At 38.7% G+C, this 72,089-nt stretch overlaps 1 long non-coding RNA gene across 4 annotated transcripts; it reads right to left on the bottom strand.

Annotated features, from left to right (window-relative positions):
• Positions 1 to 21,059: 21,059 nt before the first annotated feature.
• Positions 21,060 to 52,713, bottom strand: LOC136291513 (uncharacterized). Of its 4 annotated transcripts, none has more exons than XR_010721592.1 (12): positions 52,620 to 52,713; positions 51,913 to 52,146; positions 51,115 to 51,159; positions 36,247 to 36,310; positions 35,501 to 35,623; positions 33,618 to 33,754; positions 29,868 to 30,023; positions 28,059 to 28,517; positions 27,644 to 27,949; positions 26,019 to 26,149; positions 22,779 to 22,895; positions 21,060 to 21,271 (listed from the first exon to the last, which is right to left on the bottom strand). It is a non-coding gene; the product is annotated as an uncharacterized lncRNA (long non-coding RNA). The 4 variants fall into 4 exon arrangements; XR_010721590.1 differs by having other exon boundaries at positions 28,059 to 28,514; XR_010721591.1 differs by lacking the exons at positions 51,115 to 51,159; positions 51,913 to 52,146; positions 52,620 to 52,713 and adding an exon at positions 41,962 to 42,004 and having other exon boundaries at positions 28,059 to 28,514.
• Positions 52,714 to 72,089: the final 19,376 nt, after the last annotated feature.

Here is a 72,089-nt window from a genome sequence, read left to right as displayed (position 1 = left end):
TTCTATTGCCAGTTTTAAAGTAATATTAAGGAATATTAAATGAATTAAAGTGAATGAAAGGCATATAACATTATATAGTACTTCAAACAGAAGATTACTTATGTCTGCCATGGAAATGCCAATGGAAGGTAAATGCAAGGAGAAGATGTCAGCTGGGGTAGCTGATGAAGAACAGATAGAGTCACTTCAGCAGCTTGTGTCATTGCAGTCAAAAGGGAATTCTAGAAAATCCTGCTGCTCCAGACAATTTCTCCATAGGTTAGCAGGCTAAGTCCCCAGCAAGTAGTCATCTCAACGCAATGTGGGAATCTCTGAAACAAATCATGTCTGTGGTATTAATTCTTTGGGAAAAAAAAAACCAAAAAACAAATCTATTTTGTCTGCAAAATAAAGGATCATGTCTGTGGTATTAATTCTTTAGGGGAAAAAAGGTTACTTTGTCTGCAAAGTGACGTATTGAGCCATGCTGAAATGTTGCATCAAAGACAAGTGATTTCTGTCAAGTTAAACACTGAAGGAGACATCTCTAAAGCCTCATAAGGACCACAGATAACCCCGTCCCATTACTGGGCTTTAAGGCATCCAGTCCCCAAGTTAGCTTTGAAAATTTCAGAGTTGATGAGGGATATTTGTTCAAATTCCTGTTTCATTTTTGGAGGGTCTCTTCTGCTACAGTTGAGTAAAAACAGATTTTGTGTACTCTTCAGCAGGATTAGTTTCCTTCATGGGGGGGGACTAACCAGGATTCATGTCTTCCTATTGTTCTCTGTTCAAACTTTATCAAAAAGTGTATCCTCAGAGTACTGACACCTGATGTATCCAAAACAGGGAGACAGATTCTGCTGCTCTGACCTCACCACATCCTGCTGAGAACCACCAGGTTAATCCAGGCTAAGTGAGACTCTGATGTTTAGAGCAGGTCTGGTTCACAGCAGAATATTCATCCCCAAAAGGGATGGGAAGAAGTGTCCAGAAGCATTATTTATAAATGAAGATAAGTGCTGGCTGACTTTCCTGCCTTATGCTTATATCATCTAATTACTTTGGCACAGCGTTGCACTCTTTCATGTTCCAAGTCTGGTTTGTGCTCGAGCAATTCACATCATTCTCCTTCCTATCTCTTAAATTTTCTTTCCCCTCCCTTTAGATACACCATTAATAGCCTAAGTAAACTGATCTTCAGCGGGTTATATGCTCAGTGTTACATAATTTCAGCTCCCAGTTTCCAAAAAATTTCTTTTCAGCTGCAAGGCTTTATGCTACAACTGGCACTCTTTTAATAGGATCTCCCAGACCCCCAAATTAATCTCAAAGCACCCCAAAACCACTGAGAGCTATGAATCTTAAGGCCTCAGTTCCACAATTTGGAGAGAGGGCCATCTAGAACCCTTCAAGTCTTTAAACAACAATGAAAACCAAGTGAATCAAGACCTAAGATACCGGACTTATCTGGCATGTCTAAGTGTTCTCTTTTACAGCACATTAAGTTAAATGTTCAAACATCAACGTGGTGCTGTTAAAAAGGGTTTGTATGTGACACAGCCCTCTCAGCCTCTGCATCTGCAAATCTGAAGCCAAACAGGACTTCTAAATGCCTCTTTTCTTTGATCTTCCTAACATGAGCAAACAATTCTTTCAACCTCACTACCTACATATCTTGCTTTTTTCAGTTAGCTTTGAGTTCTAGTGAGCTGGTAAAGTTTCATTGGTGTACCTTATGTAAAGGGCATTTCTCAATCCCAAGTTGAGGTAATGGAATATAATTCCTCGTGCGTATTGTCTAATTACAGAGTATTAAAAAATGACAAATCACTCTCTTCAAGAATTAAAACATCAGCAGGTAGCTGACAGAATAAATTATGTTTAATTACAAATATTTGCACTCCACTGTCAATAACATGATTTAGGAAATAGATTAAAAATGTAAAGTAAATCTTTTTCGCATCTATTTTAAAACAAATCTTTACTTCTTCTATACACAAATACATATCTCATCCTAGCACTAGTTTGTAGAAACTAGATCAGTACCAGGGGAATCTTTGATCTGCACAATTATCAATTACATAATTAAAATCAGAAGAGTGGAGATGCTTTGAAGATTTATTAGTAACTTAATTTATTCTCAGTTATTAATTTTCATTTCCTAAGATTGAAAAAAATGAAACAACAAAGTGTGCATGTTGGCTCTGTAGTGGTCTTTGAACTAACAAGCCTCCTATGAGTTCCAAGAAGTATATTTTGGGTTATTTAATAATGTAGTACATAGGTTCCTAGGAACACGTAGGCAGAGTCTATGAAGAGTGGATTTGTGATTTGTCATAAACATTTATGTCTATATTTTATGAAAAAAAGGGAAGTTCTTGAAGATTTTAATTATATTATCTCTTCACATTTACTCTAAAGATGCATTTTTTCTGAAGTAAGAGCAGGGTGGATAGCATCATTCCAGTGCAGTCTTTTTTCACTACAATCCTTTGCATTGAGAGGAATTAAATATTAAATATCAAGCAACTCAGATCATCTTATGATAACACGCAGTAGCCTACTGTTTAAAATGAAATCACAGCACCTCAATCTTTCTTACATGGAATAAAGATTTTTAAACTTACGTAGTTTTTTTTGTATTTGCCAAAGATGCTACACAGTGATGTTGTGCTCTCACAGGCAAAGGTAAATCTTGTGCCACGCAATTTTCCTCTAGCTAGGCAAAATGATTACTCTAGAATTACTCCTTCTGCAGCTGAGTAATATTAGTTAACCAAGTGGTTACTTGGAAATTCAAAGATCTGTGGAAATCTCTGGACTGGAATCACCAGAAAAAGGAATATACAGGTGGTAAAAATATATCTTGTTTATTGAAATAGCTACAAGCCAAAACAAAAACTCAGACACATAAAAAAGCTCTTTCGGTATGAATGTTCTCAAGACACACCAGTTTTGAGGGTAACATGTTTTTTTAAGAGGAGATGGTGTGCAAATCAAAACAGTGGAGATGAATATTGCATCTGCACACTATAAACTCTAGAAGGAGGCAAAAAAATTCAGTTCGGAAATCGTGTTCTGGATTTTAGAAGAAACCAACTTATTTGAGGGAGTTTGAGAAGAAAAAGAAGGAAGTGTGCCAGAGCATTTCATCAGCAAGGCTCCAGCCTGATACCAACAGACTGCTTTTTATCATTTAAATATCACAGAAAACTGCCAGAAACAGAGCTATGCATCATGCCAGCCACATAAATCTACCTCCTTAAGGAAGGATTTAAAGAGTTTTGTCATTCAAGGTCTGTTTATGAGCCTGAAGGCTCATGTAAAGTATTCTGCTCCTTTATCTCATGTACTCAAACAGGGAGATAGCTTTTGTAACTATTACATACAAAGAAAACAAGAAAAAAAGCAACAGAAATTCAGAGGATGAGCACTCTGCCTCCCAGCCCATGGAGATTCACTATATGCATGTAATTTTGATTTATGTGTAAAGGGTGAGTAATTGAAGATGAAATCCCAGAAGCTACTCTATACAGCCGCATACATCTGCAGTGATTTCTTCTAGGAATCAGGCTTTCCAACACCACCTCATACACGTGATATTTTTAGTATTTCCTGGATTCAGTTAGGAGAGAAATCACAGAAACATAGCTTTTAAAATGTATTTTCCCATGTATTTCTCTTGCCATGGTACCTTAGAAGTAAACCATAGCAGAGGAGCAGAGCACAGCAGTATAATAAACATCTGGACCATAAACAAGGGTGAGTTACTTCTTCCATTTCAGTGAGTATTTATGTAAATGTAACTTTAATCAGATGTGATCAACATGCTTTTCTTTAAAAAGCTAAATGCAAAACCCAGCCCAGTGAACTGTTTTTGCAACTGGGAAATAGCATCAGCTCTGTCAGAAGCTCTTTCTAATGCCATGGAGCTGAGTGAAGACAGAGTTACAACTTCTACTTAAAGCTGACAGAAATAACAAAATGGCACAATTCCTGGCATTGATCTCCATTTTGCTAAGTTAATTAAATGGCTTTTTAACCAAAATATGGATCACTTATTGTTCAGAGGAGTCAGACACTGTGGCAAGAAAGCAACATCATGAGCTACCCCTCCATGCCCTAATTTGTTTCAACAAAGCCTAGAGTATCCTCCTTTTTATTTTGTAATTAACAGTCTGAAAGGAAGTGCACAATGCTGTGTCCTGCCTTGAGAGGAAGTTGGGGAAGACCCTGGCAGCAGCAGCCACTTCCTCATTCCATGGCTCAGCCTTTTTTCTGTGGCTGACCACTGGTTTGGCCACCTCTGCAGCCTGGGCAAAGAGCTTTTTCTCACATTTACCTCCTACACCATGTATTTCCTACACTGCTTCTGTTTCATTACAAATGAAATTTCACTGCTTTGAAGGCAAATAAAATAGTTTTAATATGGTCAATGGTTTACTTGAAAACTCAATTTTCACACCAGCCTTTCCATTGCAGAACATGGCCTGATCATTTAAAAAATGCGGGAAATATACCTCAGATTTGAACACAGTTACTTTGAATTACTTTCCAAAGACTCAGAATGCAAGGCAGCCTTTCCAGTGACTTGTGCCATTCTGATAACTTATAATAGTCAGGAACTGAGTTCATGGCTGCTTTACATTCCCAAAGGGGCAGAAAATGAATGGGTTGTACCAGGGAATTCATCCTTTCTCTAAAGTGCTCTTCTCATGTCTATATAGTAAATAACTTACCCACAAAAAAAAAAAAAAACAAACCCAACAACCAACAACCAAAAAAAAAAAAAACCACTTAAACTTTTACTGAAGAATTAAGGTATCCTTACATAAAAGTTGCAATGCTGCTTCACTACCCATCCACTTACACAGAAGCTCAGCAGAGAGGGAAGAGCTCTGAGACCTAGGAGAGAAAATGAGAATGGGAGTAACAGTTTTCCGAGGACCTCTAAGCCAGCACACCATTAAATGTACCGTCTAACATTGTTCTATTCTTCCACTCTTGCAGCTACCACATGTGATGGACAAAATCCAAGTTAAACACTCTCAGCAGAGCATGCTCCAAGACAGACGACCGCGCCTCGCCAAAACAATGCAGTTCTATTCTCTATTTATTTTTGTAGTTCAAAGACCTGGCAGTAGCCCATTTGATGCCTGCCATAAGGACCAGAGTGCTCCTGATTACTGCCATGAGATTTCCAAGCCCACAGAGGCATGTATTCCAGCCTATGCCAGTCACCAAGATGGACTATGTACAAACAGCAGCAGGATCCTCTGAAAGAAAGAAAAAAGCCAGCTCCCATTTCCACTTTGAACCCACCCATGATAGGCTGCCAACTTGAGGACCTTGCTTTAATCACAGCAACCACATGAAAGGGTTTATTCTGTTTATCTTGGTTCATTGAGGAAACCAGTGATAAGTCTGCCATGAAAAAAATTCCTTCTTCTCCTGGAAGCTGGCATATTTGTCCCAAGATACAGTCTTTGATTTCATTGTAAGTGTGGTTATTTAGAGTCATATCACTGAGTGTATGAGTTTTCTCATTCTACCAGATGAGTTCTTTTCCCTAAAAACCAAGCTGTGGTCGGTTCAAAAACCTTCTCAAGTAGAGTGGCATCTCCGGGGGGAGGCAATGGGGACAGGGCAGCAGATCCTCCTAGAGCCGTGTCCACAAGTGTGCAGGATGCATCCTTGATGCACACAGCCAGCCAGGAGGCAAGAGGTGATGGAAGAGCTGTGCCTCTTCACACACAGGAGGGGATGAGATGTGCATTGAGACCAACTTTCCCTCCTTGCACTAAATTCTGTGCGAAGAAAATAGGACAAATGCAGTCTTAAATGAAGATACAAGACTGGGCCCAATTACTGAATATGAAGATGGAGTGAAAAACAACAGGCATTCAGGCTCATGGAAGATAAAGCAATACAGCTCTCCTCTGCATGGGCTAGATGTGAGTTTCCTGGCTGTGGAGAATTAAGGATAAGCAGATAGGTTCTCTTGTCCCTGTAAACCAGATTAGTGTATGTACAACATGGTTTAACCTCGCTACAGGCTGCTGGCTGACTCCAGTGGTGTGGGTGCTGTAGCCAGACATCATTCCATTGGTTTTCCAGGCCCATGAGGTACCTCATAGGGCTGAAGAGTCAATGAACATGGTTCTCTCAACGGACACTGATGGTAGCAGCTTTCTGTAACCAACTGAAAGACATTTATGGGCATATTGGAGTCCTGGAATCTACATGAAGCCTCAGCATCTGGCAAAGACATAAATGAGAATGAACAGGAAAACTCCTCTCATATTTGCTGAAAGGTTCATAGTTTTCAGATTCTGAGGCATCATTATCTTCAGCGAGACCATTTTTCCTCTTATGAAGTAGGTTATATTACTGCATTTACTTCTGGCTTCTCAGCCCTTGGCACCTATAATTCAACTTCCCCATTTAAAAAATTGCTGAGGTCTCTACGCTGATATCTCAGCAAACACAATATTTCATTCCTAAGTGTACTCTGTTAAGTCTGGATTTGCTCGTGTTCACAAGCAGTAGATTTGAAATACAGCCTTGCAGAATAATCAGTAATAAACATACAAACATGACAGGCAATAATCTCATAGTTTTCATGTGAGATAACATGTGATATTTTGCAAAACTTTGCTCTATCGTGTGATTGTGCCAATTTACCTCTCACAGTAAGATAGAGTTATTCATGTTGCAAGATATTAGGAGATGCTACTATAAATCTTGTAGTATCTTGCAAATGGTGCAATTACTCTTTGCAAGTGCCCAGATGGGGATTATATCTCATTGTATCAAGTGCTATGCAAAAAACATGTCTGGCTGTAATTAATGGGGTAGGAAACTTCAAGAAGAACAGATCTGCTGATGAAAAAAACACAAGTGTTCAGAGGTTTGGTTTGAATAACAGCTCCAGTGAGTGGATGTTTATGTTAACCTTGTCCAAAGTACGTAATCACCCTGAGAATGAGGAACTGGACTGAATCTCAGGAGTGACCTTCCTTGTAGAGCTTTCCACTGCATCCTTTATCTGTGTGTCTATGCCTTAGAAGCATGTCCAAAATTTTTCCCCTCTGATGCTACAGTAGCATTTGGATTTCTGATCTGTTTTTTTAGAGACAGAAATAACAGACCTCTGAAGAAAAAAAACAAAAAAACTCAAAAAAACACCATTAAAACAAAACCAAAAACGGTTTTATATACCATTAAGATTAGAAAAAGGCCCTTTTTGTTGGAAGCTACAATGAGTTCCTATTTCATGTGGGAAGTGATTCACTCCAGCACCTAGATTGTGGTTTGCTCACATAGGTGTAACATGATGTTGCCAAATTCCCAATTACAAGACCTAACCAAATATTCCAGCACAAAACATTCCCATTCCTCCTGCCTGGAACCTTAAAACGTGTCTCTGAATTCTCACCTCCCTTCATGTTAAATCTGTAAATAGACAGTATCCCTGGACTGTCCTACTCAAGAAATGCTTGTGGCAAATCCACACACTTTGTAGGATTTCTGTTTCATTTGCCCCAAAAACAGATTTCCCCAAAGAAACATCTTTGGATGATCTCACATGCAGGTCAGAGACAGTCAGCTTGGGGTTTTCCCTAAAGTTCTCTGTAACATTATTAGCTGAACAGGCTCCACTGAGTCTGTATTCAGATACTCTTCTGTTAAAATTTACTTTTAATATTAGACATGAACAGATCTTCATACTTTTACATTTATTTTCCCTGAGAGCCAGGATGGTTAAAGAAAACTGCATCTGAATAAAGTTATTCTGAATAAAGCTATTCTCATTGTATAATAAATATTCTGATTAAGCACACCAAGTGATCCATCTCTAAAATATTTTTAAATACTTTGAGACGTGAGCTTTCAGTTTTCCCTGAAAATTAAATATTACTTCTATTCCAAAGGAAGAATGGGACAAGTCAGATCAGATTTTTAAGGTGAACAGTGAAAACAGTGTGAAATTTTTCATTCAAGAAAAATGACTTTCTGAAATTTATGGTTCTACGAAGGAAAACTGAAAATAATTCTTTTTCCTTGCAATTGCAAAAGGAGTCAAAAAGCAGGGATGGGTGAATTTCACTTACCTACCTCTAATTTCTCCTTAGCAATGTCATTTGTCAGACAGAACCAATGTCAGGGTTGTGCAGTTATTAACTGAGCTCCTTTTACTGAATCCTTGCTTCTCTTACTACTGCTCAGGCCATGAAACATGAAAGTTCACATTCATTTTTAGGACAGTCTGTAGAACAAATAGCGGGGAAAACCAGCTCTCCTGCTTGCCTCTCCCTCCAGCTCCCAAAACCTATCTTGAAAATTTTCAGTGACCCCAACCCTGCCAAACCACAGTGTAAATGGATGCTGCTTTTTAAACAGACCGTCATAAACACATGATGAACAAGAGGAGCTGTAATGGCTATTTTTGGATGGATGGCACCAGTTTCAGAGCAAACTGATTTTTTTTTATGAAGGCTTTCAGATCACCCTATCTTGTATGCAGCTACATCAATTTAACTCGGTTTCCTCTACAACAAAAGCAAACAAACAAACAAAACAAAAACCAGTAAGTGATGTCCAGCATCATCCCTGGGCTTTCTGTTGGATGAAGAGGAATTGTGCTGCTGGTTCCATGGACCAGCAATTCTCACTTAGCAAGGACTTGGCTGACAGGGGGAAACTCCAATCCACACATTTATTCTCCTGGCTTTCTAACTCACTCTTCAGACTTCTCCTTCTGGTTTCTTCTATCCAGTTTGTGCATAACCACCTCTTTTAGCGCTTGGGATATGAACCTCAGGTTTTCTTCTTGCTGGAATTCCTTCTTCCTTAGTCCTACTCACTGTAATTTTGTACTTGTTATATCTGTATAACACTGTGCTCTGACTAGAGAACTGGCATGCCTGCAGTAATTGGCAATGAAAGTTGCCCTTGAAGGACCACTGCTGTTTTATGTTTGGAAATACAAACCCTGACAAGACATGCCAACACTTAATTTGTACTTGAACCATTGGTAGGTGAATTGACTTTGATCACCGTAGCTAAAAAGACCCCCCCCAAAAACCCTAACAAAAATAACATAAAATGGGAACAAATATGCTGGAATATCTCTGCATTCTTGAATTCTCTTGGTCTCTTTTCTGATCTGTGCAACTCTGAACAGCAAAAGAGGCTTTTTTATATGTAGCCTGTTCAGGAGAATGAATCTCCCTGCATCTGGGAGAAAATGATGGTCTGTACTTACCACAAAATACACAATACTGAAAGGTTGCTCTGAATTTTTTATGGGTAGGAAGTTAACAAGGGAGAGCTCTGCCTACAGATTAACTAAGAAAGTCTTACCTGGATGTAATGATATGCTCTTGCTTTCAGCAAAATAGGATAATGCAAACCAGAATAAAACTCTGGCTGTGTATCCACAAAATATATTTTTTTCCACGAGAAACTAGAATAGTTTAATGTGTTGATTTTTACATCCTACTACAGCTCTTTAATAAAATCAGCCTGGAGTTTGGAGTGTTCAATTATTGTATTCAAAACGCATTGTTGTCCAGATTGCAAACTTGACCATTTCTCCTTCTCTTCTGCCCATAACAGTATTACAACAGAAAGGAATGAACCAAACTGTGCTTGTTAAGCTAATCACATGATTTTCATCCTAATAAATTCATGGGCTTATATGTTCTGCTAATTCTTGTAGTAAAGCCAGAAGAAGTTATTTCTAGCAGTTAACTGAGGGTTGTAACCCAACAAAATCCAACATTACATATATTCAATTTTTAGCACCCGAGTTGGTGCCTTGTCACCAAATGAAATACCACGGAGCAGACCTAGTAAGAAATAGTAGTCATAGAATAAAGAATGGTTTGGGTTGGAAGGGGCCTTTAAAGGCTGTCTAGGCTAACCCCCTGCCGTAAGCAGAGACATCTTCACCTAGATCAAGTTGCTTAGAGTCCTGTCCAACCTGACCTTGAACATTTTTAGGGATGGGGCACCTGCTTCCTGCCAGAAAAAAATCCTAAAACCCACCAAAACCCAAGAACACCTTTCCTCCACAGGAAAAAAAACCCCAAATTAAATTTCTAAGAAATTAATCCCAAATCTGTATTCACAGAAATCCCTAAAAATATTTATTTTTTTTCACTGAAATGAGAAACAAACAGAAAGTTCTGGCCTTCTGAATGTGTTCCAGGAAAGCTCCTGTCATTTGCCAGAAAGTGAACTTACAGCAGGAGAAAAGGTGGCTTCAATAAGCACAAGAAGGGAGCAATAAAAGCAATGAAATTATTATAAACAGCCTGGTAGGTAGTAATTGCTGCCATAAAACCATTGCTATTTACTTACTTTTGTTTTTATAGCTATTGTGGAAAAAAAAAATGGGAAAATGTTGAAGAGATGGTTTTGAGAAGCTTTAATTGTTGGAGAAGTTCACGATGCTCCAAAGAGCTACCAAGAATGCAACACAAAAAGATTCAGAAAACATGATAAATGGGACATCTCCACATCTCTTGTTTTTGAGGAAACCTGATAAAGACAATTTTATGCATGGGGGGGGTGTGTGAGGAAAGTTCAGTGTCATTTTTTCAGAGTTATGAATTTAGAGACACCTCTTAAATTAATATAAACCTCAGTAACTATGGGATAGTTACATAACTGAACTCGATATTTGTGTTAGCTCTTTAGACATGTCATTGTCAATGCCTGTTGAACAGTTTGCTGCAAGTATCTTCACTGGGGTGGGGCAGAAAGAATATTTAAACACTTATAATGGAAAGGTAAACATAAATTTTCTTTGATCCTGCATTACAGAAACTATAAACCCTAAGATCAAATTTTAAAATGCAGGTTTTGAAATCGAAACAAGTGCCCGAGGACCTCAAGGTTTCTGCTTGGTGTTTCACCTTTTACTTGGCATAACTGAGATACTGACATAGAAGGAAAAAACCATAGTTTGTTGTTTCAGAAAGCAATTTTAAAGAGCTGTTGTGGTTTGTGCCCAGAGGTGCTGAGAAAAAGAAGGATTAACATTTTCCAAAGGAAGTTAAAGTAACATGTGCAAATAGCATACATTTGTAAGGCATTTGGTTGAAAAAAGAATTGAAGGTTCAAGGTTTCGTTTATAAAAAAAAACTTAAAGACAAAATGCACACTTGACTATCTGATTTGACACAAGTAATCCTTTCATTCTTGCTGCAATGTCACTTTAGAATTCAATGCCACAATACAAGAATAAGCCATAACAGCCATACCCATTCACCAGGAGCTTTCCATGACGCAGTAGAAGACTGAGGTGGGCTTGAGTGCTTTGCCAGTGGGTGCAAAGATGAAGACCAGGAAACATGGTGCCTTCAAAGTCTACGTTGAGGACTTCTTGCAGCATTTTTCCTATATTTTTGCTCATCACCAGCTAGATAGTGACAGGAGAAACTATCCCTAACTAGTTTAGCTTTGAATTAGTCAAGAAACTAGAGCCAGCAGTGACATTAATATCCAATAACTAGGTCACATTATCCACAATTTCTATAGACACTATAGAGTTCCTTGTGGGAAACAACTTCCTGAAGTATCACAGGACATGAACAAAATCTGGGATGCATCTAGACCAATAATGGACCCAGCCAAGCAGAAAATTAACCAACACATGGTCTAACCACTAATCCCATAGCTCTAAAATTCCTGCAGGATGTTAGGTATCTGTTTCAATCAAACCAGTAGTGAGAAAAAGTCCAGAGTTGTCTCACAGAATGTTCCCAGGGAAAGAGAATTTTGTTCAGAAGTGAAAGACTGGATGCTTTCACCTACAGATCAGTACTTGGTGCAGCAGGTAGGTGGGAAGGACACTGGGGACACTTGGCTCTAATGATTCCTTCAGGTAAGAGTGGATTTGCTGTGTGTACCTGATGCCCATTTGCTGGGCACATCCTCCAAAACAGTTCCTCAACCTGGCACAGGGAGTCTTGGCAATCAGCAGGGGAGCGCTCACTGGCAAGGAATTCTGCACGTGGCCTAAGCAAACACAAGAAAATCCAGATCACAGGATTCCTTGTTAGCTCAAATGCCTTCCAGCTGTTTCCTGTCAATCACAGTACTTCTGAATGCTTGAAAGTGCCATGCTGCTGAGGACACCTGCTAATGCAAAATATTGTCAGATGATGCACAGCAATAAACGATCAGAAAGGATATATATTCTTACCTCCTAGGGAAAATGAGACAACAAGGCTATGCCTAATCTGTCTGATCTGCACACAAAAGGGTATTAAGTTCCTGATGTCATAAATTTCCAACATAAAGCATTAGTTTAACCCATTCAACTCAACAAACTCTAAGCCTGTTTGATTTCACGTTCCTCAAAAATTCTGAGAAAAGGAAATTAGGAGAAGGAAAAAGAGATGAGAGAAAGACTGAAAAGGTACAGAAAAGCTCACATACAGCTCTCAACTCTTGGTTTCCAACAGTTTTCTGCTGATAGAAATGAAGGCATGGACAGGTATAGGTTAAACTAAGAAGCTGACACAGGACTCCCAGGTACCATATCCTTAAGTCCCAACTAAGTATATAGTAATCAACCATAAAAGAGAGAAGGGATTTTTTTCAGTTTATTAATTTTTTTCAGTTTGTCAGTTGTATTAAATTCTCTCACATGAAAAGAAAAAAAAACAAAATAACAACAATACCCAAAGCCAGCCATAAGTGAGTGATCAGTAAGTGCAGACAACATAGCACACTTAGCTTTCACTGATTTATGCAGTAGATAAGGCACCAACTTTTCCCTTATGTGAATTACTTGGGTTTTTACACTAAATTAAGACACTAATCGGCTTTAAGAAATACTTTGCATTTTAAAGTGTGCTATCCCACCCTTTAAAAATAATTGTAATGAACAAAAAACAAAGAAAAAAAGGCATAACTGAAATTTTTCATCTTTAACTGATTTAATTTTTTTCAAACCCTAGACCATGCCATGTTAAAATGTGCTACTCTGATATATGTGATCTGACATTGGCATGCTCGCTCACTTTTTCTAGGAGATTATGTGGTTATACACCAGACAAATGTCAAGGTCCTTAAATTTTCTCTGAGGTACATTCCCTGTGGTTTCGTTGCAGAGGTCAAGATTTTAATTCCTAGGGGTAATTGTGTTTTTAAGGTGGGAGTATGTATTTATAATGTTTTCCATTGTGGGTTACTCTTTCTTGTAATAAGAATTGCTAAGAGCATGAGTAATGTATAATTTATTAAAAATAGGAGGTTTTCTTCCTCAGTCATCTTTGAAAATAAGTGTATTTTGTTTTGTAACTATAACTTGCCTTCATAAAGTGACGGCAAGTAAGAATGAGGTGCATCAACAGCCTTTATAAATAAAAGTTTCCAAAACTGCTTCCCTCATACTAAAACAGAGTTTGAGAGAGGTGTAGTGTTCAATTTGCATGGTAAAAATGCAGAAAGCAATTGGAAGGCAGTCACTGCCAGGAACATTTGGTGTCAATTACAGCAGAGATGAAGGAAAAAAATATATATATACATATATATATATATACATATATATATATATATATGGGAGAGGTAGTTCTTGTGCTTTTCAGAAGTGAGAATTTCCTGTATTTTCTCTTCCATCAAAAGGCAGCTTGTCCCAGCAAAAAATGTCAAGATATCTTTATCTAAGTAATTGCTCCACTTGCATTCTCAGTAGACCAGAAAGTTGTACTATTTTCATGAGTAATAATGAGAATACTAGAACGTGATTATTAAATGCAGACATCTGAGGGGCAGAAATTGTAAAAATGGAGGACAATTTTCCACTTATTTAAATGACTCCCACTATTATTCCTGGAACTGTCCCATGACTGCTGCTATTGGTGGCCACATACCTTGGAGACCAGGTCTGTCTCTGTGCCATGAGTAACTCACCCCATGTGGAGTCCCACTGATTTCATTCCCTACTCTTCCAATGGGACAGAATCAGGTCCCTTTGGTCTAAGAAAAAAGTTCTCACAGTGGATATGTAGAGGTGCTGCACTTTTCTGAAAAGCCCTTTTTAAGAAAACTATAAAATTCCATGCACCCTCGTTTTCAGTTCATAAAGAAAACTAGTGCTTTCTGGGTTGAAAAAATGACCCCAAATGAATAATAATGTCCTTGCTTGTGGCTTCAGAACTTAACACCCATAGGTTTTCCCCATTTTCATCCCAAAGTGCAATTCCTTTCCCCATAAACTAAAGCTCCAGCCCACATCAATTTTATTACGTACCTTTAAAATGTCATTTCAGTCCAAAAATGTGCAAAATTAATTTTAAGTGTGTTCTACCAATCATAAAAAGCACATGTAGACCTCCACAGACAATGTGCAGAAATTGTGTCACGTTGGGAAAGGAAACAGCCGTGGCTGCTCACAGACTGCTGGTGAACCAGCAGTGAGTCAGTTGAGCTACTCTTGGTTCCTCCAAAGAAATCCTTGATTTTTCCTTTCATTCTTTGTGTCCCTAGCACACGGATGTTCCCTTGGGGTGCTTACAGCCAAAAGAACCACACCTGACCTCTGGGCGTGCTGGGTCACCTGTTGTCTATGGCCCGGCATGAGCAAATCCTACGAGGACAATTGTTGAGAAAAAAAAAACTAAAACCAACCAACCAATTAAAAAACACAACAAAGCAAAACAAATAAACACAAAAAACCCCCAACAAACAAGAGAAAGGCAGATTTTTGAGCTGGCGTGTAAGTTTAGCAATCTTGTATCTCACCAGACCTAGAAAAGGAGGCCCAGTCCGTGATCTCATTTCCACCACATCTGGAATTATCCCACTGGAGTCACTTAAAATCCCTCTCATGCCTCCAGAAGAAAAGGCTGCAATTGCTTCCAAACCTGTTAGCCACCAGAAAGGGTGGTAGGAATTCTCCTGATTTAGGGCCACATTTGGCTACAGCATGCAAACCCATGCCCCATACCTTAGACTTCTATGTACTAGAGCAGGGCACCAGCTTTTGGAGTTGCTGTAGATCCCATATGCTGTTTTGCTCCACTAAAAATTCACAAAATTTAGTTTTTAGAAGCCTCATGGACAGATTACAAGGTCATTGAAATTTTTAGCTCTTGCTTGTAGGCATAAGGTGATCAATATTGGTGCAAAACTTAATTACAAATGAAAATCTACTGGAATTAACTCACATTTTTTCCTTCCCTCTCGGACAATACATTGCAATATATAATATTGCAATATGCCCCCATAGCAAAGAGGACAATTCACACTTATAAGTGCAGTGCAACAAAAATTACTTCAAAATTTTTTTTTCAAAAGTCCCTAAAATTTTCCTTAGAGGAAAAGTGTATTTTCTGTAAATCTGTGTTAGTCCTGATTATTAGGTTTTCCACTACTTTTAAAAGTAATTGCTGCATTTATTTGAGAGGGTGGCTGCCAGGTTACATTCTCTCGCGGTCCTATGAACATTAAAATTAAAACAGTATCCTAGTCTGGTTTCTTACTGTCACAAACCAAGCACTACCAGTGTAACTCATGAAACAGCCATCTCAAAATAAAGGCCACCATTTATTCACACTTCTTTATTTATGCGAATTTCAAGGAAAACTTCACATATTTCTCTGTGCCAGACACATTTCTTGGCCTAATTAGCATCCCTTTAATTTTTTTCTTTTCTAGGCAAGATTTTATCAAAAATGTGTGACAAAAACCTTATTTTTTACTTTCATGTCTTAATTAAACAAAAGGTGTGAATTCCATTTATAGAGATAAATATTCAGATTTAAGGGAACAGACATGGCAATTTCGCTGCTGCTGCCACTGCCAATATTGCTTCTAATTTTACTCTGGTGAAGCCTCGGAAATATATTGTTTGCACTCCTCTGTCTCCTTTCCTTAGCATTATCAGGGAAGAATTGGCATAGTCTCGTTTTATTTATTTCATTCAAAGACCTCCTCACCTTCCTTTGGCTTATTTTTTTCCCCTTCTTTCTCCTCCCACCCACCCCCAGTCATAAAGCTTTCTGCAAATTATGGTAAATTTCACAGTTCTGTGGATTTAGAAAATCATAAAATAACAACTTTTTGCCTTTTTTTTTTTTCCTCTCTTTTTAAAGCAGAACACCTGCAGGGTGCTTAAGAGAGATGTGAAAACTCTCTTGTTTGACTACCCTCATTTGAGGGCAATTTTTGGCAAGCTACAAAATTCATAAAGAACACGAGGAATAAATTAGCAGGTCATCAACTTCTTTGCAGCCACGGAACATAAAGAGAAAGTTAATGAGGAATAGTTAGGTCAGGTGAATCGATGGAAAAGTATATGTAAAAGAAGAAGACAAAAGGGACACTGTTCTTTTGATCTCATGAAACTATTAAGTTGATTTGCTTTTGTTTAAGTTTTACTTTTTTTCTTTCCTATATCTCATCGCTGAATACTTGCCTTGGGTCTTCCAGAGCCTGCTCTCAGAGCTGAATATTTACAGTTCCAAACAAAGTGCTGTGTCACAGCCAGGTTTGATACACCTCAGGCAGCCACCCACACAAGGGATGTTACCCAGTGTTAGAGGAAACACATGGAAACAAGAGTCTAAGTGCAGAATGCTGTGTGAAAAAAAAATAATCGGAAACTTTTACCTAGACAAAATTCTACTATAGGTAAACTAAGTATTTTATAAGCATTGTTATATCAGATTACCTAGATTACTTAGAAATGTGGAGGAGTTGTCCTTTTTTGAGTAGAAAGCAATTTTTTCTGTTTTCAACTATTTTACTGTCACCAGATTTACTGCTGCTGCTCCAGAAACAAAGTAAATACATCAACCAAACAACAAGGGGAGATTTCTTCTTCTTAATAGGCTAAATGAGTAGAGAGCAACCCATCTACAGTGTTCTCATGCCACAGCTGGCAGTTAAAAACAATTACATACGAATATAGCACCTTGCTGATACAATTTCAGCATTCAGAAACTCACCATATGCTTGACATATGCTGAAGGTCACAGACAGCAAATGGCAAAGCATAAGAGAGTTTTCTAAATGTTATAAATTATCATCTTGCAGCTAAAAAGGCACCGAACCCAACACATAATAGATTTTAACACTGGAACGACCTGAAGTATGATTATCTCCAAGTCTGATCATCTGCAGTAAGTATTTGGACTGCTTGTAACTGATAAAAGACGAATTACCCGGTTTTCCATATATCATCCACCCCGGGATAAACCAGCATCCCCTGGAAGAACAGTGTGGAGATAAACCCCAGAAAACTGCGAGCTGAAGCAGAGAGCATCTGGCTCCAGGCAGCAGGCAAGAGCTGTGGCAGATTTCCTCCCTCTCAGCTTCTCCACAGGACCCTCTTCCCCACCCTCCACTCCACTACCACCACTTACAGTTCCATAAATCAGCTCAGCACAGAGAATCCTGCTGGAGGCACAAGGAAGCCAGGAGCCTGGGAAGAGGGAGGAGAGTCCAGGAGAACATGAAGGGAGGCAGCACTGAACATCAACTGGGACAGCAAGACCCATAGGAAAGGGAAAAGGCTTTTCCTTACAGGGCAACACATGACATGTAGGAAAAATCACACTAACTTTACTTTTATGGCTTGACAGCTCACTCTCCTTGCTGGGGTCAGGCTGGCATATGAAAGGAAATCATGGAGTTTTAAAAAGTTCCTTGGTATTGTGCAGCAGAGTAATTCCTCAGTACACAAAATACACAGGCATGTGTGACCAAGTTAATGTATAAAAGTAAATGTCTATAAATTTTGGAATTCCATGGTAAATGAAAGTTCACATTTCCATAATGAAATAAATCCAAAAATGAGCCTTGATTTACTGTGCATTTGTGTGTAATAGTCTTCAGCCCTTGACCTCAACCTCAGCTAATTTTTTTCACAGCATTTTTAGGTTTTTCCCCCTAATTTTATCCTTTCCATACACCCAGATTATTTATTAATTAAAAAATGAATGGGAACTTTCTTCCACTTTAAAATGTCCCTGAAATTGCCAGCCAGGTCGTAGACAGATGAAGACAGAGTTTCCAACAGCATCATATCATAAACTTTGTTTCCCTGAGCCCTCAGTTTATGCTCAACGCAAAAATACTGTCGTTCTGTTTTCTCTTTTTTCCTTTTGATCTTTGGAACCCATACCATCTTTGCAGTCAGGAAAAAAAAAAACCACAAAACACCACCACCACCAAAAAAACAAACAAAAAATCCCACAAAAAAGCCCCAAACAAAAACAGAACAAAACAAAACACAAACAAATGAACAAAAAACCCCAACCATTTTTGCACATGCTTTGGTCTACATTTTGGTTTAGCTCATCCTTATTTGATGCAACACCAAGGTTACACTACAGTTGTAGGATATGATTTCATGTATGATTAAACTTTAGAGCCCATTAAATGAGTCTAAGTGCATTAGAATATTTTCTAGTGTATTTTTCTGCAGGACGCAGACATAAAAGCAAGAGGTGGGAATAAATAAAAAAAATAAGTCTGGCTTCGGCCACTGCGTCAATGAATTAATTTAGGAAGAGATTTGTAAACATTTTAGCTACTGAAGATTGACTTAGCCCCGCATGAAGAGAGAAATTTGGTTAGACTTTGACATGAAAGTCACTCTCTTTGTGGGTCCCAGCCCCCAATACATCGTCAGTAATTCTATTCAGCTTATCAATCAACAGACTACTAATCAATTACTACAGTCCTGACCTTGGGCTGATAGAACACAACACATTAGTGACTTCCTTGTAATTGGTTTTTACTCCCTAAGCCAATGGACTTCTTTCCAGTGGCAATGGTTACCATGCAAATGACATTTTCCTCTTTCAGCCTTTGGCAGGTCCAGACAAAATACTGCTGGATAGAGCAGTGCTCAGGAGGTTTCACTTTGCTTTGACGAAAAAAAATAGGCTGCCCATTTAAAATTCTTAGAGTTCCAAGATTTCCATAGGATGCAAATGCTTATCTCTTGCTTTAGAATGTAGCATCTTTTAACAAAATAATTCAGTGATAGTAGGAACAGTCACTTTTAATTATCTGGTTTGGGGCAAGACCACATCTTACATAAAACAGGATAGTTACACATAAACTTTCAAGTCAGGTTTTTTCGTGGTTTGTTGGGGTTTTTTTCACACAGAAAAAATTTCTATTTACTGAAGATGAAAATCATATAAAGGCCTTTGATTATAAGTAATTTTAGCAATTTTGAAAGGAAATCTTCTGAACTTAAATGGAATACACTTATTTTTCCACATCTTACTTTCCAGTAAGATCACAGAAGGAAGAAGAAAAACAAACATATGACAAAAGAAAAGATCCATTTTTTCCCAAAAATTTCTTAAAATTTTTAGGATTTTTGGGCAATTATAGCTTTGTGTTCCAGTAGATTTTTTAAACAATATTTTTATCCTTGCAATCCAAAGCAGAAGTGAACTTATATCAAAAATAACCTTCTAGAAATTGTAAAAGAAGGATTTTCAAAAGGGATTGCTCATCTGCTGTTCAATTGTCTTTAATTATAGCCCAGAGTAAGAGATAACAATTTCTTGCTCTTTCCACTCTTTTTATGGGAATATGGACTGAATTATTTACAGTTACACTCAGCAAAATAACCAAGTCATTAAAGTAAAATTGGGCCACCTGCATGTAAACACTGAGATCAACGACAAAACAAAACTGCTTTGGCTGCCATCTAGCACTGAAAATGTCCGATCTCTCCACTCACAGCCACATTTGACTAGAAAGCACCAAAAAAAAAAAAAAAAAAAAAAAAAAAAAAAAAAAAAAAAAAAAGCTTGACATTTGCTCAAGCTCTGTGGGTTGATCTTTATCCACAAGGCACCCAAAAGATATTTTTCGTGGTGTAACAACAAGATAAAAGCATCCTCAAGTAAAATTTTTGCTGATGCTGCCACACCAGAGGTGTAATGCCAGGGCCTGGAGAGGTGGATGCTTCACAGTTTCAGTACATTTGGAAGCTCAGGTTGGAAAGGAGGGAGTGAAAGGATGAAGGAGAAGTGTGCAAAGGGGTATCTTTGAGTACTCTTGTCCTGGGTTTACCCTACTGTGGCAAATCACCAAGAAAAAGAAAGAATGTTGCTGGGATGGGGAATATCAGCTCAAAGACAATTTTTTACCTTATCTAAAACCAGCTAAACTCAGAAACAGGCTTCAGTAGAGCAGGGACATAACCTTCCCACCCCAAACAGGATGCCACAATCACCAAGATACAGAGCTATGGCCCCCATTGGATGCACTTGCACACAGATGTATTCCCTGCTCTGCCCAAACCGAAATAAGAGGATCAACAGGGATTTCACTCTTTAAAAGTAAATCAATACCTAAAAGAACATTTAGGACAGGATTCTAACTTTTGACAGAGTTCTAGGTGTCTGAGCCTGAAGGGGAAGGTTCAGGGTCTTTACAGGTGAAAGGAAATATCTTCATATGTTCCACAGAAGAAATCACAGGGATCCATGCCAAATTCTGCAGTATCCCACCAACATGATGGAGTGACACAGCCCTCAGGGCTGGCTCTGCTGTCCCTTTAGCCCATTCTCAGCTGCCCTGCTCTGCTGATCACTGAACAGAGAGCTCTCCCTGCAGTGGGACCCTGCTCACCTAACACCTCTGTACAGAGCTGCTTTGGCACAGGCATCTTGGAATTCCTCTACTGGGGCACCCCGCCAGTGGCTTTGCCTGCTTTGTCTGCAGTGAGGCTTATAAATCCCCAGCCACCTTTGCTTTCTCTTCAGATGCTAACTCTGTTATTCATCTGTGAGAGAAATAAATAAGGGACTCTCTGCCATCCAGTAAGATCTGAGCTACTTTTCGAAACAGCAAACATTTCTTTCAAAAAAACCTCACATCAGAGTTCCCCAGAATGTGTCAGAACTGCATTTCACATCATAGGCAAAATGTTTCTTATTTACGCTACTACATGTGCTTTGACACTGTGCTGCCCACAAGGATCAGCTCCCCTACAGAACCCCAGGGATATCGCCTTACATGTGGCTTTCTGATTTTTTATTTATTTATTGATGTTTTAATGATTGAAATTCTTTCTACTTGATGTTGTTGCATTAATTTAACCCAATTATGATTTTAACATAACAGCCAGCAGCTATCCAGACTCTTTAGATGGTTATCTCTTTACTTTTAAAGATCAGTTATCATTTTTTAATTAATCTCCTTTCTTTTGGATTTCTTTTCTCCAAAGTAAACAAAAACAAAGTAATTAATCATTTCCTGGTTGATTTCTAGAACATGGGCATCTTTTCATCGCCTAAAATGAAAAGGTAAAGAAAAAAAGCTTATTTTATTTATATTACGAGTATCTTCCCACCAGCCACCCCCATTCTGACTTTTCGGGTGAGTTTTATTGCTCCTCTTTTCTACAAATTAGAGTAAGTGCTTTAGCAGTACAATCAACTTTGTGTGTTATGGAGAGAGGCCTGAAATACTGCCAATTTGATACTTCCCTACAAAAGCAAAAAGACTTGTACAAATACTTGCCCCTCATGAAATCTGAAAATTAAACCCACAACAGCCTTTTAATACTAAGCCCTATTTATTTCCCACTATAACTTGTTTAAGCTGAATACAAGGCCACATTTTGGCACTACTTTTCTGTTTTGTTTCATTTCATCACATATGCAACAAGCAATCATCCAAAGCTATGAAATGGTCAAAGACATATTACTGAAGCTTTTAAACAGTGGCTTTAAATACAGAGACAAATCAAACCTCCTTGTAAAACACTACATTCAGTGAAGAATTGCATGGCAGATACGCCAGCAGCCAATATGCTACAATGAAATTAAAATCTACTGGAAATCTACTGCATTTCTCACTTTTTGATCTTATTTTTTGCAATCTCTATCACAGTCACATCCAGCTCTCTGTGTACTCTGCCATGGATTAGGTCTGTCTGCTCCTCACATCATGGAAACTTTAGGCATTTTTCGGGCTAAGAATGTGGTTAAGGGCAATTTGTTCCTTTTCTTTGGTGTACCTACATTTTTTTCCCTCATGATAAAAGCAGTACAAGTCTAGATCAGATCTGTAATGGTGTTTTCCAAAGAAAACATGCTATTACCCTAATTTTGCCCACCAAGGATAGCTGCTCTCCCACAAAGATCTTGCTAATTGACTCCCTTTTAGGCTGCCAATTACAGCACGGCTATTTCCTGAAGATAATTGATCAGAGCACAAAATCTTCGTTAAGCCCTATAAGAGTTCTCCAGATTTGCATGGGAAAAGTCTGCCAGTAGCAAGGCTCAGGTAATTGCACTATTATCTCCCCAAAGTAGACAAAACAGAGCTTTATTTCTCAGTTAAATCTATACTAGCCTTTTAAAGGAAAGGACTGCATTCTGAGCCACACACAAGCAGCACCCTTCTCTGAGTGCCTTCTCCAGAAGGTCACCAAAGCACAGAAATTGGAGTAGAGACTTATACCAGAAATAATACTGTACAAGTCCTTTTGTGGAAGCAAAAGTGTAAATAAAATCCTAGATTATCTTTCCTACTAGCCGACACTCGTTATGTTGCAAACTATTTTCATCTTCACCATTATGAAAAAAAATTCTTTCAAAAATGCAGAATTATAGGTATTGCAAGAAGATCCCTCAGCATATTAGGTTTGCTTGGTTTTTAAAATGGAAGGTATTTTTTCTCCATCTTGCATGCATCTTATTAATCACTGTATGTGCAAACATAACACCTTGAACTTTTACTTGGTTGCCACCCTTCTAAATCACTTTTAGCATTTATTTTTGAAAGCCACTTACAAGTTTTCAATCCTCAGAAAGCTTCTTGACAACAACAATGTGATGGAGGCAACAGTAAAGGATCTCTGTCTTCCACAAAGCAATTAATTACCCATCTTGGAGAACGATTTTCTTATTCTATTTAAGAAGAAAGAAAATAGAAACCAAAAGGTTGAATATATCATGGCCCAGTGGACTAGTGTTGTTTACATAGCTGAATAAAAATCAAATCCATAATGTATCAGTATTTCTTTTTTCTTTTACCCCGAGGTAACACAGTTCCACTGAGGCTGGGGGAATCATCCTTGATGTTCAACACTGTCACAACAGGGCTGCTCTAACCCTGCATTATGCACAAGATTTATTAGCAATACAATTTTTCCCTCATTCTCTTCAAACACTTCACAGTCATTAATTCTGTTTTCTAATCAAACAACACTCTGCAAGGAAGTCTGGAAGTGCCAGGGGTCAGATTTTCAGCTGGTATGAATGAAAGCAGATCTGCTGAAGCATCAGGGACCCGTGTCTACACACACATCTGAAGCTGTGCCTTCTTTGTGGCTCCTCTCCCCAACACATTCTCTGCCACTTAAATTGTGAAAGCACTTCAAGACCCATAAAAAGATACTGTTCTTTCACTTGGCATATCTAAATTTTACTCCAGATTTAGTTCAATTATTACTTTGCCTTTAGACAGCTCTGCCAGACGGACATTTTGGCAGGTATCACAAAAGACATTCGTTATCAGAAATCTGTGTGGCTTTCTGTTTCCTAAACTAGATATTTATTATCTGTGAGCAGCTGATTCTCCATCATTAATTCATGCCCTCATGGTTTCTTGCATTTGTTACTGTGGTCTTTCTTAAATCTTCTTCCAATCCCATATTTTTATTAGGGAAGATTGTTAAACTAGTAATCTAATCTAGGTTTGTTTTATTTGCATTCTCTATATGCTTTCTTCTACTGTTTCAATACAGAGGCATTCTAAGGAGAAAAAAAAAAAAGGTTTTAGGGGTTTTATCGGGATTTTATCCTCACAATCCCTGGTTTATCAAAGTCAGTGCTGGTTGATAGCCAGTTCTTCAAACAATTAGTTTCCCTTTGACTCACCACACAGATCAGAGAAATAAAACCAAACCCTCACCACTTTGTAAATTCAACTAAAGCTCATTTAACTGCTGAACAGCTGGTTTGGAATGTAACTCTTTCACAAAGTGAATGGTGGTTTGTGTTATTTAGCATTAAACAATGGGCCTATGTTACATCAAACACATGCATTAAAAACCTGAGTACAAAGAACTCATTTAAGAAATCATGCACAAGGTAAGCTGTGCTTGTTTCTAGTAGAGAAGGCTTCAAATACAAAGTGGGATTCCAAGGTTTACCAAGCTCTTCTCTTAACATCTAATATTTACAGTAAGCAGCTTGCTGTATATTCAAAGAATGTAAACTTTAAACTGCAGCTACAAATATTTACTATAGATTAGATGTATAAGGAGGATGATCTAGACACGTTAGTACCATTCCCTGCATTCGTGTAACACAGGGCACGAACATAACCCCACAAAAAATGTCAGAGTTGCTGTCACTGCCTCTTCACTGCTGTAACATGGAGCTTTCTTGTCCATTGTGTTCATAGAACACAGAAGGAGCTATTGAGAGCTCATTGACCCATCACGACTTTTCACCTTTCCCTTCCACTGATAAGCTTCAGCTGTAGCAAAATAAAAACTTCAAGCTCAAGAAAAATTATACTCTTCTTGCAAGTTCTACTGCCCAAGTATGAAATATAATAAAACAGGAAAGAAGAAGACAGGAGCAGGAAAATTTACAAAGACTTTAGAAATTCTCTTATTAATAGGATTGGCCATGCCAAATGACAGTCCTCTCCCCCTCCCCACCACCTCTTTCCAAAAGCTGTTTATAGCCATTTCCAAAGCTATTTAATGGATTTCTTTTATCATGTCTACAATTACACTGCTCTTCCGAAATGGAAAGTTTGATTTTAAACTTTCCTGCTTTCATTTAGTGGATTTTCTCATTTGTATAATCCAACTGCTTCTGCTCCTTGGAAAGTATCCTGTTGTTTTTTTAATTTAATATCTCTCTCTTTTGCCAGATATTAGCTGAGACAAAAACTTGCAGCTGCATTTGAAACTAAAAATAAAAAACCAATATATGCTGGAATAATTGTGGTACAGAGGAGTTTGGTCTTGTTCCTAGATTCTGTTCGAGACATTGACACATGGATTGCCATATCATGACACACACCTGCTCAGGGAAATTTTCATCACTAGCAGCCAAAAATAACAAATATTGGACCACTCCAAAGCTTTCATTATGTCTGGTCTCACACCCTGGCTATTCAAGTCAGACCAAAAATTGGACCCATAGGGCACAAGAGATTCTTGGGCTTCTTAAAAAATTTATCCAGAGACAAAGAATTCATAATGCAGATGGATGGGTGGGGTTTTTTTATTTTGCTCCATTCATTCTCCTGCACACAAGCAAGCCTAGAAGCGTGCCCCACTGCTTCTGTGTTTGAGGATGGGTTTATCTTTCTGAGTGCTTCTAGGTCTAGATATTTCTGGGAAAGGCTGAGGGGAATGCAAGACTGGAAGAGGAACCTCTAATGGCTGTTCATCCCTTTTTAAAATGGTTTCTGAATGAAGACAATGTAGTCTCTAAAATGTGCCTGTCTCTTTCCTTTGAGTAAAAAAAGTAAGATTTGATATATACCTTAAATAAAGTAGCTATTTGGGCTGATAAAAATACATGAAATGCACTGCAAATTAAAGCAATACTATTGGTCTCTATGCGGGATAAAATTCATTTCTATGAAGCAAATATAGCTCTTAAAACCCATTTACACACAAACATTTCAGGATTTCCTGGGTGATTTTTCTTACGCTATAACATCACACTACACCATTCTTTATACTGTGATATGCATATAAGCGTTCAACAGTTCCAGTAGAATTTATATAATGCAGAGATACTTTGACATAAATTGTACCAACAGAGTAATCACTATCCCATAAATTATTTCAGACCAGTTGCAGGGCAACACTTTTCCTCCACACCTAATCCAGTGGGACATATTTCTTTAAAAACCCCAGTAAAGCTTTTTATCTTGTATTCTAAAAATAGTCTGACGGCTTTCACGGACGGGACAACCAAAAGTACTCCCTTCAAATTCCAACCACAATTTAGAAGGGTGCAAAAGAGAAAAATGGAGTCCTATTTTAAATAAACACATACCTTTGAAGTCTGTGAAGAATTTCCTTCTTTTTAGCAATTTCATGCACAGTGCCAGCAGTCATCTCTTGTACAGCAACTTCTCTGAAGTAGCTCCAGTTCCAGTAGATGTAACTTCCTCCATGTATCTCTGCCTGGAAAATCCAACTAGGATGTCAGCAGAAAACCTCAAAAACCAAGGTCCAGATCCTCATAGGTGGATAAGAGGGAGTAAGACATCCTAGTAAGAATTGGGTGTTTTTGCAGATATGTGTCTCAATTGTTTATTGTTTATGGCAACCACTTCTTGTGAAAACACCAAACATTTTCACTGATTTGAAAACTGTCTGTTTGTCTAGAGAGTGTGTGGATGTCCCATCTCTGGAAGTGTTCAAAGCAAGGTTGGATCAGTAACCTGATCTAGTGAGTGGCATCCCTGCCCAGGGCAGGTGGCTTGGAACTAGGGGACTTTTAAGGTCCTTTCCAGTTCAATAATTCTGATTCTATTTCAAGTTACCTTTTACTTCATTCAATGCTCATATTACAAAAAAAACTCCTTTGTGAAGCATCACTAAAACAGAATATTTAATAAAATCAGGTTTGGTGATTTGCAATGTTTTTAGCATGGAGCCATTAATCAAATAAAGTTTCCACGTTTAAATTCTTGTATACGAGCAGAAGGCTAAATTTCTCAACTTTGGTAGCTGGTCATGATATTAAGCAGGTAGAAGACACGTAGAATTAATTCATCTCAGGAGTTAACATTTCCTATACATAAATATGCCTAGAGAGGAGAGAGGAACACAACTGCAGTTGTACAAGGGAAAATTCTGTCCCTGCCTGCCACCAGTTTATACCTACCTGACATATATATTGCACCATTTCCTATGGATGAAGTCCCGTATCTAAAACACCATCATCTTGCACTTGAAGAACAGGCTGGTTTTAAATCACTGCTGAAGTTCTGAACTGAATTTCATCAACCCCAGCAACAATAGCAATATTGATTTCTGCGCAATCTAAATTTCATTATATTAGAGGGTCCTTGTGCAAAAACCTCAGCAGACAGTTGAAAAAAAAAGGGAGAGGGTTGTGATGGTGGCAGGCGTGTTGCATGCTGTGCTTTGTTTCCAGGTTTTTGCAGAAGAATGTAGAAAATACTACTACATCTCCTACTATCTCAAGGGAACAAGCTTCTCCAGGAGCAGCTGCAACAGATCAAAGTAGTGGAAGCCTCTAACTCTCATCCTTTTTGGAAGAGCTAAAAAGATAACTCCTGTCTCCCACCCTTGTAATTTACAAATTAATTTCAGCAGAAAAAAAGAATTAATCTGAAGGGCCTTCCCCTCTGCCTCGTGTAATTTAATTCTCACTTCAGATGTAAAGGGTCTGTGGCAAAACTCCACACTTGTTTACAGAAGTTAAGCCCCATGTTTACCCAGTTATAACTAAATAAAGTTTTCTTCCACAGCATTCTGTTTACTCGACTCACTTGGCTCCCTCCACAGTGCCTTTAGTGACACATCCAAACATTTTGTGGTTGGTAGCTGTTGTCTCCTAATCTTTAGTGACAGCTCAGCTCAATCTCTGCTGTTTTCCAGGCTTGGATAGAAGACAGAAAAATAAATATATTTTTTTGTTATACTCACTGACATTTTTCCTCTTTCCTCTTTTCTTTTTTCCTTTCCTTTTTCTTTTCTTTTCTTTTCTTTTCTTTTCTTTTCTTTTCTTTTCTTTTCTTTTCTTTTCTTTTCTTTTCTTTTCTTTTCTTTTCTTTTCTTTTCTTTTCTTTTCTTTTCTTTTCTTTTCTTCAAACACTCTCTTCAACAAAAGTTTTCTGCTTTTTACTTTTAATGACTGAACTTTCAGATTCTGAATTTTAATTGATCTCTGTGGCCTAAGATGTTTCTCACCATGTACTCATGCTCAGGAAAAGAGGTTCCTAGTGACAAAGACTTTAAAGAAATTGTTAATTTATTTGATTTTCAGCATCAATTTTGTACAGCAAAATTTCTGTATAAAGAAAGAACTTCCCCCCCCCTCCCCCCCTTGTTTTTTCCTCACCTCCTTTGCCTTTCATTTTAGAAAGGAAACTCAGCTGGAGATGAGGGGGCAACACTGAAAGAAAAACATGATGAAGAGCAGTCTCAGAAGGCACTTTCTGCCTGTGAGACAGAAAGTCAGTAGTTTTGAACAGATCTGGTCACTTGCAGTCACACAAGCGAGAAGAAAGGGAGAATTTATCAAGCCGACACTGTCTCCCTGCTCCGAGTGCAGAGACCGATCATTTTCTGTCTCTTGGCTAGTCTTTGTAATAAATATAGGCTTGGTGTGTAATGAAAACCAGCTGAGTGTTTCTCAAGGTACAGATGCTTTCTTTTCTTCTGATTCCAGCTAAGATTGTTCTTACTCTTCATAATCTCCCACAGCTGCCAAAAATCCATCTTATCGTTGCATGAGGTGAAGTTTCCATTAACAGCTATTATGGTAGCAGAGGTCAGGCATCCAGTGTCAAATGAGCTGCTAAAGAGAAACACTGTGCTAGAAAATCCTGTACTAGGGAAGAAAACCTCAACTGAGGTGTGTTTTATTATTAATCTGAATCACTGTTATATGCAGATGTGGCTGGGCCGTGCTGCTGACAGACCAGTTTCAGATGTCAGGGAAAAAGACAGGGAAATTTGGGGTGTGGATGAGGTGGGAATACACATCCCCTTGGCTGGTTGAAGAGGAATTTTAATAGTTTTGATGATGTTCATCCTGTCAGCCAAGCAGACTGGCTGCTCCTTAGGCTGAAGGGCTCTAATGAAGGAAGCTTTGGCCATAACATCACTTGCCATTTCAGCACTCACGTTGCTGCAGGTGTGGTTCCTGACTCCCAGTCATGGCTGGGGAATAAAATGAAAGCAATAACCATAATAGCCCTTAGTTTCCAATCACCTAATGGAAAATGAGAAGTTTCCCTCAAGAAAGAAACAGAGCCATCTCAAACATTTTCTTTTTGAGAAGACCTTTCTCTAGTTAAGGCATCTGGATTGAACACATTCTTTGTTGATGGTGAATAACAATATTTTAATGCCCTTCTAGTATGGTGACATAATTTCTTTTGGAATTACCTGCCTGAAACACATTCTGCCTGGAAGACATTTTGACTAGGAACACCCTGAATGTGTCTTTATTAATCTCTATCTACGTGATAAGTGCACCAAATCTATAACATGGGTGGACACACTGTGCAGTGCCAAATGTTAATTGTTAGTGTGCTACACAGTGAACAAAGACAGAAGTAAGGAAATAAAAAATAAGTTTCAATAAATGAAGGAATTGTTTTGCAAACTCCCTCAATTTTAAATTAATGAAATGTGGTTATTTGGAAAAGCCTCACCAAAATATGGAGTACCACAATGTATTTTAAAAATTACTTTTGACATTTGAAAGTATAAAGGAATAAAATATTCTCAGAAAATACTGGCTATTTTTCAAAGAATCACAACATTATTCTTTCTACAATACCTCAATATTGAAGACCCTAAATTCTAAATACAAACTCCACCAAAAATGCCACAGCTGTCAGAAACCAACATTATTGCAATATCTCAGCAACATCCTGCTGAGACGTGGCCACCCTTCTCTTCCAAAAAGCCATCTTGTGAATTTATGTGTTAGGCTGTGTGGAGAATTAGACTTGGTTTGTCAGCCAGCAGCATTTTTGTGTGACATGGAAAACCATTTCCCACACAGAGGTGTGAAGACCCTGCACTGAATTTAGTCCCATGTTTTGCAGCATTAAAAAATCCCTGCTGTAATTAAATCATAACAAAGCTCTTACAAAATTACTCACAGCAAAGCACATGGAACCCCATCTTTGCTGACCTGTTGGAGTAAGTCCAGAGGAGGCCACCAAGATGATCAGAGGGATGGGATGGAGCACCTCTCCTGTGAGGAAAGGCTGGGAGGAGTGGGGTTCTTTGATCTGGAAAAGTGACAGCTTCGGGGTGACCTAATTGCAGCCTTCCAGGACCAGGGAGCCTACAAGAAAGATGGAGAGACACTGTTTACAAGGGCCTAGAGTGACAGGACAAGAAGGAATGGTTTCAAGCTGAAAGAGGGAAGACTTAGATATCAGGAAAAAATTCTTTACAGTGAGGGTGACAATACGCTGGAAGATGTTTCCCAAAGAAGCTGTGGATGCACCATCCCTGGAAACATTCCAGACCAGACTGATGAGGATCTAAACAACCTGGTCTAGTGAAAATCATCCCTGGCCATGGCAGGGAATTTGGAATGAGGTGATCTTAAAGGTCCCTTCCAAGCCAAACTATGGCCTGCAACTTTGGCAGTCAATTGGAGCAAATCCAACACCCAAAACTCTACCACCAGAACCTGGGGAGAAGCTTTCTCCCAAGAGGAAATACACACGAAATACACATTGCTCCGTGGCAATGCCATCACCACAGCCACCTTGACCCCGGGGTCCCCAGGGCCCCACAGGGGCTGGCAGAGAGGGAGCAGTACACGCTCTGTACTGCTGGGGATAAATGGGAAGCACAGGGCATTATCTGCTGTGTCTTCAAAGAGCCCCACAAACAACACAACACTCTTAATCTGTACCTTCTATCACAAAAAAATACAATAGGAGCAGAAAAATGCAGTTCTAAGTAGCTTTTTCTACTCTCCTCCCCTGCTGAAAGCAGAGGTGGACATTTCAGTGATGAGGCCAAATGACCTGAAATAGTCTGCAGCCACTCAGTTCACACAGAGATATACTGTCCTCCTTAGTGCTAAAATGTCAAGAAAGGCATTAAGTCATAGGTTTGAACCAAAGGTATGTTGAATTAAAGAAGCCACTATCTTTTAAATGGATTGATGAAAATGTTTTTCACTTGTCTCAACTACACAGTACCTTGTTCTATGGAACATACAGCCCATAGACACCAAAGTGTTTTGGGTTTTTTAATTTCCTAACTGGGAAAAGACTTATATATATGTCATGATTTCTGGTGGAAATCTGGTGTGTTTCAAAGCATGATGATAATAAGAATACCAGATTAATGCTCATCTCAGTCAGATTAATGGCATGAAAATGTACGTTACTGAATAAAGCAGACATATTCTGCTTTTTAGAATTACACTTTGAGCAACTGTAAGAGACCAACAGATTACAAAAAACATTTCTCAAGATGTTGTTTATGTTGAAACAAATCTTTTGCAACCTGTATTCTGCTCCTTAATGCTGGAGTCCTCCTTAAATATGACTGAGATTACACAAGGAAAAAATGCTTTAACAGTTAAAACCGTAAAACAGATACAACAGGTCTTAAAGGTCTTTTCCAACTTAAATGACTCTCTGATTCTACAACATCAGCACTTCTATTGTCCTCTCAATATTACAAGCAAAAAGAGCAGTCTGCATCCACAAATCTCTGACAAAATGATTTTCAAGGCTCCTGTAGTTTAGCACATTTCTATCTTCCAAGCAAAATGGGAAGAGAACCCAGACTGAAAGCAGAACAAGGTGGGTTGGCTGAGGAAGGCTGCCACATCTTGCTGCAGGGCTGGCAATCTTTTAAGCTGCCCTTTACATGTCAACTCCCTCTCTTTCCTTCATAAAGAAGGGAGGATTTTACCACCCTACTTGCAAATACATGCAGAGGAAGATATAGGAAGTGGCATCTAAGATGGACAGGACTCCTGAGAAATTGTCACACAAATCACTGATGGATGAGATCAGCAACAATATAAGTATGATAAATTTGAGACAGGAACTGAAATACGAAAAATAAGCAAAACCAAACTAAAATCTGTTTCTACCATCAAGATGCAGCTGTAGACATTAGTGCAACGGGAAGATGTGGAGACAAAACCTGATAGTAAAAAGTTATTGCAGGATACATGGACATAAAAAAATATAGATTTGAAAGCAATGTTAAAAATGCTTGGCTTTTATCAGCATCACACTCAGTGTAGCTCATGATTCTTTTGCTTCCTTAGTATTACAGATTTCTTTGTGGACTACCACCAAACACCAGCAGCTGCAAGGACAGGGAAGGGGCTGATTTAATGTAGCAGCTCCCTTACTTCCTCTTGTTTCTGTCTTCCTCACAGTAGGAATCCATCACATTTATATGCACCAGAGCAGAAATAACAGTATTTCCAGTTAAAACTCTAACACAAATTAAGCTCTGCTTTGTTGGTTACTATTAAGTCAGGAAATACTTTTTTTCCTGAGAATTTTTTTATAAAAGTCAGATGTTTTAATCTGTGTTTCTCAGACACACTTCTGATTTCATTAAAAATTGACTGCATTAAAAATTGAAAGTATGACATTTGTTTAAAAAAAAAAATAGATTGAGAAAATATTAGCACAATCATGGCACAAATGCCTTTTGTCACTGTACCATACTCTCTTGATTAAGGTCCTTGATCAAACAATGTGTTTTTTGATGCTTTACAATCCCTTGCCTTGTTGAACCTGGTGCTTCATGAGAGGTGGCTGAGCCCTAGCCTGCAGGGGAACAGGGGTGCATAAAAAAATCCAATGTAGTTTTCACTTGTCATCATATCCACACTCCCAGACAGATTTTTCATTGGGGCACCTTTTGGGTTTCTTTCCACAGATAATTGAATTTCCAAGTAAAACATGAAATGAACAGTTTTACATTAAAAAAATAGATTTGATAAATAACTTTCAACCTGTCCTACTCATTATTATACACTTAGTATTTCCATGTGTGCTGAGGAGATGATATTACACCTGGGTTAATCATACATGCCCTGAAATACATAACTGCACCTTCAGCATCTGCAGGAGAGTTGTGACAGGCTGGCAAATAACCCAGGAGCTGCACCAGACCCTGTTTCCGAGTTTAGCAGCAGGAAAATAAAAGTATCAGAGGCAACAGGGCAGTGGAGCACAGCAGTGTGTAGTTGCAAGTTGGGCTGGTTTTATTCTCTGCACAAGCAGAATGGTGCATGGCTTATTTTTCTGTCAGTGAGCCAGGAGTTGATAGGTAGTGGGGCTGAGTCAATCCAGAGGTAACTGGAGGGAGTTTCGCCCACACTCCAGCAGTGTCCTCTCAGCACAGTGGTGGCTACTTCCAGCAGCAACTCTCTTCTCCCCTCCACCTCCTCTGCCCTTTTCATTGTTACTGCAGCACTCAATAAGGTAGCAACATATGTGCTGTTTTTTCCCAGTCCAGCAATAGTAAGTGTTAAGTAGATGATAGCTCCAAAATGCAATGTGTATATCATATTTTGTGACTAACACGGTCTCCCAATCAGGACATTTTGATCTTCCAGCTATAGCTAGGGACTTTGGCAGGAAATTATCTTTTTACATGCTCTCATAAACTCTGAAAAAGTCTGGTTTTGTTTCGCTCTTTCTGCTAAAGAACACCAATAGTTTGTCTTTGGTTTCCCAGCGCATGTTTACCAAGCTGATAAAGACTGCAAGACGGATCGAAAGAAACACTTGGTTTATTTTCTTTTCTTTTGGCAGTGATAAGAGTGTGGAATCCATCTTAAAACCAGGAGAAAAATAATTGGCGTGTCCCAGTTATTTTTTATACACAGGCACACATGAATGCATGCACACACACAGATTTTAGGGGTTTTTATGGGTACCTTCTTGACTTGCAGCCAAGCCATGTCAATGCGAGCCAGCTCATGTATTTAATTGTATCAGCATATAATGGCAGACAGATTTTCTTCCTTTCTGTCCTGCAGCACGAGAAGCTTTTCTAGGAAAGCTTGCTTTTTCACTAGGAAAGAGGAGAGTGCATGGTAAGGGAAGTAAACCCCTTGTTTCAATTGTTCAACAGAGATTAAAAACACAGACACATCTAGATGATAAACTGAAACACAGTATCGTGCCCTCTGTGTAATTTATGAAATACATGCCTGAAGTAATAAACACCTCAGGGAATAGTTAGTGGTGAGTTGAAGCCTTAAGTGTGGTGGTTACATTAAAATCAGGCTAGACTAGCTTAATGTTTTGCTTTTAGGTACAGGCAACAAAACAGAAGCTGCAGTCCAAAATTCAGAAAAATCTGTTGAACTTTCAGCCCTCTGTGTCTCTGTCTCCCTTTCCACAAACACACAATCCTCTCAGTAAATTCTAGCCAGAAAATAACAAAAAAAAAAAAAAAAAAAAAAAAAAAAAAAAAAAAAAAAAAAAAAAAAAAAAAAAAGCTTGGAAAACACAGATATTACTATTTGGTTCTTATGGTCAACATTCAGCAAAAATGATTATGTGCAAAAAAATATGCTTTAAGCCTTTTAGGCTTAAAAATTACATTAGAGAACTAAAAGGACTGCAAGTGTGTTGGGTTGAAGGTAAGGTCATTGCTTGCCAGCAGGCTATGACTGACTCTAATTAAACATTTTTTATACCACTCATCTGCGGCTGGGGAACATGTCATTAAAACACAGGAAACATTAATCTGCAGATTAATGCTATAAAAAGGAAAACTTTTACACAAACTTTACCCAACAATTAAAAGAAGCTTACAAAAACATTAACCCCTGGAATGCTACAACACCACCACTGAGTAACAGCCCCAAGTGGATGTTACTCTGGTAATTACCTGTTTCTTCTTCAAGTCACACCAGTTTTGCACCAGTGTAAGGGTACTTCTCCCAATTCTGTTCCACTCTTTTGCATTCATACTCAAAGACCTTAAATTAGGGAATTGGTTATGTGTGTTTTTACTGCATTTTGACTATTTGAAACAAACTTCAAATGCTTTCCAGAAAAATGGTGGGTGATCACTCTATAAATCCCTATGTCTCAGACTAGTCAAGAGCCCAGCATATACTGTTATTTATTCATTATTTATTTTTATCAAGCACTGTGGTCCATCTTGAAGCAATTGCATTGCTGTGTGAAGGCATCTCCATGCTAGCTCCATCTGCTTACGAAACCAAGTAATGTTTTGGGGTAGGAGGATAGAGAGAGAAGGGGATTTATGGATGGACACAGATTTCTATGCCCTTGTCTGTTTACGAGAAGTATGCAAAATTTGCTGTTGCTTCTGAGGTGATATTTAGTTCTTGCACTGAATCCCCTCATTTATTCTCTTTCCTTTCCGTAAGGAGTTATATTTAAGTTCAAACCCCTTGAAAAGGGGTTTATAGAGATTAGAAATGGTAACATTAATTTTGTCTTGGATTTTATAAGTCTATATATACCTACAGAGAGCACATTCAGTATTTTTTGTAGATATGCAACTAAATTTGAGGACATATTCCTTCTATTGGAACCTGTATATGCATATGTATAGATGAAGAAAGAGAACATTTATATTTAACTTTTCAATCTGCACTTTTAGAAATGTAGCACTTAGTTTCACCAGTAGCATATTATCACTGCTTTTGCTTTTCAGGTTTTTTCATAACAAAAGGTCTGTCATCCAGTCCTCACTGTTACAAAAGCATTTAGTTAAACTAGTTAAACAAGTTCAGATTGTTGCTGGAACCAGGGTGGAAATATTTACAGTCAAACTCACCTGGCTTCAAGTATTGTTCAAAAGTTGAAACCCAGCCCAGTCTTGGAAGTTCACGAAGGTTCATTAGCTTATTTGAGCAAAACTCAGGCTCGTTTTCAAGTAAACTTTGGCTGATATTTAGTTCTAGATAAAGGGCACAGTATGATAGTGATATGATTAAAATGGCTCGAATGAAAACCCTCTGTTCCCTCTTGTGAAGTGGAAGAGAAACATTATTGTTTTGGTTACCCATTCAACACTCGTAAAATCGGCCACTCACTTTTGGAGCGAGGTTTACTGCTTGTGCTCACAAATACTCATCAAGCAGCCAAAGGATTTACACAGTCAGCTAAGAAAATACATAATGTGGGCAAGTGAAAGCATGGCTGGTTATTTAAGGAGTTAAAATGGCTCCAAAACTGGAATGAGCCAAGTGTGTTCTACCTTAGCAAGAGACAAAAAGGGAAAACAGCATCCTCTAAATCCTTACAGACTTAAAACTCTATTCCACATCATTATCAACACTTGACACATTTAAAAATTAATTGTTTCTTATTGTCCATTAACCCAGTGACCCAGATTTTACTGCAGCTCAGATCAAAACAAAAATCTTTTAATCAGACGGGAATGGAAGATCCTTAATGAAGTTTAAGGACACACTGAGACCTGGTCTGTCCTACCATGCCATACTGCATGTCACTAATCTGCAGAGAGCTACAGCTAGTTTGTCAGGATTAAACAAGGGAGGAATGAGAAAGTATTATTACCTCCTCTGAGGCTTCAAATCAGTTGTCAGTCTGCTGTGATGACCCTGGCCACCTCCAAGGCTCCCTGGAGAAAGAAGGAAAGGAAATTAATAAATAGGGGTTCCTAAAGAGGGCTGCAGCTCTAAAGAGCATCCACTGCTCTCTTTTTTCATCCCATAGTATATTGTGAAGAAAGACTGCCTAAACCATATGAAAATATAATAAAATGCATATGTTTCTTTTATATATGGAAAAGGTATGTAATTAGTTTTAGCTTAAAATAAGAAAAAAAAGGGCTGGATGAATGTGTGCTCACTATAAAAGAAAAAAGAGGACTTTTATCTTTCCTTTTTTTTTTTTTTAAGAAAGCCTCTTCTTAAAAATTCCCAGTAAAACAAGCAGATGGACTAATTTCACTTAAGCTAAAAATAATACACAATTGGAGAAAGCCAAACTTGAGTCTCCCTTTGTAGGGAGTGTCAGGTATATTAAGAGGGATCCACATTTTCTTTGGTGGCTTGAGACAGGAGTCAAAGGCATACCTTTGCTGCTTAACAAATCATTATCTTTACCTTTACTACTTAAGAAAAGAGGACCAGAAGTCTCAGCTGAGTATTGAACCTTCTGGTTGTCCACATAGTTTTTAGTTCATTCCCTGGCTCCGCTTTGGAGTCTTCCAGCCAGCTCTCTTCAAGGTGAATGTGGAATGAAGAATTTTAATCCTGATGCAATGTGGATTCAAGGAGGGACATGCTCCATGACTCTGGATCTAGCTCTACCTTGGTTTGTGCTTAATGATATAAGTACAACTGAATGGATTTTTCAGAGGCATGGTAATGTTTTCAAGAGGCAAGAAAGGCTTTCAGGAAACAGCCTTGCCCTGTGCTCTTATGGGATGTTAGAAAATCTAGTGCAAGTTTAATTAGCATATATTCAGATATGACCAAGTCCCAGTATTACTTCTCTGTACTGCCCCTCTTTTCAAGAAGTATGCCAGGAAATCAAGGCAATTTCACAAAATTCCAGGTTTGATTGTGGACACTGTTTGATACAGTGTGAAAATAACAGACCTTCTATTTAAAGCATAGATCTGCTCTTCCTAAAAAAGTGGAGTATACCAGATCTTGGGTTTCTCCTGATCAGCTACTTGTAATTTTTCTACTTAACCAAGGGAATTTTCCTTCTTTCAGCTCAGTCTGAGCTTTTTCTTACATTTTCTCTCCCCTGACCTGCTGAGGAGGGGAGTGACAGAGCGGATTTTGTGGGCACCTGGCGTCCAGCTCAGGGTCAACCCACCACACAAACCAAGCAACCAAAATCACAGGGTTAAGCATGAGGAGTAAAGGTAGAGGGAAAGGGCAAAGAGAGAAAGGGGAAGGGAGAAGTAGGAAAGGAGATGGATCTTTTTGAGAGGTGGTAAAAAACAACTTAAACAATACTTTCACTCATAAAAACTAAACCAAAATTAATCACAACCTCAAAAATATAGATCTTCCATATTTATACCAGGTTGCCCTTTGGAATACAATCACATTTGATATCATGGCTATGCAGGGTAAATAGTACTAGGTAGTCTAATTTCTATTTACAATTTAAAGTATTTCTGAAGAGGGCAATCCCTGAGTGAAGAAAGAATGTAAACTCAGAATACGTGTTCAGTAACATTTGCTTAGTGAAAAAAATCTTTAGAGTTGCTACTGTGGCTCACTATTAAATCTGAGTAGCTGGGTCTGAATGATTTATGTGCTAAGTTATTAAAAGTAAATCAAATAAACGCATGGGAACACCAGTCAGACCGTTTGCTCCCACTAAATCCCCCTCAGGTTATTTCTCATATATCAGCAGTGTGGCCAAGCAGACTGCAGGACTGTTCAAGTGTCATGATAATATTTTGGCATCTTCAATAAGCAGTGACAAAGGGGAAGACTTCTGACACTTTCAAAAAAGGGTTTTGGAAGTATTTAGTCATATAATTATGACAAGTTGTGTTAATTAATGCTGAGGACCCTTCTCGTGTCACTTTCCTTAATTTGCATTTATCTTGGTGTCTTGAACATTTTTGGGACATATTTGAGACCCTATGAAATATATTTATGTACATGAAACATAAAATACATTTCCAGAGTATCAAGCCTGCAGTCTTACTGTATTTTCTTCTTCCAAGTTTCACAGTGATTAAGTTTCAACATCAGTTTTCCTAATGAGTCATAATATCTGAAAATGATTTTACTATAATTCATTTTGAATCATAGAATGAATCACAGAATGGTTTGGGTTAGAAGGCACCTTAAAGATCAGCCAGTTCCAGGCTCTCTGCCATGGGCAGGGACACCTTCCTCTAGATCAGGTTTGCTCTGATGGTAGGGACAAATTAAAGCTAAGTTAAGCAAGGTAAAAAAGATGTAAAATATATCTTCAATCAAAAAGACTTACAGGCATCGTCTCGGGCTTTTTCCCAGTGTGACTATTCTGCACAGAATATTGCAAACCATATATAAATTACATTCATTTTTATAAGGATATCTTTCAAATTATGTTCTCTGTTGTGGAAACTTTCCCATACACTAAGAACTCCCATCATATTTTACTTTATTCTAATCCCAGTTATGCTTGTCAGGATTCATGAAAGCTCAGTGCACTCATTCAAGCTGTGAGAGAACAGACTTTAGAGGACTATGCCTTTTTGGACTGCTCTTCTTTCAGGTTCACCTATGATGAAATAAATAGTTTGGGCCCATGTTGTTCCTCAAGGAGGCTTACAAAGAAATTGTCCATATTTAGGATCTCAGCCAGTGAAACAATTTCCCTTTCATATTCTTTCTTACTGGAACACCAAGATGGAAAATTCATCATATTTGCTGAAGGAATGAAACATGTTTTTATGTATGAGCATGCTCCCCAATTAACCAGTTCCCATGGCTGTCATAGACACACATAAATGTCACTAGTTTATATCAGTAGATATATGTTCTGACCTGAAAAATTGTCACCATTTCTAAATTGGGGTGTATTTCTGAAACTGCCTTTGGAGAAGTCTACCCATCACTTCTGAAGACACATCTCACAGTGCTTTTCAGTGTGACATGTTTATCACACAGGACTTGAAAAAATGCACAATTAAAGTAATTTGTTTGGACATCATATTCCTACTTCTATCGTCGCTTCTCTCTAAATTCACAGCTAATCTTCATACTCTGAAACGGGTTATGAAGTTTCATGGAGCTACTTCTGAGGACCAACATTGCCAAGAATTTATATTTCCTGTTATTTATTAATAAAAACAGGAGTTTCACATAAAAACAGTGTTGGTACTCAGTGTTTTCTTTCCACATAAAATATTGGCTTTCTTAAAAACCAACAAAACCCATTAATATCCCAACATCATTTTCTTTCTAGAGAACCTCTCCTGGTGTCCAATGTAAGTTAAGTTGGTTGATTTGTATTCCCAAGGATTAGGTTCTCAGCTAGACTGCAAAATACAGGTTCTGGGAACCTTCATAAGGGGGCCACCATTCTTCTCTGATGGCCAAAAAAATGGCAGATGAAAATGGCAGTACATCTATGCCAGCACAAGTAGCACAGAAAGTTCTCTTAATGAATCCTCACATAAACTGCAGCCAAAAAAGAGATTTCAGCCAAACTTTTCAGTATTTGTATTGCCTCTTAATCAACAGACAACACAGAGGAAGCATTTCTTATGCTGGGAAAAAAACCCTTATTTTTAAATAGCTTCTATTTTCCTATTAAAGAATAACACTTTCATAAAATAAAATACTCATATTAATGAGCCTTCTGTACTGACCAACGGGGAAAGACCAAACAGTCAAATATGAAATTATTCTTATTGATTCTTATTTCATTACACTCGAGGAATAGTCTGCAAATATCATCTGCAGGTAAATCCTGGAATTAATTTGACACAAACTACAGCTCAAGACCACCTCTGAGTAAAAAAAATCAGTCCTATCCATTCCATTTTTTCCAAGCCATTTTCAAATTCCAGAAGAAATTTTAAAATCCTCAAAAAATAGTAATGCTATGATGGAGAAAAACAAATAACTATTTATTAGTGCTATAGCTCATTTAAGATGCCATTTCAGATTCTAAAAAAGCTGACTTGCATCAAAAAATAAGGAATTTTTTAAAAAACAAGTTACCATTGGGCATTAAAAATAGATATATAGATAATTCTGCAAGTCTTTGGAAGTTCTGAAGAAAAAAATGAGTTTTTGTCTCAAAGAACAGGCTGTGTATTCCCCTCCCTACAATCAGAAAAGGTTAAGCTATTCTCTGAGCCACTTATTTTTGGGTCAGCAAAGTAATAGCACTGCTAAAATGTAAGGTTTCATCTTTCAACAGGAAATGTCTGCCTGGAGAAGGATTTTCTTTCTCAGCAGTCCTGAGTTTATGGTAGCAATCACTTACAGTTCAGGGAAAGTGAAGGAGAGAACAAGCACCAGGCACTGTACACAAAACTTGACAGAAAAGCTGAACAACTTCTCGAAATGGGCTGTTTCTATCCCAGAGGAAAAGTGGTAGGTGTTCTCTGACACTGCCTAGTTTATTTACAGAAATCAATAAGGTGTTCTTTTCTCGAGCACAAGTAAAATCAAGAAACAAGAGACAGTTTTCCTCTCACTTTTCCAAACCTCTCTAAGTCCAAACGCTCTCCCAGCAGCAGTTTCCTCAGGGACACCTTCTCCATGCAACACTGAGCTCTGTCTCCTGTCCCTTTACCAGCTCCTACATCAGATTCTTTCATCTTTTCCTCATCTCTCCCACAGATAGGCAAACAATCAGAAAACAGAGGCTGGGAGAACTTTTTTTCCTTCCAATTGCCTTCAGTGATCCTTTCCTGTGTCCTGTGAGGAGACCCCGTATTGGTGACTGCATGACACCCTTTCGGGTGGCACCACAGGTTTTACAACTGTTTCATATCCTTTAAGGCCCTAAAATTGCACTGACCCACTAATTCGCTTACGTTTTCAGGAAACTTAGTCTCACTACAGAGTTTATTTTTCTCATTTTCTTTCTTCCATTTAAATAATTTTTACTATATTTTAATAATGCATTTTAAAGCAGTGATGATCAATACAAAGAGGGTATTCCCCAGAAAACAAGACTATATGAAATAAGCAGAATACCTGGAAAACAACATTAGATTAATATCTGTCACTGGTTAACAGGGGAAAAAAATTACCCAGAAGGGAATGCTGTTATCTGAAAAATTCCAATGGTTAGCCAGGAAAAGCCAGGAAAAGAACCTTTTCAGAGTCACAAAGATGAATTGTAGATTTCTGAGGAGCTGCCGCTCTATTCATTGATTTAGTGTTTTCTCATGCTAACAAACCTCGGAGCATGAAAGATAAGGCTCTCATTTCATCAGTCGCCTCCAAAGCACAGGTACAACTGCTGCCTGTAGGAGCATAGAAGGAAATGAAAGTACACCATGGGTGATTTTCATGAGGCAATGGTACTTTTTCTTTTGGAGCCCCAAAAGCAACCAGTAGTGTCTTTATATGGATATCTCAAAGTTACAGCAGCAACAATAGCATTAGATAATTCTGACACAAAAAAAAAGCTGAGGTGGAGTAACCTCCACTTTCAGGATGGAGGTCCTGTTTAAGCCTAGCTGGACTACCAGCTCATTTCAAGCTTTCTGCTGAATTTATATTGAGTGCTAATGATCTCCAGCTAATTCCAGATTGGAGTTAAGAGCTTACAACAGAAACTGACCTTTGCTGTCCCCAGAGGAAAAGAGGGAGTGAAATGATTATCTGAGGCTATTTGTTAGCTCTGAAAACCCACTTAATGGATCAATAAATCAAACAGTGAATGAAGCTGGTTTAGAAAGCAGGTGTGTGGATTCTAGTGCTAAATAGGTGTTTCATGTGAGGGAACAGTGTGGGTTATGTTAGCCTGAATGAAATCAGCTGAACTGTGTCCTGTAAATCCCTAAAGCAGGATGACATTTGTTCTAACTTTACTATCCCTTCTTGTAAGAACACAGTAAAACACCCTTGGAAGTGTAGCTTGCACAAAACGTGTCAGCACACCATGCATGTAATATTTGGTGAGTTTTAATGCAGTACACTAGTAATAGACAAGTGCCTGAGTGTTTGTGAAGGTAGATCAGTCAAGGGCTGCCAGGAAACATCAAGGACTGCTTAGTGTCCACATTTAGTGTGTTTTCTAATTTAAGAAATAAATTCGGTGATAACTGAAGATATACTCAGTTGTCAAAGATAAATGATGGACAGGACAAAAAGAGGACCAGGTTGCTTAAGAAAATTAAAAGCAAGTGAAGTCCTAAACCTCATCTTTCCTGTCCTGCCCATGGCATGGCATAAGGGAACTCCAGAGACAAGTGCTTTTTCCAAGTGATATTCAGCTAACCAGCAGATGTAGAGAAAACTACCATAGGAAATGTTGCAAGAGCCACACTCATTATCCCAAGAGTGCTTCACTAGTCCATTGGTAAATCAATGGTTTTCAATGAAAGAGTGACATTTAAAAGGCTTTCAGAATATCTGTCCTGGAATATTTTGAGATTTTGTCAGTTTAGGGTTTTTTAATTGTTAAAATATGCCAGACTGGGATTTCTTTTACAAAAAATGGTAGAAATAGTAGAGAAACAGGTTTGCTCTCTGACAACACATAATACTTCAGTTTATGGAAATTTGAAAGGCACTATGTGTTACAATGTGCTGTAGTGCACCACAACACTCAGAGTGTTCACTCAACAGAAAGATTTACTCAGTAAAGTCACACTTTTTCCAACTTTTCTCATTACATGTTCATGTAATACAGTGGAATAAGTCCAGAGCCTTATTCCATTCTGTGTTAAATAAATAAACACAGAACAAGTAGATAGCACAAAAACTTATTTTTCACATCACGGATCTCTTAAGATAGAGTCCATATGAATGTCCCCTTGCCCCAAGAAAACTTTGTAGCAGCAGCCTGGACTATGATTCTTGTGATAAAGCCAATTCCAAACCAATACCCACTGATATTATCACTACAGCACCTTCCTCCATACAAATATTTCCCAGACAGTACATTTTTGAGCTAAATCCAACAATCATCCTGAAACAGCATTTTCCAAACGTTTTCCAGTCCTTAACAGGCAGTGTCTAGTAAAGCATTTAGTATAACCTCAGCAGAAGGAAACCTGTACTTCCAGTAAATCTTTCTAAGCATTCAGAGAATATTAAATTGGAAGGAACTGTTAGTCTGTTGGGATGTGATAAAAATTCAGTATCAACATAAACAGTTACAGAACTTGCTTAGCATCAAACAAAATCAGGGGCAAAATGCTTAGCTTAAATCAGGAAAATTGTATGCACAAAGCCAGAATGAAGAATGATTAAGCAGCAGCTGTTAAAAGGTTTTAAGGTGTACCATGAATCACAGGCTGAACACAAATCAAAGTTGTGTTCTGTAGAGAGAGGCAGGCATCACATCAGGGTGTGTTTTACAATATTGCCTGTGAAAGACTGGAGATGGAACCCTTCCTGTGACTCTGCCAGGAGGCTTCTGGATGCCTGCCCTGGAAACACCAAACTGGGAACAAAGTTCACCATTTAGAGAGTCTGCAAAGGGGTGGTGAGAATAAGTGATAAAACAAGGTGAAGGAGATGAGGAGACAGGGGAAGGAGAGAAAGGAGAAAGGAAAGGCTGAAGCTCCTTAATTAAGAGAAAACAAGATCAAGGTGAGTGTGGCGCTCAACTAAAAGAAATGAGAGCAGCTCTTAAACAATTTGGACTTCCAAGGAGTAAACGGACATAAAGGTATGGAATTAAACTTCAACAGCAAAGATAAGTTATGCACTGGGGGGAGGCTAATAAAGCTATCAGGCAGGCCCAGAGAAAGTGTGGGCCCTCCATCACTGGAAGCCCTGAAGACAAATGTGTTGAGACACAGATGTAGTTGATTCTCCCACTGGGGAAGGAGAGACCTCAGCAGGCACTTTCCAGCCTTACATCCAATTTTCCTGTGATTCTACAAAACTACTGCCATCACAGTATTATTCATCTCTTCAGAAACTATGCAGCCACTACTGAAATAAAATAAAGGGAGAAGAGGGGGTGATGAGGTTTTTCTTAATAAGTTTCTTGTGGTGGATGTGAGTCTTTGATAGGCTCCTGGATGCCTATTAAGGAAACCTCCAGATGGATACAAGTCTAATATTTCCCATTTTGCCTTCTTTTTTACCCTCACTACTACTATTTAGATTCCATTTTGTTTATACTAATCCTAGTGCATCACATCCTCCACAGCAATTTTCAAGTACATTCCCTCAGAATAGCCCAAGAGATCCCCTGCATGATAAAGAAGTGCCAAGAATCTTTTCTTCTTCTTCTTCTTCTTCGTTTTTGTTGTTTTTTTTTTTTTTTTTAATGAACATGTTTTTGAGTTAATAATATGCTGAGGGAGCAGCTGCACTCAGCAAAACTCCAGCTATAAAACCCTGAAAAGCTTGTGTTTCTTTCACATCATACTGCAGCCAAGCCAGCTGAGCCTACATCTGCCTCAAATCACTGGCAGGTAAAGTTTGTGTCTCACTACAGGGATGAAGTCCCACTGGGTTATTTTATTTATTTGACACAGAGCAAACTGAAACATTTGGTTTAGCTTGAAATCATGTTTCTCCCCAAAGTTCACATGAATTTCAACAGACCTTTTTTTTTTTTTCCCTTTTTTTCACTGTTTTGTTTTGATGTGTCTGTTTTTGCTGCCATGTGCTGCATACTTGCAGCCATGAACAAAAGCCATAAAAGTCATGGGGGATTGCCATGTGCTTCAAGGACCATGACAAAGGAACATGGTGTATTTGTATTTGTAAACTCTGAAACACAGAAACTCAGCGTGGGGAGCACCAAGGCAAATTTGAGTTCACAAACTCTAAAACTGGTGGGGTATACATACATTTAACAGCAATCCAAATAGCTCAGCTTTTCTCTTTATCTAAACCTGTTAGCTTTTCTAAATTTTGACGTTCCTCTTGCTATTTGTATCCACATTCCTTTAAATCATTTCTGTCCCCATAAATCCCTTCTGTATTGCGAACACTGCACTGTTTGTCTTTTCAGATTATCATTCCAAACAAATGCTGTGAAAAAGTGTTTTCCAAGCTCTTAAATCACGCGTGCACGTACCACCCCACTGATTTGGGGAGGACTGCTCAACCAAATCATAACATTAAAGGTTAACAATGCCAGTTAAAGAAAACATTGACCACAGGTTATAAGATCTTTCTTTGCTCTACAATCCTCCCTGCTCGTCCTTGGTGACCTTCCTGCCCCCACCTCCCCCTTTCACCTGCTCCTCCTCATGAATCAGGAACTTCAGTCACACAGATTTGAATGTTGGCTTAAATAAGTTTCTTTCAGTAGCCCTCTCCAGCATCAATGACTCTTTCTCCTACCTCAAGAGACATCAAATAAAGCTGTTTAAGGATTATTCTGATCTGTTTAGTTACAGTTTTGAAATTATACCTTGTGCTTAGCTTTCCACATAGGAGTTCTATATTCTGGAGTCACTGAGTCAAAGTATTTAGCCAGAAAAACTCATTTAATGTATGATTTTCAACAGTTATCCTGGAGGAAATAAACATCAGTAAGTTTGACCAGATCAGTCAATAACAAATATCAGAAGACACTGATGGCAAATATTTTGTTGCTTCTTAACTGCTTTGAGAGGATAAAGGGAATTATTTGGGAAAAATTTGAAATGGATGAATAAATTTCACTACATGAATGAAAGCAAGAAATTAGTGCCCAAGCCCAGTGGAAAGACACAAATAAAACACTTGCACATGGAAAGAGAATTCATTTTGCTTGTGCTTATAAATAAAGCATGTAAACAGTTGATTTTGGACTTTGTAACTCAGTGAAAATGTGAGTCAGAAAGTGTGAATTAATGTCACCAGATGTAGCCACTGACCTACTTAAATTAGAAAGATAACTTTGACATGTTATCAACAGCAACAGAGTACAAATGAAAGCCAACAAAAAAGAAATGTTCTACTCATTTTAAAGCACTCGTATCATCTCAGTTTTCAAAGCAGACCTGCTGCAGCTTTTATCTGACTTTCATGGCACAGTAATTCATGACACAGGGATGAATGACAGCTGCCACTTCTGCCCAGAGCACTGACAGTGGTTACCTGTAGGCCAGTGCACCTGTGACCCTGCAGTGAAAAAGTCACAGGGATCACAGCTCAATCTGCATTTGCTCCAGACGTTAGTAGAAAAAATAAACAACAACGTGAACTGCAACGTATAATTTGGCAAGCTTCAGCATAAAAGTGCCAAATGATCTTTCACTGTCATGGGCTCATAGACATGTTGAGAATTCAACCAGTCCTTTCCTTAGCTCAGGAATACTGTGAGGTGTATTTCGCTCATCCTTCACACATACTGATCCTCTGAAAAATTTCCAAGAGGTAAAATCCTATAGTCTCTCATTAAGTACTTTTGAAAATCTTAATTATGTACATGGTTGTCCACAGAAATCCAGGTGGGAGATACTTCGCATCATTTACTATCAGCTATACATGTGGCTGACATTTTGGCTCTTCCCCTCTTGCTCCTCATTAATATCCACTGCATTAACCATAGGGACACACTAATCCTTGCTGATAAAGTCAAGAAAAAGGTCTTTTTACCCTACTCTGTATCCCATATTATTCCTTCAATAAGAATCTGTTAGAAATATTAGACATAACCTTTTTTTTTTTAACTTCCACTACCTCACACTAACTCCTGAAATTTTATAGAATCATTGTTTTATGCCTTTTATGTACATTTTCCTGCTTAATTGACTTATGCTAGGGTGTCTGATTTCATTCCTATAACCCTGCACTTAAAACTTTTCCATGATTCCTTTTGGATTTTCAGGACCATGATCTACTACAGAGACACTTCCTCTTCTTGTCACTTTTGAGATCCAGGTTTGCTTGCCAGAGTGTTTGTGCTTTCTCCTGGTTTCTTTTCCTTATTTTCCTTTCATAGACCTGGAACACTGCAACCCAGATTTGCTAAAAGAGGCTTTCTTTAATCCCTGAACTGTCTGATTCTGATGATTTACATTTTCTTTTAGGATGGGGATAAATACCTATTAAGGATGGGGGTGGGTATTCGTTTTGGAAATAAAAACATTTCCAATATGACACATGCTGTCTTCTTTAGCGCAAGATGGTGACACGTATCTCACCACCTGATCCCCTGAGTTTGTAAAACTTCCTTTTTTGTGTTGTAACTCACATGTGCTGACATAAAAAAAACCAAACAAGCAAAGGCCAAGGATGTGTAAGAGACAGTTCTTGGAGATATAGAAGGAGAAAGGGCAAGGTAAATCTTGCCTGACAAATCCTTCGCTGACTACCACCAGTGGATTCACAGTGTGAATTATAGAGCACTTGCTGTAGCTTGCTTCTTAGCTTTCAAAAAAACTTCTTTTGAGACAGTCAAATTGACTGTACAGAAAGTTTATGGTATTTATTTGCCATCAAACACATGAAAATGTACAATTGCACAGATGGGCAGTTTCATGTGCTTTTCATTAACTTTTTTCTTTTTAAACACACCTTCTTTGCTCCAGCTAGTTTCTGCTGGTTTTGTTTTACGACATGATGGTTTATAAAATTTCTGTCAAACCGTGTTACTGTTTGATCATGTTAAGAACAATCAGGGTAAGTGTTGCCAGTTACAGTTTTCCATCCCAGCCAAGTCACAGTGTACATGTGGTGCAAGATATAAAGAAACACAAAGACTGATTAGCGTGCAAAGTGCAATGCAGCAGCCTTCACCATTCATCATTAATGTCAGGGAGGGTTTTCAGAACCAAGAGACTTCTCCCACAGCCATAGCAGTTTTGAAAGAACTTTTCCTTACAAAGAAAAGCCAACCAGAAATTATGCAACATGTGTGAGCATGGTCTTCAGCCATAGCTCCTTCTCAGAAAAAGATTGCTCCTATCACATTTTCTTGCTAACTGCTCCTAAAGGTCCAGGAAACACGTGTCAGAGCAGCATTCCTAAATTCAGAGCAGTGAACTTTCCCATGCATTTCCTGGAAAAGCTTTGCTTCCTGAAAATGCTGCTGCCTCTGCCCCAGAACACCTGAAGCCCTCTCTTTAAAGCTTGTCACAAAATAGATGAAGATGATCGCTGTCATCTTTGGACTTCATGTAATAAATGGAAGTGGATTTTAGGGAGAAAAAGAGGATCACAAAAAAATACCAAGGGCAGCAAACCAATCTCCTGAAGATCCTAGAGATCTCTTCTGTTTTCCATAGCCAAATGTCCAAGTATTCTTTCTGGTTATGCTTTGCCTTTTTATATGTAGAAAAATCTAAATTCAGACTAATGTCTACATTTAAAGACTTGTTTGACACTCACCCAAGAAATTCTTTATCTACCTAACCCATTCTGCATGTGCAGACATTAATGGAGCACACATGCTCAATGGCCTAAAAGGCATCTCTTCAGAAGGAACTCTCAGAAGGTGAATCCTCATGAAATTACTCACAGAATGACAAATTTAAAATACTTTTCTTGCCAGGCAAAAATCTCATTTCAAGCAGCCAACCCACTTGTATGCTTGACAGGAATGAGCAACAATTTATAGCACATTGCCTGCTTCACTGGTTAATATAAGAAACTGACACTTAGACACGTCAGAATTCATACAGAGCCATGTCACCAGAAGAATTGTATGGGAAACACTGCAGCAGGCACTATTCCATCACAATCTCCAAAAAGTGTGCATATCCACCCCTTCTGTAGGCAGTCTGGCTCCCTGAAATTACTTAGGACCCTCTCAAGAAGACCCATGACTTTTGGGAGGAGGTAGAAGACAGAAAGTTCATAGGCAACAAATTAATAAAGAAGGCTCTCAAATGACTTCTGTGCCAGACGAAGTTCTTGAAGTGCCCAATGAATCATAATCAAGGACATGTGATTAACAAAAGGTGGCTCCAAATAAATGGAAACCAAATAAATATAGTGGCTTGTAGCCTTGTCATTTTGCCTCATGAGCCAGTCAGACCTCCTAAGTTAAGCAATGCTGAGCCAAATGTGAATTTAAATAGGAGATCCTCCAAGAAAAACTGAGTGCATGTGCTGAAGGAAACAGTGCTGGTAGTCCTTGTCTGTCTGAGTTACTACTGAACTAAGGTGCTTGCATAATGCCAACAACACAGGACTGAGGCTGTAGAAGAAACTCAAATCTTTGAATCCTAGCTCCTAGAGCTTATTAAAAGTCCCTCAACAGAATTTTGAAAATTAATGATGTCCATGTAGCCAAATTTCATAGCAGATAATTATAATACAACAAATATTCTGGCAGTTTGGAGTGGATACAGCATTTTCTTTCATTTCCTTCCTATTAAGTTTCATGAAGTCTAACTATAAGGAATTGCAAAGTTCTACTCAAGAGGTGAGTTCACTCATGTTCTAGTGTTAAATAAAAATGATTTTAGCATATTGTTCTGGAATCACATTCATTATTTTTTTAAGCCCCATGTTACTTCTTCTTTGTAATTTGTTTATTTCTCACAAAGAGCCCAGTAAGCAAATCTCTTTGGAGAACTTCATAATGCATGAAGCTAACTGAGTAACTCGTTATTCTTAGAGCAGTTTAATCTGGAAGGATCCTCAGGAATTCATGTAGTCTAATGACCTGCTCAAAGTAGAGCCAATGCCAAAGTTAGGTCTGGGCGCCCAGGGCCTTGCAATTTACAGGCACAAATAATACTCTCCCAATTTCATAGGTCATGCGAAAAAAAAAAAAAATAGCTAGGGAGAAATTTTTGTTCTTTACTTGTTTTGGGAAAACCCTGTGCCATTCCACAAATTCCTATTTGAATGTTGCCCCATCCTGTTTGCACTTGAAAGTTTTTGTGCATTCACAGCCTAATTCAGTGTGATGATAGTTATCATTAACTCCAGCAGCTCAGAATGTTCACTGGCATGAGTCTGTGAAACCTACAGAACAATTCAGGATTAGAGATAAAGAAAACATAGAAAACACCCTAAAACTTCGAGGCATGGTCATATTGTCAAGAACAGCAAATGAGTTTTTGACGCTCTTCTGAAAACTGCTGGTAATTGATTCCCATGATGTAGGTGTTAAGTAAATACATTCATATTTCTGGTGCCAAGTGTAATGCCAATTACCAGTAGATTGAATTAGATTAGGAGATGTTCCTGTATAGAAGAGGCAATTTGCAGTGCCTCATGCAAAAAAAAAAAAAAGAAAAAAAAAAAAAAAAAAAAAAAAAAAAAAAAGAAAAAAAAGAAAAAAAAATACACTGAGAGAAAAAGGTGGGAGAGAATTTCGGATTTGTATACCAAACACTACCGAAATTACTTTTATTCGGTACTTTTGTCCTTTACATAGCTGCAGTACACGGATTATTCATTTGCTCATCCTTTATTAGTCCTAAAAGTGTTCTCCTCGCTGTGAAAGCACAGAGACAGTCTGGGCTGTAAGCTCTATCAGCCAGACTCAGAGGAGCCAGAACGCACCAGGAATCTGTGGGATGGGATCATTCAGACTGGTTTTGTGCACGGTTGCGTGCATTTGCTGCTTAATAGTGCTTCAGATTGCTGTTACCCTGGGACAAAGGGAACTTTTTTAGGAGCACTTTGAGTGAGAAAAGGATGATTCCTTTGGCTGTGACTAACATATGACCATTAATACCTAGCCAGAACCATTTCCTGACTTCATACTAGGGGAATGCCTAGGGTGCATCACCTCCCTGACCTTCCTGTCTTGGCTGCCATGGAAAGAAAGGGAGAAACGTAGGCCAGAAGCACTGTGGATGATGTGAGACCAGGAGGGTATGGCACACTGCAAACAGCACTAGCCCATACTCACATTTTGTGAAGACTGGGGCACTGATAGCCTTTCTCACCACATAGCCTTACAAGGAAAAAGAAAGGAAATTACTAAAAGTAGGTTACAACCAGCCCGTGGCATAGACACTCAGGCAGTCCAGCTCTTCCCATGCATAACCAAACCAACAGTGATGGAGGAGGCACGACTGACACCAAAGAAACCTTCAAGCATCAGGCCCTTGTTATTTAAAACTCTCTCATGTCTTCCCTTTGTAGCCTCCCATGGGCAGCTCCACACAGCTCTGACTCTTTCTTTCCTTCTCTCTTCCTTCTGCAATTCCAGCTGGCTCCTTCCTGTCCCCAGCACAGCCCACTACCCTCATCTGTCCATTCTACAGCATCTCACCCTTTCTGTCCCTCATACTACCTTCTGTCCCTCTCTCCTCACAGCACAACCAGCAGATCCCAACTAACCCCAACTAGCTCACTCACTCTTTTATCACACCCATGGCTGTGAGGGCCAGGCTGTTCCCACTCTTTGGTAATCAGCACAGCTGTGATATATCAGGGGCAAGATTGCCTTCAGCACTATATCTGTCCTCCCACACAACAGCAGCAACCAAAGTCTGCCTGGATCCAAATTTACTCAAGTGAACATATCTGATTCTATCTCAACTTCCTCACATCTGTGAAATTAGGCCTCTACTTCAGCTTGCTGAGTCCATGAAGTGTTATTTGCATGAGCTCAGCAAATCTTTGAGGCACACCTTCCTGACAGCAGCCACAGCTGACCATTATGCCTGCCAAGTGATGGCTGCCAATGCTTACTACTCCTTACCTTTTGTGCCATTTGGATCTTGTTCTCTTCTTCACTTCTGGTCTCCGGCTCTAAGAAGTAACCTGTAATTCATCAGCTTTGGGGAAAATATGTGTGATCTCATGGATCCTGGATGTTGTAAAATATTGTTTTGTTGGTGAGGAGACAGAGGTCTGTACACCATTAAACTAGTAAAACTCTCGGTTTTCCAGGGGTTTGCCAAGCAAGTCTTGAATGCCTCAAATCTTCCACAGTCTGTTTGATTTATCAGGAGGGAGAGACAGTAAACCGTCCATGAGGGTAGCTAGCACAGATCATAGCATCAACTGCATGACATTTATACACAATAAACTCACTTTAAATACCCTGCTACAACAAGTACTGTAACATTAGAGAGGGCAAAGTTGGAGAATACTGATTGTGACCATGTGTAGAACAGGGATAATTTATTTTTCACTTTGTATTTCTGTTCTAATGCAGTACTACCACCCAACACACATGCATATGGATTTCTAAAACATTATCTTATATTTTAAAAAGCTGCCATAAGCAAGAGACAGAAAATGAATAGGTGGATGTTTGGTTTATGTGATGTAAGAGGTATAAAATTCACTGAGGGTAAAGAAAACTTATATGCCCTTCATGGATTCATATGAATTCATGTTTTCCTCTCCAGCCCAGGGTGAAATTCCAAAATTTATTCTATTATAATACCAGGCTGTCAATACCTCTGTTTCAATATTGCAGAAATCGGCAGCCTTCAGAAAGAAACAATTAAATCACTGCCAGACCATCGGAGAGCTTCCACTCTTTGCTGCTATGGCACTGAATAGTCTGAGGAAAACAAAGTTACAGCAAGGATGGCAATGAGAAAGGAAAAAGACAACTTTCCCTTTACACCTGAGTTTAGTCACGTTATTTTATAGTTCTTTACTGATTCAAAGGCCTTGTGCAAGGGTTGTATACTATGGCTGTGAAATACTTGAAAGGCAGAAGTGGGACATTCACCTTTAAATCCCTGCATTTGGTATTTCCTTGCATCTTTGTAATTCCACTAAGAGGAGGGGCCTACTGGGAAGGAAACCTCACAATCATCTTTTGCTCAAACCTTTATGACAGAGACTCGTAGTCCTTCTCATCCATCATGTACAGCTCCAGCTAAAATCCCTGTCAAGACAACCATAGCATGCTTCAATCCAAATTGACTGTGTCCTGTTCTGCTTCTTAAATCTATATGCAATTAGATTTTCTATTCAAGTTACCAAGACCTTGGAGACCTTGTTATTTGGATGAGCTCAGCATATCTCTGAGGCTCACTTTCCTGACAGCAGCCACACTTGAATCTTACACCTATGAGAAAATAATGATTGACAACCTATGTAATTACTAAAGCATAACTCTACTGGTTGCACTTTCTCTCTCTGGCCTCCCCAAATAGTTATTCAAATAATTTTTTTTCAAAATAGTCCAAAGAGAAAATCTGAGCACAGCTGCCTGCCTACTGCAGAAGCTACCTACCTTGTGAAAATCCAGCTCCAAATGTGTCATTATTTCTGTTATTTGGACTAGTGATTATACTAAAACAGTGACTCTTGCATTGCCTGTTTAAGACTGCAAAGACCTCCTTGACATGCCTGGAAAGGAAAAAACAAATCTGCATGAGTTTCATCTCTTTTCTTCATTTGTTTTTATCCCTGTCATGGTTTAAGCCTAGCCAGCAACTAAGTACCATGCAGTCACCTGCTCACTCCCACCCCTCCCCTGGTGCAAAGGGGAGAAGAGTCAGAAAAAAGTAAAACCCACAGGTTGAGAAAAGAGTTTAATAATTGCAATAAATCAAGTAATAATCATAGTAATAGTAATGAAAAGGAAGATACCAAAAAGAAAGAGGGGATAAAACCCAAGGCAGACAAGTGATTCACAATACAATTGCTCACCACCTGCTGACTGATGCCCAGCCCATCCCCAAGCACTGATCAACAACTTCCAGCAAACTTCCCCAGTTTATATACTGAGTGTGATGATCTAAGGTGTGGGATAGCCTATGGAACAGCACTTTGGCCAGCTCAGGTCAGCTCTCCTGGCCATGCTCCCTCCCAAGTCTCAAAGTACCTGCTGGCTGGCAGAGCTAGGGAAAAGTCCTTGACTTGGCAACAATTAAAACAGTAATGTGCTATCAATGCCATTCTCATGCTGAATCGAAAATACAGCACCAGGAATAAAATTGTCTCCATCCCACCCTAAATCAGGACCACCTCCTATCCTATCCTGAATTTTTGTTCTCAGGCCAGACTTGGCACACAGTATCTGCAGTGTTGGCTCCATCCATACTGAAAATGTGCTCAAAAAGGACTGTTAAAAAGGTGGGAGGAGAGCAGCTTTTGGTCAGTAATGTATTGGTCAAAATGCTGAATTTCTACCTTAGGGAAAATGCCACAGGATCTTTCATCATGAGGCAGATATTTGCCTGTCTCCTTACCCAATTTTCTTACCTTCTGAACAAGGACGAGTTGTGTCAGAGCCAGAAACTTGTCTTTGAGTCCAGATATGGCATGTATTCCAAATTTGATGACTCTGTCTCAGAATTATTCCCTCTGGGCTTAGATTTTAAAAGGCCACTGTGGTCTCTGCCAGCTGGTAATGTCAGAAAAAAGAGTATTGCTGTTAGTGTTTAACTGGTAATACAGCTTATTTCGTGGAGTGGGGTTTGTTCCAGAGAGGGATTTAAATTTATTTGTTTTAATGATTTAACTTGTTGACAAATAAACATTTGACAAAAAAAAAAAGTACAAAATAATCCTGGCAAATTACACCATGCCTTTAGCTTTGCTTTAAGTTTGAATTCAGCTATTTATTACATCACCCTCTGCCAGAATTGGGCAGTAAACTACTTTCATATTCAGAAGAATGTTTCCATGTAAAATTTACATTTAAAATTGCAATAATATGCTGGATCTCATTCTTTTGGAGGAAATTGTATTACATTACATTAGCTACATTGCTAGAGAAATGCATTCTGCTTCCTGTATCAGTTTCAATTATCTGGGTGCATTACTCACCCATTTTTATCACGAAATGTTAAAGTTAGTGTAATTCCAAGTGTCATAAACCACAGTTACAAAACAGATTGGTTAGCTGTTAATTATTTAAATACTGCATCCTGTGCATAATGAATTTCTTACCTACAGTCATGATGTATTATTGACAGTTTGGAAGACTAAATCTATTGCTGCCCAGTATAATTCTGAAATATAATTTATAGTGGTTATTTGGAGAACTATATCAAGTACATTAAAGCCATATGGTGCTGTGGTTTCATCCCCAAGAGATGCCTCATCAGCTAAGAGAAGCATTATGATCAATATGTATATTACTCATTTTTAATAGAGTGTACTAAGCTGTAGAAGATTATTGTTCCTGCCAGTTACTTGAAAATATGAGGTGCAACAATTATTTTAAGATTGTTGGAGAGCTACAGTATTCTCAAGATAGAGAAAATATGTCTTTGTTTTGTTATGCTTAAGACCTGAAACATTTTCTAGCAGCTGAAATCCCCCAGAAAACAGTCTGTTTAACTAGAAAAGCTAAAACCTATAAAAGGTAAAAATCTTATTTGAGCTGTAATGCTCAAACAATTTGCTAAATATGGCTTCTCAGAGGGAAAAAAAAAATGAGTTATAGACAAAAAGATGAGAACATTGTCATTTCTCTTGGCAAAAGGATGTAGTATCTACCACAATTATGCCTGTTCCACTGTTAAAAATAAAAAGTGGCAAGTATTACAATGATCGTTGCAGTCTTAGCAATCAGAGAATGCTGGATCTTTACAAGATTCACGTTACATATTCCTCAGTTCATTAAGAAAAAATACCACATAATTATCAGGTATTTCCTTAGCCTCTGACCTGGTGGAAGCTTCTGCAGCTGAAGACAAAGAGTAAACTTCACTACCTAGCTAAGTGTGCAAAGCCACAGGCATGAAAGATGAGCATAAATTAAAAAAAAAAAAAAAAAAAAAAAAAAAAAAAAAAAAAAAAAGGCAAATTTCAGTTATTCCATCAGAAACAGAAGAACTGCAAACATTACAAAACTGAGTGTGAAGAGGATGAGACGAGGCCGTGTCAGGGGCTGGGAGCAGAGACAGCGGGAATAAGGAGTGGGAAAGTCTGTGCACCACTGATGACCCAGGAGGTAAATACTCAGACCACAGTTCAGGGCAATTCCTCCAACTCTGAAGACATGGCTAAGGGACAGGATTAGATGGGGTTTCAGCTGGAACAGGAAGCTAAGTACTAGATGGAGAATTTAGACTTAAAATTATGTCAAGAAGTGCATTTGTATGGTGCCCCACCCAAATTAATAAATCCTTCAGTGACAATTCAGGCCCAGCTCTTTGAATACTGTCTGGAACTTTCACTCATTTCTGCTTTAAAATCAGATTCAATGAAAAGCTTTTAAACTGAGTTACTTTTTCACCTTGCAGTGGGGAGGATTCAACACAGCTCAGCAGTCAGTTAAGCTTAATCAACTTTAAACGCCCTTTCTAAAAGAAGTAGCTCCTTACAATTAGATGAGACTGTGTGCTGATAGATTCATCTGTATTTTGTTCCAATAAATTTTCACTGTTTCTTTGAAATACTTGTTTCAATATTTTTTTAAAAACTAACTACATGAGAGGAAAACCACTTTCATTCTGAAATACTATCACAGAAGTATGCCACCAGGATACTGAGAAAACACCACAGAAGCACCATGATAGAAACCCTCATGTTCTTTTTACCCTATTAAAGGCTTCAGCTGCACTTCAGCTCTCAGGATGCATGATGGCCCCCAGGTTTTTCCCCATTTGTGTGTTCCTCATCAAAAACTTCAGCAGTCAGTGATCTGCCATTTATGAGTCACTCACCTGCCCTCTGATAAACTGAGTGCCTGTAGTTTTTCTGAGACATCTCTTTTACAGAGAAAAGCATTCTCCAAGTCATCTTATTTAGATGTCCCAGGAACCCATTAAAAAATGAAAAACCACCCTTACTTAGTGGGAGCTAAAGCTAGGAAGAGTTTCCAAGCATGCAAGTGGTTTTTTTTCAAACAATTTACATCTTCTTCCATAATCCTCAGTTTTATTTATTTCCAGGCCTTCTCTCCCATCTCTTCCCTCCTGCATGATCTATATGTGATGTTAAACAATTATCCCTAGCACATTTTTTTTTACTTCCCCTCTCAGTTCCAGTTACATTAATGATGCCAATGTTTTTAGTATATTCCTAATTTTTGTTCCGTTCATCATGAATCTAGCATTCATACAGATGCTTCCAAATACTTATCAATCCTCTTCACCCTCCCACGACAATGCTAGCTCTTGTTCCTATTTCACAAATGTTCCCTCTTAATAATTTTTCCTCCTTTAGACCCAGACTGCCAGTTTTAGTGCTGAATTCTAGTTCTTCTGGGACAGATTCCTTCCTTCCTTCCTTCCTTCCTTCCTTCCTTCCTTCCTTCCTTCCTTCCTTCCTTCCTTCCTTCCTTCCTTCCTTCCTTCCTTCCTTCCTTCCTTCCTTCCTTCCTTCCTTCCTTCCTTCCTTCCTTCCTTCCTTCCTTCCTTCCTTCCTTCCTTCCTCCCTCCCTCCCTCCCTCCCTCCCTCCCTCCCTCCTTCCCTTCAAAATTTATTTCTGTGCCAGAGCTAGAGGTCCTTTTTCAAGACCTACCTCCTGAGACAGTTTAATGCATTAGTGCTTCTTTTCTTTTCTTGCAATGCTGTGTGCCCAGTGAACTATTCATTAAATGAGCTTAAGTAACTGTTGCATTAATTGCATCTGCAAACTATTTTGAAACACTTCAGGTTTTAATCTACCTCATATTCATGCTACCAAGTTTTCCTTGTGACACTAGAAGTGTTCCTGCAAAAAATGTTTCTGCTAATCTTTTTCAACATTAATTTAGGAGTAAAGGTATATTTTGGATTGGAACAAGTCCCGTACTGTTATTTTTAGTGATGGACAACACTTTCTTCCTCTGGGAGATAAAACAGTCAAATTATAACAAGCTGTTTTGCCTTGCTGCTTCAGGCTGCCTCTGGTCCAAAAGATGAAATCATAAGAAAGCAAATGCATCAGCTAACTAAATAATCAAGCACATCACTTCTTAGAGACAGGAGTAGAAAGCTGCAGGGTTGAAGAATCAGAGAGCTTGCAAAAATTAACCTGTGCACATATGGCAATAAGTCTTCTTGAAGTTTCCCTCTCTGTTTAAAAGAGAATCAACAAATCAGCGCTACAGACAAACAAAACCTGATGTACAAAACACACTGCAGACACCCATTTGGAGATACTTATGGGAAAAGAGAGAATTGTCATGAACAGACAAGGAAAACACCACAGAGAGACAGTTTATGCAGGCTCTGGGATCTCACCATTTCAGGACTCTAAACTACCAACCTCTTTTCCCTCTTCCCAAGTCTTTCAGTAGAGGCAACATTTGACTCTGTAGAGAGAAAGAGCCATGGGAAACACAGCTGATAAAACTAAAGGAAAGCCTTTGAACTGTTACACAGGAGAAAAAAAGGTGAGATAAGAAAGGCACAGTTGCCCAACAATGCCAACAGTGCAGCTCAATTTCATTTTGCTAACAGAGGACTATAATCAAATATGACATATTTGGTGAGTGGTCAGAGTCCAAACAAAGTGTTGAAATACACAGTCATGGCAGAAAATTAAGAAGTTTGCATAAAATTTGAAGAATGAAAGGGCATATCCCAAACACCACTACACTTACTATGATACATCTAGTCAAATTTCAAACTATAATTGAAATATTTTGCGCTACCAAATACAAGAAGGAATATCACTACAGCTGGCACAGTTGGCATAGATGTATCCCCTAGCATTCCTGGTTCAACAACTGAATATTGACAAGAGAGGGGTGGTCTTCAGAGGCTCACATGATCATCCTAAACAGAATTTCTTTCTCTACTTTTCTGATCCAACAAGGCCCTTCTTACGTTTTTACAGGTTTTAAGGGAGTGAGCATTTAAAATCAAATAAGCATCCTTGGAGATGAATTTGAATACATGAACAGTATCTTCCACCCCTAGTGACAAGGCTGTGCTCAAAAAAATCCTCTAAATACACTGGTCTGAATTAGCAAGTCAAAAGAATTCCAGCATATGAACAGGGCAGAGGAGAGCTGCTAAATTTGACAAAGCCAAAAATTAACTTATAGAGGTCAAAAGCAATATCACAAGCCTGATATTAGAATATGAAGTTCCTGAAAGTCTGTGAATGAAATACAGGACCTGGAATCACTCACCATCTCCTGCTCCCAGATGTATCCTAACTCCACTCTGCCCGGGATCCATGTCAGGATGAGGGTTGAGCACATGCCACCTGCCAAACATTATTTCCAAGGGAAAAAAAATTAACAAACCTTGCCTCGAGACTTCATACAGATCAGACCCACCGCTCCACCTAGACAGAGCCTTTAGGTTCTCTTAGTAATGAGCCTGTTAATTAAATCAGCACAGAGCCCTTTCACTGCTGTTAACCAGCTCAGACTGCTAGCACAGTCTCATTTTCCAACATGAGCAAACTCATGTCCTAGCTCCCGGGTGCCCTGAAATAAGAAAGGGTCCTGAGAGTCTGTAATTAACATTTTATCTCAGTTACACTTGCATGAATCTGGAGTAAATTCAGGGAAGAAAATGGAGATATTTCTGATTTCAAGCCATATAATTCAGGTGAGGGTCTGACCACCCAATACGTCTGCAGAGAAACTCTTATGCCCACTTAGGCAAGAGTTTCCTTCATTTAGCCAGCCAGCTCCCACCTGGCTGGTCTACAATTTCTACCATTTCCTTTTTTCCCCGTCAAATCTTCCTGCCCTCAATAGATGCAATTCATGTTCTTTTGATGGATGGCAAAGAGTAAGTTAAATTCATGTCCCAGTTTTGTGTATAGAGTTGTTAAGCATCAGAAAAGAGACTAGCCAAAAAAGCACTGCATATCATCCTGCAGATCATTAACTGGAAACGTAATCTGCCCCACTGCAGGTGTCACATCCAAGAAAAGACCACAGAATTAGAAGCACAGTGCTCTGAACTGGGGAGTACTCAGTGTTCCTCTCCTTGCCCCGTGTGCAAGGACTGCAGCCAGCAGCCGAGCACAAATCAGCATTTTACACAAACCTGATAGCAGATCCAAACAGCTATTCAGCATCACGCACTCTGAAGTGGTCATGTAATTTATATATTATGATAATCTGGTTTTCATCTAACCTCCTAATTCAACCGTTGTTTCATTTAAATAATTGGCAAACTGACTCCCCACCCATGTTGAGGAACATGCACACTGCTCTCTTGCAAGGATACCATTAACCTGGTCAAAATGTCATGAAAAAAGAACAAAGATAAATTTCCAAGGAAAAGAAACAATAGTCACTTTCAGGAGCCTATCTCCCATTATATATTTTAAAATAGGTAAAGTTTAACATTTAGAAGGAGAAATTATTTCTGACATTGCTTGAAAGGATCACTTTTAACACTTTATTTTAGGAAGAGTTTGGATTTTGTTTTCTGGATTTTGCTTGGGTTTTTTAAACATATCTAGAGTATATCTACAGTAATGAACCTCTTTCCTAAAAGTCTTACATACTGCTCTGGTGAGACCCCACCTGGAGCACCCTGTACAGTTCTGGTGTCCCCAATGTAAGAAGGACACAAAACTGTTGGAGCAAGTCCAGATGAGGGTAGCAAGGCTGATGAGAAGTGAAGCATCTGCCCTGTGAGGACAGGCTGAGAAAACTGGAGCTGTTCAGCCTGGAGAAGACTGAGTGGAGAACTCAAGAGTAACCTTCCAGTATCTGAAGGGAGCCTAAATGTAAGTGGGAGAGGGACTCTTCTTCAGGAGCTTCAAAGTGATAGGACAAGTGGGGATGGCTTCAAACTGAGAGAGGGGAAATTCAGGTTAGCTACACAGAAGTTGCTCACTGTGAGGCACTGGAACAGGCTGCCCAGAGAAGTTGCCCCATTCCTGGAAGTGTTAAAGCCAGGTTGAATGGAGCTCTGAGCAACTTGGTTTTGTAAAATGTGTTCATTGGAATGAAATGATCTTTAAGGTCCTTTCCAAACCAAAATATTCCTTGATTAATAAGGAATTAATGATAATCTGTCTGGCAGTGGCTATCAGACATCTACATTGGACTTTCTAATCAGCCACAATAAGGACAATGAGAATCACAATCACACAACACTGCTAGGGACATTTCTTCTGTCAAATATTCCTTGACCTGGCTCTGCAAGGCTGTGTCCAGCCTTGTCTTTAAACACTGTTCTTTCTCAGAGTGCTCTGCAAGCAGCATTCAGCATTTGCTCATTTTAGCCATGATTTGCCTGTCTCCTGCAAGGCTGGGGCAAGTGTCCTGTGTACCCAAACACTCCCAGCTCCAGGTTACTTCCTGGTACCCAAACACTCCCAGCTCCAGGTTACCTCCTGATGCAAGAGAGGTTACAGCAGGCAAACAGCCAGTGCTTTCAGCTTGGACAGCCATTTGCACAGAGGGGACACAACCCCTTCCACTTTAACAGCATTTCACACAGACAGCAAGTACAAGACAGTGAAGAACCCCATCCACAAGATGCTGTCAACCGTTCTCACCCTAATTACAAAGTTTGTGGGGTTTCTTTCAGTTTTCCACTTCAGTTTGGAGTAGTCAGCCACCCTCACAGTATTACAAGTAGAGTAAAACCTCTGTCCCTTTCAACATAGGAACTAGAGGGTATAAATTGCAATTAAAAGGCATACCCAAACCATTCTCCACTTCTCTTGTTCTGTACCAGTGCACAGTTATTCTGTGTTGGTCCTCACCAACAGATGAAGTGCCATGAAAGGAATCAAGAGACGTTAGTAATGACAAGTTCCTCATTCAGATATTCTATTAGGAATATTTTTAAAAATGCATATGTTGCAGGAAATTATTTACTTAGTTTATTAGGCAAGGGTATTGGATATGCCTGTGGTAATTTTCTTTATGCATTAATTAAAAGTTTTTAAAAATTGAAAGATGAATGAAATGAAAAGAGAAATAAATTGGGTCTTATTCCAGCAAAAGCCAGCCTGGATTTCCTAAGTGTTTGTTTAGCACAGTGCTATTTTCACAGCTCATTTCAAATTTTACAAATGGTCTTTTTCATTAAAAAATTTCAGGCCAATTCTGTTAAATATAATAACCGAAAAGTTTCCATAGACTCACAAATTTTAAGAAGTTTTTCTTTTCCTCATCAAAATTTTCTCTTTTCCCCTTGTTTCCTTTCCATCACGTAATTTAAACCAATGGGTGGAATTTCTACTCCAAATAAATCTCTGTTTTTCCCCATTGCTTCCAATACCACAGAGGTTTTCTATATAGTCGAGGTATTTGCATTTTAGATGGGTTTGTGAGGTTTGTCTTTAACTTAGATGTTAATTTCTTCAGCCTTCTCATCATTTTAGTCTTCCTCTCAAGACTTAGACTCAGATCTAAATAGACTTATAAGCCAATCTGGCTCTTCAGGGCTTTCTGAGTCTCGGACACAAGCAGAGAAGCACATTTGCTTGAGTCATAGAGGACTCAAAACAGGACAGCACAAGGAGCTGAGTTTTGTTGATCATTTTAGCAGGACTTCATCTAAACATGGAACTTATTTGAGGAAAGCCTTAAACTCAAGGGTGGTAGGTACACACAAATTGCATTGGTGTGGAAAGTAGTTCCTTACTTGACAAAGAAAGTAGAAAATACTTTCATTACAGGAGTTGGGTGCCAACACTGAAAGCATTTTACTCCTGAAAGGAGCCAGGCTGCTGTTTGGGCACAGAAGGAAATTCTTTATCTTGCTTCTTTGTAAATGCATCCAGTGGGATCTGGGTGTAGAGAGTGTAGATTAGTCAGTAGGGGCAACCGTGTGGACCTGCCTGAGCTGCCTGTGCCAGTTGTCAAAAATCACACACAAAGATCCTTCCCTGAAGAACTTTCTGACATGAAAAGAAACTTAGGGACACATGGGCTGAGACTGAGCTGAGATTGCCATGGAAAGCACTGTGAAAACCATGTGGCAAGCCTGCAGGAACACCAGAGCCTTTGATGTCTCCTGGGCACTGTCATTTAGAGTTTAACATAGCCTGAGTGCTTTTGGCTTGCTTTTCATGATGGTCCCCAACTGCTCTGTAGCCTTTCCATGGGGACTTCAACTTCCAGTGCCCTCATGGTTTGCACAGATTTCAAGCCTCAAAACTCACCAGATGTCAATACTGACAAACAAACCCATTTATCTCGGGAAGATGAACCAAAAGCAAACATGGAAATAACCCTGCATATTGGCTAAAAGTTCCCTCTGGCATCTCTCTTTAGAAATAAGAAATGCAAGGCAGAAATTCCGCTTTCTTATTCTTACAAGGTAAGCTAGTCTTTCTCAGTCACATAGAAAGGAGTTGAACAGGCTATCAATATAACTTAATAACACTGTCAACTCTTTGTTTTCTGCTGAAGCAGTTGGGATGAAAAACTGCTTCTTTCTTATCACAGAGATCTGCCTACAGCTCCTTGTTTGCTTTCCCCTCTGCAACACAACAGCTTGTTACTATGCGATTGTATCAAATAAGCACATATTATTTCTTAGTCCCTCAATTCCAAGCCCTCCACACACTCTGGCTGGGCTTGGTCCTGAACCACAACTGACAATTTCTGTAGAACTGCAAAGGCACTCACATTGTTCACTCAGCTCCTGTTCTCCTATTTCCTGAGCAAAAAGTCAGTGCCCAAGAGCTCAAATTCCTGATCTCTGTTCACCTGCAGGATGCCAAGAGAAAAAGCATAAACAATATTTGTTCTACCAACTGCCATACACTGCAAATTATGCACTGCAACTGTGTCATTAATAGGATTTGTTAAGGTTGGAGAGAATAACCAAAACAACCTATAATTTCCCTGACAACTCCAGCTGAAGGGCAAATTTCTTGAGCCTGTTCTGCTCTGTGGAGCTTTAATTGTATATTGTATTCCCAGAGGGCTAAATTATACTCTCAGTTACAACCATGATATAATTAAAGTTAATGGAGTTGCCCAGTTCTAATTGAGGGCGTAGTTTATTGCAGTAAATGTTACAGTACAATAAATCATTGAGAAGGATTCCAAGCTTTATATATTACTTAGTTTCCAGAAATCTGAGTTAAAAGTCTCTAAATAAAGCTCCACTGTACTGCATAATTGTCCTCACCAAAAAATCAGTGACTATACAGTAAGTAGATAAACACTGACTAGCACACTCAACATTTCTATCAGCTTCTATAACTATCCTAGGTTTTGGTAGTTTGTGTTTGGGCTGTGATTTTTTGGGTGATTTTTTTTTGTTGTTTGTGTGGTTGGGATCTTTTAATGCATTTTAAATTGTTATAATGCAAGGAATCCTATTTAGAAACAGAAATCTGATAAAGAAACAGTGCCATAAACATATCTGTTGTGTGCTACAGGAAGAGATGTTAATTCCTGCCTGTATGTGCGTGCACAGCAGAGAGAAAGGGCTTGTCCTCATCTCAAATACCTTACTGTGCAGCCAGCAAAGGCCTCAAAACACCTGTGAACAGAACCAACACAGTTGAGTTTTAACCCAGCTAGCCTGGGTGCCAGTAACAGTAAAACCAGGACAAATTTGCCCACTTAAAAGCCATCCTGAGGTAAAACGTGCCTTTGGATTCCAATATTAACTGCAGGAGCTTTGCAAGTATTCCCACAGTGCCCATAGCAAACCCAGTGCTTTATGTCTCTTTTCTGCTACTACACCTTTCAAAGTGGAGTGGATAAGATCTGGAACATGCAAAGTGAAAAGTTTTAATGTTAAATTGTCATCCCAGTTTAGTCTGCATGAACCTGACTGGAAACCTTTATCGCCTTGTTTTTACAGATAATCCCTTATCTCTACAAGAGTTCTACAGATCTGCCATTGTTACCCCTTCAATTCACCAGAGGCACTTTAATCTAAAACACCACGAAAATAAAAACGCTGTGTTTCAAACATTGACAGATAATGAGATTCGAGTCCTTAAATGTGGTTATTCAAATTAACTTTATTAAGTTAACATTAAAATTAGATGCTTGCATTCTTATAATCATGAAAGATAACAGAGTATTTTTAGTGTTCAGATTTTATAGCCAATGCTCAGAAAAGCCTCTCCCTTTTATTGAATTTTGCCTCCCATTAACTTTTTGCTTCACTCTATTTTAACACCTTTAGAGAACAGAGCATTTATTCTCTTTATCTTAAATTCCCTTGATGTGTTTCTGATTTGCACAAGCTGTTTCAGGAACTGCTGTTGTCAAAAACCACTTTCTCTCCTCTAGGATTGGTATTACCACAGGGAGTCTTAGGAGCCCAGACTTTGTCCCCAGCTATTTAATAACTCTTCTTTCTTTAGTTCACCGTTTTTATTCTGTAGGCATTGCTTAACCACACTGGAGTTTTTACAATACAGGCCTGAATGGATGAGTTATTAATTTTTTCCCCCCGTTTTCTGGGGAGAAACACACAGCATCGCCATTTAAAAGTTAAACTAGGATTACCTCCTGTGACTGCGAGTGATAATTGTGCCATTAGCAGTCGTTTATCCCTTTATCCAACCTAATTCAGTGCCTAAGGGTCTCCAGATTTCAAGCTCTGGCTCACTTGAAGTCTTCTGTTTTATTGACTGAGGCCTGGGAAAAAGTAGGTCAGGATGAAGGTGAGTGTCTTAAAAGCCGGGCTCCGGCTCAGGTCCCTGTGCCCCTAGAGGAGGAGGAGGACGCACGCAAAATATTTAAGGATCCTTTCACCAGGGATCTCTCCTCAGGTAGTCTGCTGGCCAGCAAATTGGAAAACATATCACATCTACTTATGTTTTTCCCTTGATATTTTGTACTGCCTCACATCACTGTATCTTTTGAAGATTTCTTATTTTAAGTAGAGCCAGCAGCTGGAGACTGCCTGTCTGGTTCTACCACCACTGAGCAAGCTTTCAGCCCTCAAAGGTATCTTAGATTAGTCTCTCTCTCTCTAGATATATATATAAATGTGTGTGTCTGTGTATATGGAAAAAAATATAAATAGATGAATGAAAATGTATATAAGCAAATAAACTGAGACATTACTTATTTAAAAGTTACAGGGTTTACACTGTTTGTGTCAGAGCTGATTTTTTTAAACTTCAATTCCTTCTTTCTTTCCAGGTCTGGACTACCACAGAATTATGTACCATTCGCCTTCAAGTCCTTCAGTGCTGGGGTTTGTTCAGCTTTTCACAGATCAGAAGTAGCTTTCCAGGGTTCCCTGCCAGCTTCCTTCGGTCTTCAGAAAATTGATTTGTGCAGCTCCAGTTATATTCTTGTTGGTAAAAACAAAAAAGCCCAATTTGTCTGTTTTAGGAAAGGAATATACTCATTTTTTTCCTGACAGGCTGAAGTACATGACCATTCTGTTGGCTGGATCCCTATCTGTCTTGGAATAGATAAAAATGGATATCTAAAATAGATAACAGATAATAATTATATAATATAGAATATGGATCAGATAATATAGAATAATTGATGATAATAATAAAAATAGATATAAATAGTTATAAACCTAACAGGGTCATCAGTTGCACAGGTGTAGCCAACACCCTTCTTGAACTGCAGGCACACCAAGAATGGCCCAGCAGAAATGGTTAAGCAGTGGCCCAAGTCAACAGCTGAATCACAAGGCCAGTCAGAAGACTGTGCTGGCAAAAAAGAAAGGAAGAGGAATTCAAATGTCTGGCCATGGAAGGAAAAGAGCCAGCAGCAGCTGCTAAAGCCAAAATCAATGGGCTGCTCAGGGATCCAGCAACACGGCTGGCATGAGCTAGACCTGCTCCACCATAAATTAATGAGTCCTCTGGGAGCTTTGTCAGCTACTGTCTGTGGATCACTCCAGGACCTCCCATTCCCCTCCACAGGGAGTCTGCATCTTCTGTGGCTTTTGATCACACGGAGATTTTGGGATGTGACTCAGGAAGAAGGAGAGTTAGGTTAACCCCACACTAACATTCAAACACCATGCGCATCTTGCAGCATGTCTTCCACACTCGATGGAATGAGTGAAATCAGATATTCCTGTGTTTAGATTATTTCAAGCAAAAGCATCTCTTGGGAAGATTTATCCCTCTTCCACTCTCTAATATCAACCACACAGTGATCATGACAGCAATCTTTATCTGAATACTTTTAGCAGCTGTTTCCACAGTTTGGGAAATGGAAAAGCATCTTTTAAACTGATTGTTTGTTTCAACACTTTTTTGAGGGACTATCTTCATTGCATGTCAGTGCTTCAGTGTACTTTACTGAAGATTGGCACGAAGCACAAAATATAAATACATGGAAATATTCCTGTTGGTCATTAAATTCAATTAAGTTGTCATAGTTTAAACTTAATTGGAGCTGTGGGGTTTTGCACACAACCATACAAGAGGTATGAAAAATTAAAGTCATAGGACATCATCAACTGCAGGTGCGTACTCAATTTCTGTGCATGCCATTATACAGCACTTTTAGGAGAAACACATGACATGAAATTACCATAGACACTGTTTACTGCCCAATGCACATTTGATTCATATTTTCTGGAAAGTTAATAAGCAATAATAATATATATAAATGGATTATAATGGGCTTGAGAGATCATATATGGCTTTAGAAATGTTTCAAAGTGCTCCCTTCCACTCCCACAGACAGGAAGGAATTATCTGCTTTATTTATTTTGTTAGTAACAATCTATTTATCCAGGACTGTATCAGACTGTTGCTGTAATGTCTAGCCATTTTCCAGGGAAATTATGTGTGAGCTTGCCTTTTTTAATTTTTTTTTTAACCTCTGAACATTTTTGAGCTTTTCCCAGTCTTATAACCAAAAGAGCACTTAGTCTAAGGATGCTTGAAAAGACTATCAAGGGAAAGCTACTCTGAATAATTGGGTTCCTGCATGGAGTGTTTAGAGTGGCACATGTGCTGGTCATTCTTATTTTGTCTGGCAGCAAGTTCCTCAACCTTAGTCCAGCTCCTGTGAACGTTTTGTTTCCTGTGGTTATGAGACTTTTCCTATGTTGTTGACAGCTTCATTTTTTCAGAGAAGCAAAGCTGTAGCATGAGGTCATCTTGGTTCATCTGCTATCCCACAAAAAAGAAAGACTGGGAAGAGCTAGTGTACTACAGAAAGTATTGCTGTAGGTTAGAGCATACTTAGACATATAATGTATGGCATATTATAACATATCAAAAACGCATTTATTCATTTCCCAGGAGAAAAATTATATTGCATTGATTTATAACTACAAAATTAATACCCATCATATTACGGGATTATTCTTTTCAGTTTTGTACAACATAACAGGCAGCAAGATCTAATCCTGCTCAGATGAAAAATCATACCATGAATGTACTAAAATGCATCTCTCATCTTTATTCTAAGGCATGGTGTCAGATATCCTAAAAGAACACTCTCAGGAAATTATTTCTCTTTTTCCAAGATTTTTTATCTTTAATTTTGTTTATGCAAGACCTGCCTTCTACAGACACAATATTAGCCACACTCCCTGCTAAAACTCTTAGACACCATAAAAGTTGGAGAAATTGTCATTATTGTTTTTATTATTATTCTCACTGGCAGTGTAGGAGTTTCCCACAAGCAGATGCTGCCTCCTTTCTTCAGCTGGGTTCATGAGCCTTTCCACTTTGACTGAAATACAAAAATGGGGCAAGATAAAAGCTGTAAGGCACAGGAAAGCATTCCAAAATTCTTAGACTGAGAAAAGTCCTAATCTCAGGGTATCAATGAAAACTTTGCATTCGACGAGCCAGGATTTCACTCTGTCAGTTTCCCCAGCCATATACAGGGTCTGTTCTAATGCAGCTTGTGCCAATTTCCATCTCAACATCTACAGTTTAACAGAGCATTTAAGGCATCATCTTCTGTGTTAGGAGTCAAGGGAAGGGCTGAGCCCATTCCCAGGAATGGATTCACTGGCTCCTCTTATCCATAATCAGAGAATCATAGAATATCCTGAGCTGGAATGGACCCATGAGGATCAAGTCCAGCTCCTGGCTCTGCAGAGGCTGGAGATGGAGGTTGTGTAGGCAGAGGGATGTACTCATCCCATGGCACTCTGTTCCCAGCTGAGCTTCCCAAGTCCAAGCTGAGCAGCCAAAATGAGTGTGGGTGAGATGAGGCTGCACTGTTCACAGCATCCTACCAGGCTGCACGGTGCCCTCTCAGCTACCATTTCAACCAAAACAAACCCTTACCAAATAACTGCATTGACTATTTAAAGTGGTAACCTTTCTTTAACATTGCTGCTTATAATTAGATTTCACAGAAAACCAGACTGGTGGGTTTCTCTGAGCCTGACATTTTTATCATGTGAAATATGTTGGATCAGGTAATCAAAAGGTCTTAAGGTCAGGTAGCATGACTGAATTGCTGTTAGTAATTAAATGTGCAATAAATAACAGTATCTGCTGCAGCTAGAAAAGACCGTGTAGGTAGCTTCGTGTTCTGTTTTATAAATCATATTAAAAAAAAAAAAGTGTAGGGGTTGTTTTATATTAAACATGGTAGTTACATGTGCCAAAGATTTATTAGTCCAGTCTGTCTTATGGTGAGTGGCTGCAGTCCAGATTCATGTGGTAGAATAATAAAAATTTTTAAATGGCTGTAGAAGCTGATGGACCAAAATGGAGTTAGTTACTCCATTGGCTGCCTGTGATGTCATAGCCATGGCTGCAGCCCCATATATGTTTACGAGAGGTTTATTCCCATTAATTTCCACCTATAACATAATAACAATCAGACATTCAAAAGGAGACTGTTCCTAAGAAATCAGTAAATTTCCCTGCTGACTGGAGTCTCTCAAGTCCCATCTACTTCACCCTGAACCCAGGGTCTGCAAATGTGCCCCTGAATTTCTCTGTTCCTTAAGGCTGATCAGGCTTTGCCTCCACACATTGCTGGAAAAGAACAGCTGCATTTAGGGTTAGGGTTTGGGCAGGCTATGGAAGAACTTTCTGTTCCAAGCACTTAGCATGAGACCCTGCAAATGCTTAAACACATATATAATTTCCCTTTTGCAAGTAGCCTCATTCACTTCAATGTCACCATTATGTGAACAAAGTCATAACCCTGCTTAAAAGTTTTCAGGGTTATGACTTACTACCTATATTTTCAGAGGCCAAGAATGCTGACGGCTCTTAAAAAAAATAAAATGAAATAGAGACACGCATGATTTGAACTGTGTTCAGAATTTTCTCCAATTGCTTTAATCAAATTCCCACTAGGCATTGAAATTAAATTGTCTACGTTAGCTGAATTCCACTGGTCATTACTGGCTGGCAGTGGTTGATGTATCAGATTTTCTATTTCTTGTTTTTCTTATGCATGGGTGTATTATACATAGACATTACTGGGGTGTCTGGCAGTCTCCCAGAGAAACTGCCTTGACTTCATGGCAGGATTTAAAAAAAATACACTCTTTGATGCTTCAAAATGGCTGCAAATTCAAATTTTGGCCAGCCTTTTTAAGACTTTCTATCCTGCAACCTGTTGCATGAATTTTGAATGGTACTTTGTGTTTCTGTCTGCCTGCCATGAGTAGGCAGGTAGGTGTACTTGCACCCTGCTCCATAGAGTGCAAGTAAATCAAATTAAGGGATTTCCTTTATAAACTCAAAATTGAAGGACTTGGTCTACACTAAGCAAAAACACTATACTGAAGGACACACCAAGATTCTAGTGCTAAAAACCCTAGATACAAAAAAAACCCCACACAAACCATCTTCCCCCCAAAAAAAAAAAAAAAAAATTGATAAGTAGTTAAATGAAAAAATACAAAAACAAAGACCCCCAGGGCAAGAGTAACTCAGGTTCACGTTTTGCTTTTCTTTTTTTTTTTAAACTTCTTTATTTTATAGATATGTCTTCCAATTAGCATTACTTGTTATAAGCAATACGCTACAGATTCTTTTCAATATTCTTTTTCTTAAAAATTTCTGAAATTATTTTGTGGGGTTGTTTTTCCAGTCAAAACTGTTTCCAACCACAGTAACTACAAAACAATAACATTCCTGTGCCCAAATAGTAAAGGCCTCTTGTGTCAATACCACATCTCCTCATCCCTGAGGAGCAGACTCTTTGTCTAAATTGAATTATAAATGATACTCTGGTGAAGGAAGCAATAGTTTAGTAGCACTTTAGTCTTAGTGCCACAGTTGTGTTTATTAGTTTTGGCTGTTTGATAAATAGAGAGAGGTTTTAATCTAACATAATAGTTCTTTGCCTAGATAGAGAGCCATTACTGCTACAGCCAAGTAATATCCCTTCCCTTGGGAGACCCTGTCAAAAAGGAAGCAATATCAATTTAATTATCTTGTTTTTTGAACATGCTGCAGCCTTGGGTATTGACTTCATGTTTTTTCTTCAGTAAACATAGCACATATTATGGCACCAATGAATTTTACTATAATTTCTTAAACTGAGAACCGAAAGATTCCTTATTAAACAGACATGCAAAGAATTGTGTTAGCTTTCTTCTATGCAGCTATGATTCTTCTTCCAGCTCTGTAATTTCATTGTAATTTTAAGCCATACTTCAGCAAAACTCCAGGGATTTTACATACAGGGGTGTTTAATGCTCCAAATGTCTTTAGCTGTGCATTACTAATCACAAAGGATTTGGTTTAAAAACTGTCCTTTTAAGCAGTGAGATATTTGCAGAAGTTACCAAATAGAATAGAAAAGAAAAAAAAAAGAAAACTGGGCAGGAAAGGAAAAAATACACTCTCCAAAATACATTTGAGAGGCCTAATTATCACGCATGAGCTCCTATTAGAAGGTTAGTAATAGCAGTAGAAAATTACTCTTGGATTATTGCTTCCTGTGCAAGGGAGAGTTACCCAGAGCGTAATGGAGACAAATCCAGTGCTCGGAGAGTGCTGAAATGTTTGTGACTGGAGCAGGCCAGGCCTTGGAGCTGACCCCACAGCCATTCAAAAGCCTCAGTGAGACCATGTGGTGGCTGTGTTTTCTGACAGCGCTGCAGAGGGACACGGCAGGGCTGGTATGCCAAGTATCTGCAAGATTAATCTTTATTTACGTTCACTGGGATTTCACATTACATTGATAAGAGGACAAATGACAG

This window comes from Chamaea fasciata, unplaced genomic scaffold (genome assembly GCF_029207755.1).
Source record: "Chamaea fasciata isolate MVZ Bird 193981 ecotype frontalis unplaced genomic scaffold, bChaFas1.0.hap1 SCAF_6, whole genome shotgun sequence".
NCBI lineage: Eukaryota > Metazoa > Chordata > Aves > Passeriformes > Sylviidae > Chamaea > Chamaea fasciata.
Note: the sequence above shows the minus strand (reverse complement) of the source record. Positions and strands in the feature narration are given on the sequence as shown.